General features: G+C 42.9%; 2 protein-coding genes across 2 annotated transcripts; both read right to left on the reverse strand.

Annotated features, from left to right (window-relative positions):
• Nucleotides 1–1,204: 1,204 nt before the first annotated feature.
• On the reverse strand, nt 1,205–3,086 carry adra2da (adrenergic, alpha-2D-, receptor a). The gene has a single exon (XM_062549864.1). It carries the CDS (start codon nt 2,623–2,625, stop codon nt 1,357–1,359), a length of 1,269 nt encoding a protein of 422 aa, XP_062405848.1. The 5' UTR covers nt 2,626–3,086; the 3' UTR covers nt 1,205–1,356.
• Nucleotides 3,087–11,464: 8,378 nt separating this feature from the next.
• LOC134095327 (uncharacterized protein K02A2.6-like) lies at nt 11,465–25,245 on the reverse strand. Its single transcript, XM_062548777.1, has 2 exons — nt 22,113–25,245; nt 11,465–11,625 (listed from the first exon to the last, which is right to left on the reverse strand). The coding sequence occupies exons 1-2, from the start codon at nt 25,243–25,245 to the stop codon at nt 11,465–11,467; spliced, it is 3,294 nt and encodes a 1,097-aa protein (XP_062404761.1).
• Nucleotides 25,246–72,089: the final 46,844 nt, after the last annotated feature.

Here is a 72,089-nt window from a genome sequence, read left to right on the forward strand (position 1 = left end):
GTTCTGCAAACGCCTCATAAAAAGGATTAGTATTAGAAACGCACCACTTTGTCCATAAGAGAATGTCATGCTGTTTTCATTTTGATATCAAGCAGGGTACTGATTAACCTTTCCTACTTTCCTTTTGCTGTTCATTCTCACTGACTTTGTGGCACATTTTTTTCAAATTTCTCTGGGCTAAGGACATGGATTACAGTTAAGAGCTGTTGAAAAAACTTTTCAAAATCCACCCTCTTCTGTTGTTATTCCAACAGCATACTCAACAGAGTCGAATGGCTCTTTTACTTCAAAGTGAAACAATTACACAAGTAAATCAAGTTTAGTTTTCAGAGCTCATAAATATGTGACAGCCATTTAAAGTCCAATTGTACAGTCCATTTATTCAATCATATTTTCAAACCGATTTGGATTGAATCTAATGATCGAGACAGGCAATTTCCCCATGGCCATAGCTAACTAAAGCATTATATGTAATGAGGTCCATCATTTTACTGAGATTGGAGATGGGAAATTCTCATTAAGGCGCGTGCCTCCATCATCTTTATTAGTAACCCTCTAATTTATAGCAGAGTTGAACTGACCAGAATTCAGATTCAATTTCAATTCAATTAAAAGTAAATAAATGCAAAGGTAGGGCGTATGAGGGGTTTATGTAGCGCAGTATCGCTGACCCCCTACCTATTAGCTCTCCCAGAGGTGAGAGAAAGACTTGTTTTTGTTTGGGGGGGGGGGGGTACCTTTCAGGACCACGGACAGCAGTCAGCGGGGATCCCGCTGAGACCCCATTTTACCTGCGGGCCTCTTTGGTCGTCACGTAGACGCTGTCCGCAATATTTCCACGTTACAGTGATTAATTATACTCCTGCTGTCATAATTACATACCTTTGGGGTGGGGTTAAATGCCTCCGATTGCACCATTGCACAGCATGAACGCAATAATCTCAATTACCATGCAGTTTCGCAAGTCTCTGTTCTCTTCTGTTTGGCTGAATGACCATTTGTTTGTAGTATAGGCTATGACTAAGTCGTGTTTGATTTTGAGGGTTTACTGTATTTCAAGTATGTAGGCTAATCATAACTTCACAAATGTGACATTCATCAACAGATTGTACTCCGAACCCTTCAGTAATTTGGAGAAAACGTATAACTGAATAATAATAATAACTGAATAATAATGTATCTTTGAACAACAATTTTAAAATGTCTTTATCAAATATACATAAAACATAAAACGTAAATAAACCGCACACAAAAGCTCTAGCTCTGGTCTGATCAGTCGATGTATGTATACACATTTATTTACATTATGAAACATTTTATACACATCTAGATACATTTCAACTTGTGAGAAAGAGTTTATGTGCGCTTCTTACTTATACATATTATCTTCTTAAAGGCTTTCCGAAAATCTCTATTGAAAACAGTGTATATAATAGGGTTTACTGAACTATTGCAATAACCTATCCAAAAGAATGCGTCGAACAAGGCTCCGGGAATGGTGCATTTTTCCCTGCAGATAGCATGGAGACTATAGGTGAAGAAGAAGGGAAACCAACAGAGAACAAACACTCCCATCACCACAGCGAGCACAAACGTGAAACGCTTCTCTCGCATCTGCGCCACTTTAGTTTTGGATGCGGACCGTCGTTGTTTTGGATGCGGACCGCCGTTGTTTGGCTCTTGGAACAACTGTGAGGTGCGGTTGGAAGCCCAGGAGATGCGGCAGGTCTGTTTAGGGCAACAGTCTGCTCCCTCTACCTTCCTACGCTTGGAGAAACGAGAGTTCTTGGGTTTGTTGTCCGACGTACAACTCTCCTCCAGATCGATGTCGTCCAACTCTTCCTGGTGCTGATTACTTCCCGAGCTGTGGCTACTGGGGCTCTCCACTTCGAACTTATCCTTTCGGACGAAACATGTCTCTGACTGTGAGGGGTTTCTCTCCAGGCCGTTTCGGGCGACAAACACAGTGGAAGAGCGCTGTTTGGCCACGCGGTATATTTTACAGTACACTGTAATCATAATGAACCCAGGCGCGAAAAAGGAGACGAGGCATGAGGAGAGAATGTACCACGTCTCGTCATTAATCAGGCACTCGTGTTCACCGTGCTTGGTCATTATAAGAGGCGGGAAGGAGATGACAGCTGATATGACCCACACGATTGCTATCATGGACTTGATGCGCTTCGGGGTCCTCTTTAGGTTGTAGCTCACAGCTTTTGTCACCGACCAGTACCTGTCCAGACTGATGGCGCACAGGTGAACGATGGATGAAGTGCAAAAGAGAACGTCTAAGGCCAGATAGAAAGCGCACCATGTGCTCCCAAAGTACCAGTATCCCATGATCTCGTTGGCCAAAGAGAAGGGGATCACCAGCGTGGCCACGAGGATGTCTGCCGAGGCTAGAGACACCAGGAAAAGGTTTTGCGGCGCACGGAGAGCTCGGCTGGTTAAAACTGCCACAATAACCAAAACGTTACCAACAATCGTGACAAAAATGATGACAGTGACGACGACGATGATAGACGCCGCTGCCAGCACGGTATGAGGAAAAGGTCTCGTTGTTTTTGTACCATTGCTATCCTCGGTAGAGTTATAGTCAACTGTTGTCAGTTGTGTCAAATCCATTTTGAATTCATGATCTCTCAATCGCCGCTGCCTAACAGTTCAAATCTGCCATGCGTCCATAGCAGTGGCGGTAAGTTAGGTGGTCTCTTCAGCATATGGGAATAACGCACACAATTTGAACAGCCATGACAACATAGTGCCCTTCTGGTGCGCACAGAACACCACTCTCACACGCATCTGTCTGTTTCCCTGCGCAGTGAGCGCTTCCCCGTAACTGAACTAGTTCAGAGCAGGAAAAAAGCTTGCAACCTCACCTAAAAAACTTTATCCATTGCGATACAGCCGTCCTCGGATAAAATATAGTCCGTTCATATTTAGTCCCAGTTCTCAGCATGCAGCTTTATCTCGTATTGGAAAGAAGCGCGTTGTTTGTGCGCGTCGAACTCTGTTCCATACTGGCCGCACAGTGGAAAGGAATGAAGGAATGTATTTGCGAGCAGGAGAGAGACGAATTACATCATTCCTTAGACCAACCCATCCCTGAACTTAGACGGAGGTGCGGAGAGGGAGATATGTTGGAGTTGGTATGGGAAGGTCCTCTCTTGTTTGACCGACATATGTTTGGCTTAATAATCCATAATGAGTTTATCATATTTCTTGAATGCATTGTAGTTCACACCAAATATTATCTTAATTTTGAAGTGTATTTCTCTCCAGTTCTTTCACTGACATATATGCAAATAGATGCATAACGTCTAATTATGTCAATAATGTTGAAATGAAATGGTATTTTTAAAAGTGTGAAAATATTGGTTGCAATTATTGTAGGTGCACAGCACACTGCAACCATTTGAATGTCTGTTAACAGAAGAAATAATACATTACTTTGATCTCATTCTGCTATTTACAAAGGTGAAGCTCTCAGCCTGCTGTGTCCCAAATGCTATTGTTAGTTGCATGGCCCTGTTTAAAGCTGACAGCCGAAACAGGATGTGTCAAACAGTTGCCCCCAACCCGTCTCTAGCAGCTCTCCTGTTTGCCAGGTTGGAGCTGGTTTGCCTCAGAGGATGTTAATCGTGTTGCTGCTCAGAGCCCACACACATTCTCATCTTGTACAATGGCATTTCTACCAAACTTCAAAGAGGACTGGTGCTCTGGCTCATTTACCAATCCCAAGCTTCTATGGACTATGTCAAAAACATGAATGCTGCACTGTTTAGATGGAGTGTGTGTGTGTGGGGGGGGGGGGCATCACTGGGGATTTGTTATGCAACTAAGCAAGGTAATTTTCTGGGGAGAAGAGAAATGGTTCATGTACCAGAGAAGTAAAGCTGTGATTGGCACACAGGGTCATCGTGAAAGTACAGGCTGATTACACACACCTGCAGAAAATCCATTTCTGCTCCACAGATGTGTGACATCAGCCTGAATTCAGCAGGCGACTGGTGTGTGTGTGTGTGTGTGTGTGTGTGTGTGTGTGTGTGTGTGCGTGTGCGTGTGCGTGTGCGTGTGCGTGTGTGTGTGGCGCAGAGAAAGAAAAGAAAAGCCAGAGTGCTCAATTTACGGAGGCAAACAGTGCAATTGTAGATACCATTTTAAAGTTTTTAGGTGGCCTTTGTTTGTAGCTGTGCCTATGCGTGTACAGTGCAGTGTGTGTGTGTGTGTGTGTGTGTGTGTGTGTGTGTGTGTGTGTGTGTGTGTGTGTGTGTGTGTGTGTTTGTGTGTGTTTGTATGTGGCTGTGTCTCTCTCTGTTTCTCTGTACCTTTGTCTTTGATTGTGTGTGTGTGTGTGTGTGTGTGTGTGTGTGTGTGTGTGTGTGTGTGTGTGTGTGTGTGTGTGTGTGTGTCTACTGGAGTGGCAAAAGGTTTGGGCAATTAGACGGTCAGCCTAACTCTTTCTTTGTCTCTCCTGGAGACTCCGCCACCCCTCCTGGGCCAGGAGCTCATGACAGTAGCAGGGCTTGTTTTTGTTGAGACTCTGACCAAAGGCCAGCGGTCAGGAAGAGAAGCGCTGAGTGGGAAAACAGCAGGCCCAGCGCTACAGGGCACTTCCTGCTCCGCACGTCTCATTTTGAAACCTTCATCAAGTGGCGTGTGCCTTTCATCAGCCATGTTTTTCATCTCTCAGAGGATAGTGAGTTATGTACAGTAGCTACTGCTATATAAAAGGTGCTATAAAAAGGTGCTATAAAGAAACAAACATGGTTCTATTGCAAGCTTCATATATTGAACACCCAGGAACCCCTAAGGAGGTGTTCACACTAGGAGGTTTTTATTTACAGAAAACACCTGACCTGGGTGTTTTTTCAAAAGAGAAAAAGCCGACAGGGTTTTTTTATTCCCCCAAAACAGCACAGAAAGTTTATTTTAATTCCCATGACAACTGCCGTTCTAGAGCACAAGTACCGGTAGCCTACATTACAGTTACGTTACGTTCATTGCTACTGGTTAGCATTAGCTTGCCAGGTGAGCGGATAAAAACTGAAAATGAATACTAACAATTATGCCCCAAAATCCCACCAATCGACCTCCAGATGGTCTCCTTATGGTAAATGTTGCTTGTTGGTCATGTCATACAGCTCTACATGTTCACTAACAAGAACAACTAGTTGTTCGGCTGGCATCTTTTTTCTTTGTTTTGGTCGCCATTTTTATTTTTGAAAAAAGAACCTCAGTAAAGTTCTGTGACGCAAACTCTCGTTCATTGGTCAGCTGTCAAAAAAACACTTGACGCGGGGTGTTTTTTCTTGGAGAGTAGAAATGCCTCAACTTGAAAACCACCCAGGGTAGGTGGGAAAAAACGCTAGTGGCGGGCGTTTAAAAAGGGACCTTTTTTAAAAAAACATCTCTGTATCATAGGAATATAATGTAAAACATCACACCCGCAACTGGAGAAAAAACCTCCCAGTGTGAACACGCCCTAAGGGTTCTTTAAAGCATGTATATAGCACCCCAAGAACCCTTTTTATCAAGAGTGCAGTCACTAAATAGAGTTGCAAACATGTTATGACTCAGATCATAGGTGATGCAGAATATTGATTGCAAACTCGCCTTACAGTATTCAAAATACAAGACTGAAATCAATAGCCTACACACAACAAACGGAATCAACAAGAGTGAGATTACGGAGCAACCAAACAAACACTCTGTTCAACTGGCCTAAAGGTTTTAGAAGTGTATCTCCATAGGAGCAGCTGAGTGCTGTGTACTTGTTCTCAGAGACCAGCATAAAGAGGTGGGGGAGGTGGGGGAGGGCAGCCTGCTAAACATGTTGCTATCTCCCCGACATCCACTCTCCTCCCAGTGATTTCATGGAATTGGCGCACTCCAAACAATGCTCTGCTTCCTGTAGGCAAAACCCACTACCTGTTGCCATTGCATAACCTTAAGTAATGACTCTTTGAAAGGGCTTCACATAGAGAAGGTGTAGTCTCCTTATGATTAAAAATAGCCAGGTTTCTTTGCCTGCCCAACTTGCCTGATATTTCCAGTACATGCAGACTTTGTTATAGTTTTGTTCAGACTGGACTCTAACACAATACACCAGCAGTGTCAAACCTATTTACATCAAAGCAGCTTAAAGATGTCGCCAGTGATTGGATTTGGATTTTGGGGAAGGTGGGTGACATTTAAGATCTAGCTACATCCCTCCATTGTGAACTCCTGAATTAAAGTGCTAATTGGTTAGGGCTCAGTCTGAAACACTGAGACAGGATGGAGTACAAATAAGCAGTGAAGCACTGAAAAGACTGCTGCTGGGGCAATTGACAAAAACATGATTAGACCTTTTACACCAAAACTGATATATTTCATTCACATGAATTTTTGATCTCAATAGCTTCATGATTCATTCAGAGCAAAAAGCGGTCCAGCAGGTGGTTATCAATCGAGTGTCTTAGATGATGTCAGTTTGTTCTCATTAATTTGCTCTGTGGCAGTGGTGGAAATCACATCTTTATCTGAAGCATGTGAGCTGTCCAAACACATCCAAGGCTAGATCGCCTTCCTTAGAGTCCAGAGCGTTACCGTTAGCAAGCTTGACCTCTCCACACTTGTCCAGCGTTTTTTTGATGTCAGCTGCCGAGGTAATTAGCACCAACGTGAGCCTGTCTGCCCATAACGTCTCTACACGCTTACGTAATCAAGCTGCACTTGCCCAAAACAGAGCCCACTAAAGTGTGTGTGTGTGTGTGTGTGTGTGTGTGGGTGTGGGTGTGGGTGTGGGGGGGTGTGTGTATGTGTGTGTGTGTGTCTGTATTTCCTTTGTGTCTTACTGTTTGTATGCGCAAAAGTGTTTTGTGTGTATGTGCACCCTCTCACACAGTGAATGTGTGTATGTTTGCGTGTGTGTGTGTACCCTCTCCTGCCGTGTTAAAACACACGGTTGCTTATTAGCTGAAGCAGCGGGCCGCAGACTGGTGAGGAATTTGTGCTGGCCAGGACCGGAGGCCTGAGGCCCAACTCTATGAGTCGGCACACTGATGTGAACATGAGTTGAGAGCCAGAGACCAGGGAGAGAGAGAGAGAGAGAGACAGAGAGAGAGACAGAGAGAGAGAGAGAGAGAGAGAGGTGGGGTAGAGTAGGGAGATAGAGAGAGGGAGAGAGAATGAGAGGGGGAGAGAGAGAAGGGGGATAGGAAGATGGAAGGAGGGAAGGAGAGAGAGTGAGGGGGCGGTGGGAGATAGGGAGAGGGAGAGAAAGAGTGAGACTGAGGGGGGTAGGGAGAGAGAGAGTGGGGATAGGGAGATAGAGGGAAGGAGGTAGAGAGAGGTGGCTCTTGTCTCAGGACAATGCAGTTCTGATAAGAGAAATGGCTTTTGTGTATCAGCCGTTGGTCACATGTGTAGTGTATGCATTTCTAAGAGTGTGTCCCTGTCAGGAATCCAAACGCTCTGAAAAAGGAGGGATATTTGTGGGGGTGGGGGTTATGTGAGTGCTTGTGTGTTAACTACTAGTGCTAATTGTTAGTTTATGTGTGCTTGCCTGTGTCTGGGTGTGCATGAGTGTGTGTGTGTGTGTGTGTGTGTGTGTGTGCATGTGTGCGTCTCTGCGTTTGTGTGTGTGTCTCTCTCTCTCTGTGTGTGTGTGTGTGTGTGTGTGTGTGTGTGTATGTGTGTGTGTGTGTGTGTGTGTGTGTGTGTGTGTGTGTGTGTGTGTGTGTGTGTGTGTGTGTGTGTGTGTGTGTGTGTGTGTGTGTGTGTGTGTGTGTGTGTGTGTGTATTTCACAGGGTAATACTAGTCCTTCACACCCTTTTCCTGTTCCTTCAACAACTGAAGCTATGGTGGGAAAACAGCTCCTACTCCTGCTCGTATTTTATATTGAAGTGACTCTGTGCCATCAAACTTTAATGCCCACAAGACATGGGAGAGGCCTTTTTATAAATCCTCTCAGAGGATCACAGCCAGGATGTGAACCACACAGAAGTGTGAAGTATGCGTGAGAAAGAAGCTATTTTAAGATACTAGCCAACTATTAGTTGTCAAACACTCCAAAGGAAGTGAAAGTGTGTAAAAAGTGAAGTGATTCGAGTTGGAGCAGAAGTCCATGATAGTGTGTTGTCTTTTCTGTCAGATACAGGAGAGTCAGTCCCAATAATCCTGCCTGCCTGCTACAGTAATGTATTCATATTCTAAAGCTGTGCTGCCGGGGAGGTAGACCTCTGAGTCTTGTGTGCTCATTTGTGTCTACGTGGCACCTCCAGTTTGCCATGAATTGTTTATGCCGATCCTAAACTTCAGTTCCAGTCCCCTGATGATGTGTAACCTTGAGAGACTGGAGGTAGCTGAAAGTGAAATAAGCAAGAAAAGTAAGAAGTAAGAAAATAAAGAAAATAGTCTGTGTCTATGTTTGTGAGTGTGATATGTGTGTTATGTGTGTATGTCTGTGTGTGTGCATGTGCGTGCGTGAGTATGTGTGTGGGTGTGTGTGTAAAATAGAGAGTGGAACAGGGAGATGATGTTCTGAATTATTAATAGGTGTGACCCCTAAGGAGATGTGCACCTCTTAACTGTCATGCTTGTCATCTGAAACATTCAATGCACAGCACAGTCCATATGGGAGGACTCACTAGAGTTCTGTTTACACTGCTGATTTCAACACTACCATACTTCAGACCACACAAAATGATTCATGAATAACCAATTGCAAATGTAACAGATTTCCCCTATCAATGGCCACTTTTGAATCAGACACAACCCAATCCCTCAGTTCTGGCTTTAGCCACATGTGCAGTGGCAGAAAGTGGAGTGTGCTGAAACTACATGGTCACGAATTATTGGGAAGCATTCTTGAAATCATTGGATAAGATTTTTTCAAACTATTCTCTCTGCAAAAATAAAGACTCTGTCTGAGTTTTCACTTGTGAGTGTGTGTGGTGGGGGTAATGGGGTGTGTGTGTGTGCGCGCATACCTGTGTGTATGTACGTACATTGTGTTTATGTGTGTGTCTGTGCTTGTGTGTGTGTGTGTGTGTATCTGTGTGCGTGTGTCGCTGGATCAAAACGAAAAACAATGGTTCCATGCTATGCTTGTGGGGCTACATGCCCACCAAGTTTTGTGCATCCCAATCTTTCAGTGACCTGGGAATCCTTGATGGAAATTTGCTCCGCACAAAAAAAGAGAAAAAGAAACCTGTATGACAGCCACTTCACTGTGCGGCGGTCACAATAAGGCATTCATTATGTACTGTAGGACCCCAAATATAGGATCACTTTACCAACAAAACCATGAGGTAAGCACCGAGAAAAGGCTTCAGAGCTCTGAATCTGAGAGCAATCAATTTCAGCATTCATTTACTGCTTGCCACAAGACTGCCTGTACTAAAAACCCTTCCTTCTGTTTTGTGTTTCTATCCAAGCCACAATGATAGAGATTATTAATTATCTTTCCTAATCACAGAGCAATATGGCTTCATCAGATGGAGATCTGGTTGAAAAATGACCTGGAGTAACGTGCGAAAAACAATGGATCACTTCTAATGTGGCTTATCATTATTGACAAGAACATGCGTCAGTGAGCAGATGCTGCACTATTATTGATTAGAGCATTTCATATCTGAGCATAGCAGATAAAACAGGTGCTAGTGAGTTGCACAATAGAACAGATTTTCTCTGCATTAAGATCTAACATGCAACCTGGTCCCAAGATTCATTTAAAACCCATGATGTGTTGGAAAAATGGAAAGGTTCCACATGATATGATTTGATTTGATTTCAAATTAATTTGTGCCCATTTCAAAAATCATCCAAATGAGAAGCGACTCCGACCCCTTTGATTTCCCATGGGTCCCCAGAGAGCTCAAGGAATATTGCACAAAGATGTTTTTGTGCTTTTTGTCTGAATGCCTGAAAGCCTGAATCGTCCTCCCTCTGACTCTCAGGCATTCCTCTAATGGTTATTGTTACATTGTCACATATGCCTTATGTGTTTGATAGGTGAGCCAAACCAAATGCTTAGGCACATACGTTGGAATTTCTCCTGTAACATAAACACTGTCTTTACATAGTCCATCAGCACAGGTTTAGGAGGAGACACAAGACGGCAAACTGTATCTGGAGAATGCGGGGCGCTTAAACAAGAATGCTCGTAAAGTCTAACGACCCTGCAACGGGCTCTGACAGTCACTCGTATGTTAAGACAATGCAACTCTAGTTGTTAATGGACCCGTGTCTGTAACTGCTCTCTATGGTAATGTGTGCACATCCTCGTGATCAGACTCATAAAAAACTGCCTTGCTCCATTGTTTGTAAATAGACAATGTCAGCAGGAAGATAACCTAAGTGTTTGCATTCTTCAGTAGTACAATAATCAAGTATTTAGAGACTATTGTCTTGCATAACATGTGGTTATTATCAAATAATGCATTTGAATTCTTTTTGTCATATGACATTGTTTCAATTATTCTCTGATCAGTAAAACAACCACAATAACAACAAAACTATTTAAATTCCATTTAGTAGCCAAGGTAACTGCACAACAATTGTATCATTCAGTTAGTTTGTTTCATATCAAGTGTGCAAATGCATTGCTTTCTGAATAGGCAGCTTTGGTTGATTAGAACTCAAACTCAGGAGAGAACATTTCAGGTTGCAAGGCAATAATTAGTTTAAGTATAATCAAACATGACCTCTAAAATCTACAAAACTAATTAAATTCACACTTTCCACACCGTTAGGACTATTAGTCTTGAATATCACCTTGCGCAAGCTGAAGGATACAGAACCATTTAGACAACATAGAAAAACACGCTGCCACAAGGGTTTTCAGTATCAGGTTGCATCTCTGCCAAGGATTCATTAAAGCATTCATCCAGCGTTTGACATTGGCAGGCACCCTATTTTTGTAGTATCAGAGCGCAATGCATTTAATTGAGCAGTTTATTATCACAGAAAACACGGTGAATAATTACCCTCAGACAAGTATTTGCCTTGGCCCTCTTGATTAATGAATTCTTTCTGTTTTCATGATTTTTGTGCATCACTGTTTGATTAATTTGACTTTGTCTTACATTTCTGGAGTAAAAATATTCACACTATTTCAGGAGCAAAAAAATATACAAACCCCAGGAACCATCATATGAAAGAAATGCACTGACTGATTTGCTTTTAGCGTAGGTGCGGTGAACATCACAGTCAACAATCCGTCTGAAACAACACAGATGCAGTTTCTCAACAGTTCAGAACTGCTCCAAGACTTTCAGTATGGCTTGAAATGGAAGTGGTCACTGCTTTTAGAACCTGCTCTGCTCTGCTCTTAAGCAAGGAGGGCCCCAACCTAGAGTCCATTTATTTCCTCTCCCTCATGGATCTTCCTAGATGTCCTCTCTCCTGAAGAGCTCTCCCAGAGGCATCAGTGCCAGGGTGATGTTTGCTCTGAGCCTCTGCTGGCTCAGGCACCTGTCAGGGGACGCCGAGGTATTTGGACAAAGAAACACGCTCGTTCTGGGTCTGAAGCACCCGTCTGTCCGTGCCATGATCAGGGGCGCTGGTGTGGCGTGGCGTGGCGTGGCGTAGCCAGGCACTTGGGTAGCCAGGGGGTGATGTGGCACAGGCTGCATCGCCTGGCAACCGGGGGGAGAGGATCAAAAGACTGATGGGTGGATGTGAAGCATGGCATGGCAAGATGCTTGGCCCACACAGACAGACAGACAGACACACACACGGTCTCAGATGGCCCCAGTGAGCTGCTGTCATCTCCTCTATTTCTGTCCTCTCAGTGAAGAGGGGTATGAAGGCTCTCTATCTATCTATCTATCCATCTCTCTCTCTTTCGCTCTCTGTCTTTTCATCACCCTGTTCCCATCTTTCTCCTCTCTCTTTCCTGTTGCCTCTATTTACCCCCCATTTCTTTACCTTTCTTTCAATCGCCTTCTCTCTCTCTTCCTCTAATGTTCTTTGTCCCTATCGCCCTCTTTTTTCCTCAACCTGCCTTCTTCTATCATTCTGTCTCTCATTCCCATCTCTCTCTCTCTCTCTCTCTCTCTCTCTCTCTCTGTCATTAATATGGTTCTCCATCCTTGCACTTCCATCTGTTCTGCGAGCAGTCTGGAGCTGAGTGTCAGACATCAGAGGCCTTCCGTGGGCTCTGTGCGCTGTATATGTCCTGACCAGACATCCCCCTCGCCGTCCACAGAGCCCTACCTGAGGCCTTTTCCTGTCACACACTGACACCCCACATCAATAAGAGGGGACGGTGAGTCACCCATTTGCTAACATCAGTGGCGCTGGTGCACTGCAGAGCTCCTACAGAGCGGGCACAGGAGCCCCCACACGGTGGCCATTTTTGTTCTACCACAGTGAAGCGTCTGAAGTCTGGGGGAGCTGTTACCCTAAACCACTTTATCTTCAAGGGGAAAAAAGAAAGTTGTAGAACTTCTCCGGGTAGTTTAGGTGTAAAGAAAAAATAATGAAATAAAAATTGTGACTGATCATTTAATCCCTCTGAAATAGACTTGGAACCCACCAGTGTTCTTACCTCCCATGGATTTGTCTTTCTTCCAACCATAGACTGTATGCTTCCAACAGAAGTCAGAAGCCTGGCAACCAAAAATCCAATCGAGTTGGTTGTGTTTGATTTATGTGCAAGGCTATTTACATTTATATGAATCTGAACTTTTGGAAACCTATTTCCAAATGAAAACATTTAACTGAATCAATATTCCTTAATATCACACCAGGAGTGTTTCGTGAAATCAATAAACAATAATGCATTTCTGCCGTGCTTTAATTTTGCTAAGCCATATTATGGTGGAGCCTTAGGGTTCAGGTGAACAAAGGCATAAAAAAGATCAATACCACTATATTTTAACTGGCTGAAATAAGATGTAATTCTGCTGTAGTGGTTATACAAGCATTCAGCTGGAGAGGGGATTAACTTCCACTAAAAAAATTCTTGGTCACTTTTTTTTTGCACCAGTTTATCATTGTCGGTGCAGAATGATTAATGAGACAGATCTTTTAGTCACAGGAAGTGCTTCTCCGTGTCGTGTTGCGTTCTGGAGACGGGGAAGAGGGAGGAGAGAAGCCTTATCTCTCCGCTGAAGGCGTCACCCTGTCAGTGGCAGCTGATGTCTGCAGTGAGTCAGCAGGCCGAACATGCCCCGCTTCAGCCTCGCACGGAGCGTGTCATTTCCTCCCGCCTGGCCTCAGCCAAGACCATGCTGATGATGGCCTGGGGCCCACATGCATACATTTGGAGATATGCTCCAATAAGACTTTTGCAAGCGCTAATGCGTGAGAGTGCAGTTTCCAACTTTGGTTTTTTTTTTCAGCCAAGACCAGACCACTTGAGGTAACACCTTATGAACTAGCATACAATGATGTTTTATTCACTTTAATTAATAGTAATGTATCAATTAATCAAGATTATTGGAGTTCTCTTGTCTGCAAGATGCAAGGCATTATCTGTACAGGGTCATTATTTCATCACTTCCACCTGTCTTCAGTCACACATCCACAGTTTAACACATACAATATGCTTTGATTCATTGCATAATACTGATTAAATGCTGCAGTTACTTACACATCAAATATTTACTATAAGAATGATTCATTCATGTGTGCTGCTTCATTCAGCATCCTCTGAGTTAGGCCTCAGTACAGGGCTCTGTTGCTATCCCAGAGGTGCTACTTTAGAACAATTGGATTCAGACTCTCTGTTCTCTGGTCTGTTTAGGTGCACGCATTGTCTGTTGATGAAAGTAAGCCATTCTAAATCCTCATTAGGATCTGGTGTTTGTAAACAAACAAAGGCTCTTGCCACGGGCAAAACAAAAACATTATGCTAGTGCTTAGTGCCTTAAGGACAGGATTTAATGGGATAAACTGACAACTCAATTTGTGAATAATAAGGCTTGAATGCTTAGATATGCTTGGTGGAAATTATAATTAGGCACCTTTGTATCAAGAGATTTGTGGTAGCACTTATTTCATAGTCTGCAATGCAGAATCATAACGGACAGACATACTGAAAAGGTGATTTTAGTTATACACTGTACCACAATTATTTCACATTAGTCATTTAAACGATTGTGTGCATTCTTCCTGTTTATCTGTTTTGTGCCAGAACAGAACATATTGATCTAACATTTGGAACAGGTTTATACTCTACCAGATTCATTGGTCAAATGTGTTGCCCCAGAGTGGCAATTTGTAACTTTATCACAATACTTTAAATCAGTATCCTATGCCAGTTTGCTTACCTTAATATAACGGCTTTGTTAACTTGTGATATGGGTAACTGTGTGCCTTCTGCAACCATAGCCCACCCTTGTATAGAAACCTAGCCTTGCAACTCACAGAATCACAAATCGCTTTGTGTAATAGCCTACTAGTTCATGTAATATTACCTTGTCAGTTGACATTCTGTAGCTCTTGGGAAATAATCTTTACCATTTTGTAAATCCAAATCTACGTTGCCAAGGGGGATGGGTGCTAGCCATGAGTGGTAGTTATAACAGATCACCACAATGGGGCCCTACTAACAATAAGAAAACAAACAAACAAACCTGCATTGCACTTTTAAAGCTTTTCAAGTAAGGGTATCAATAAGGTGATGTGTACACTGACTAAGATTTTGGATGAGGAGCTAGCAGTAGTAGGTAAATACTTTGGGTTTCACACACTGCACAACAAGTATTCATACATGCCTTTGCCTCATTATAGAAAAGGCTAAAACAGTGAATCAGAGAATCCAATACCTATTGTATGTTCATTAGTGTTTCTGTTCTAGCTTTCTTTTCAGAGTCGAATATGATTGGTTCAGGACATGGTGAGTGGCTCTTTGATCTGGTGAACAGGAGAGGCATGCGTTTGTCTCGTCATTAGTTTCACTGGCATGCAGCAAAGTCATTGTGCTTGTCATTCAGAGTGGCTTCATCTTCCCCAGACCTTACTTTCATTTCACACATGGATATTTCACTTCATAACTCCAGACGTCAAGATGCAACTTCCCCTTATTTGTCATTGTTATGGGCTATATAAAAAGGAAATTGCGTTCCACATATCCACCAGTTCAAGAGTTCAGTATAGACTATAAATACTATAAAATAATGAGCTAATAAATAAATAAGAGCTTTTTAAAACTTAGCTACAATAAATAATTTAGTTTCAAAATAAAATATACATTTATTCTTTATTTAAAATATTTTAAAGGGAACTGTCCCAGATATGCGGTTCACATTCTCTGGTTCAGCAGTCTGATTTCTGTGGGCAAAAAGCTGTTTAACAACCAGGTAGTTCTTGATTTGATGCTTCTGTATCTTTTGCTGGACTGGATTGCCTCTCAGACATACAGTATCAACATGGATGAAGGCACACCACCTCCATCTAAACCTCTCAAAAACCAAATTGCTGGTCCTCCCAGCCAAACCTACCATACATCATGACATCAAAATCAAAATTGACTCCTTGTCTGTTGCACTTACCAGGACTGCAAGCAACTTAGGAGTCGTCCTCGACAACCAACTAACCTTCTCCGATCATGTGGGCTCGGTAGCCCGTCGTGCCATTATGCACTCTATAACATACAGAAAATCAGGATTTACTTGACTCAAGATGCTACCCAACTCCTGGTACAGGCAATAGTCACTCATGACTCCACTACTGTAATTACCCCCTGACAGGCCTCCCAGCCTACACAGTGAAACTCCTTCAGATGATCCAGAACGCAGTGCCACACTTGGTCTACAACCAACCCAAATGGGCGCATGTCACCCCATTGCTCATCCAGCTACACTGGCTACTGTTGGCTTGTGGGGCTAATGTATTTTGATACAATACACAAAGATGTTTCCTTCAACAAAATAAAAGATAAGAAGTATTTGAAATACAAATACTTATTATGACCGCTGCGTAGCAAAGCAGCGATCATATAGGTTTAGTTAAATGGTTTTTTGGGTTTCTTTTCGAGTAATTTTCCGTCAAGGATTCCCGGGACACTGAGAGACCGGGGTGCACAAAACTTGGTGGATATGTAGCCCCACAAGGATAGCATGGAACCATTCGCCTCCTGGCGGACTAGACCCCCTGAAAGGAGGGTAGGACGGACACAGTTTTCTGTGGATATCTCCATAGGGCCTTGGAAGATATGGTCTTAAGGGTCTCATGTCAACTCATCCCATAACCACTCATTTCATGTACAGCGCCTTTATGTGTACATATGACTGTACACCAATTGGCCTGTAGATGGCCAGACAGTTTTCTGTGAATATCCCGAGAACTGTAGGGCCTAGGGGCCATGTCAACCCATCCCATAACCACTCATTTAATGTATAGTGCCACATAGTCAAATATGAAAAAGCAAAAATGAGGCATTGTGACCAGGTATCTTTGGTTGACAGATTAAAAACTGCACAAACTTTGAAGTGTAGGATCATTATGACACCCTCTGACTGTATGCCAACTATTGTGTCATTTGGTTCATGGGGGACCACACAATAAATCAATATGATGTACATTTAGTGACTGTACACTACGCACACCCATACACACACACACACATATAAAGATAGATACATCTGCACCAGCTTTTCTCAAAATTGGGGTTATGGGTTTTGAAAATAAATGAGACGTGTTTTTTTTAGAGATGAGGAGGGTGAGGAGAAAGTGGTCAGTTATGGGGAGTTCATCAGCTGTCAAAAAGGGTGACACCAGAGCAGCAGATTAAATCTAAACAACTGCTTTGTTGCCTATCCAAAATGTCTAGCTAGTAGGCTAGAACCGACCCTGTCTGGTAGGGAGGGCTCCATGTCCATTGGCCATACAGTCGACTTGTAGGCTGTAGCTGCCTGGAATCCCTAGCATAAGCACCTTGTGTCCTTGGGATCATAATGACTGGACCGCTGTTTCCCATATGCTCTCATGAGGCCAGCGGCCACTGGCGATGACATTTGCGTCTATGGATTTGACACTCAAGAGACTGACTTTGGAATAAACTTTGGAAGAAGACTTTGGAATATTGACGTGTGTCATACGCTGCCAGTGCACTTTGCTGCCTTAAAAGTAATGGAGTTCTAAACCTTGGCGTAACTGGATGGGCGTCAGACAACAGATCTCTATGCAGCATTACAAAGCCTCAGCAACAGCACTGCTCGCTTAGCCAAGGGCGGCTTGACGGTTGTGATAACAGACTCATCATCGATTCACTTACAAATCCCAACACAGCCTCTGTTATTCCTCTAGGTCTACACAGTCACCAGATGTTGCACATCCAAAGCAGCCCAGTAGAGACGGAATAGCCATACACTTAAAGTACAAATCAGTTGAGTCCCACAGTCTAAAATGATAAATCACAAGTGGTAGAGGGTGGTCCATACAACATTGTAATAACATTCCTTTCTCTCTTTTTCTGTTTTCTTTACCTTCCAGCACAAGAAAAATGTTCAACATATAATTGCACTCTGAAAAAATAAACAAAAATAACACTGTAACCTATCCTATGATTTGTTTCTCTCTAAGGAATCTTTCTCTGGAGACACCAAAAGAGAAATGGCCAATGAGGACAGACACTATACTAGAGCCTTTACCTTCACAGCCATCCTGACAGAAAATAAATACACATTCAGAACAAGAATTGACCAGTTGACCACATTTAATCTCTTCACTCTGACTCACAACTTCACTCTCACTGCACGCAGCCCTGGAGGCAAAGGATCATTGCTCTCATTCAGAGTGCATGTCCTTACCAACAGGGGGAGCTAGTATGCTCAGAATGTGGTTTGGCTTAATGTAAAGGGGGATGAAAGAATGATAGCATACTTGAAAGACTGACAGGAGAAGATAATATCTAGATTTGTGTCCAAGAAATGAAATAGATACAAGAACACGTTTAATTCCCACTGCTCCAATTTTTTACAATAGCATCCGGCTGCAGACATATCGTCCCCTTAGAATTCTAAGGTTATATCTACGTTCTGAGTAGTTCTGAGATATTGAGTTTCAACGTCTGAGTTATACTGATACATGGAACAAACCATGTGATGGACACCACATTTGTGATGTCCAAAAATCATACATCATAGAACTGTCACCAGTCACCTCAAATCACCTTCTTCAGGTGGCACGGAATGTCAGATAACCAATTTAGACAAAAATCTCAGATAGAACCTTATCATTTTAAGGGGACGATATAGTAACCGATCTAACAACGCGGATCTACCAGCCAACTTAAGCTGGGCTCAAACTACACGACTATCGGCCCGATAATCGGCCGAAACTGGCCCTTACGACAATCGGTGGAATGTTCACTTCCCAGGAGGATCGTAAGCGATTGTCGGCCCCGTTTCCCTAGTCGTGAACGACGTTCTAAGATAGAATTTTACGGGTTCTGAGACTGCCCGATCGCAAATCGTAGATATCAAACATGTTTGATATTTACGACTGGAAATAGAATGTTGAGCAACGACGAGTGTTCTTTTGATAGGCCTACTGAACTCAAAGGAGAAAAAAATAAAAATGAAGTGGACAAACCAACTAGGGAAGCGCTTGAAGAATTGTGGGAACAATATGAATGTTTGTAGGCTACAACGCAACGGTTGGGCTCATCAGTACAAACACAAACACAAACAAACACACACACACACACACACACACACGCCTGCATGTGTGCGTCTGTAGGCTATACGTCCCTTAAGGTGTGTGTACACCAAATTGGACTAGGCTACCAAACCTTACCAACTATGCACAGTATCCCATTAGCTGCACGCCATCAGGCAAATCTACAACGTTATCAAAATTAACTTAATGCAGAGCTCTATCTTCTATGTCAGTCTCGCTTATGTTGATGTTCTACTAAGCTAGTAGCTTACGCTAACTTAGTGTCATGTCAACTTTTAATTTACAGAGAATGGATGAAAATACTTGATTAAAGAGTTTATCCTAATAAACGAAAGCGCTCAACAGCATTACCCGGGCATGTGCAGACCTTTTTTTATATTTCGCTTTAATTGTCAAACATGGTCGTAATAGCCTCTGATAATCCTCTCTGAATCATTATGTGCATTTTTTTTTTAAATCAGGACACAACTATAGCCTAAATTAACTAAATTAGTTTCAGCTATTAGGTAAGGAAGGAGAACATCAGTGGTGGATCTGCTGTGGTATCGGTGGTGGTAGATTGGTTGCTAAGCTATATGTCTGTGGCTCTGCAGCCAGACCCCTCTTGTTTTTTAAAGCATTCTCACGTGTGTTTTTACAAGTGCTGTTTATTATGTTCATTTATTATGTGGTATTTAGGTCCACTGTTGGTGACCCTTTGTGTTGTATTTATGTCAGTTAATGAATGTGTTGTCTGCTGGCTGCATAGCAAATTGCCCTTTGGGCATAATAAAGACACCTTGATACCTCGGTACCTCGATATACCCACATGTTTAAACTGGCTTTGTTTTGGTCTTCTTTAGGTGCATTTGAAATGATAGCTTCTAAATACATCATGGCATGTGAACAGTTGCATGAGTGTATACAAGTACAAGTCAGTATAAGTCAGTAGTAATGTACTGACTTTAGCCTTCAAACTCATTTTGATGGTTGACTAGTCATGGGGAGAGTGACGCCTCTTTCTTTGCACTGATTGTGTGCCCTGAACACCTGCTTTTGTATTATGTCATTTTGTGGAGCGGACCTCAAAGTGACCCTATTTGATCACTTTTGACACACCCTGTGCAGTTTCCCAATGAGCAAGGCAGTCCCACAGACTTTCATGGAACGTTGCACGTTGAAAAATGACTATAGAGGGGAACCCATCCAGCACATAGAAAAGTGACACCCAGGGTTGAACGGCAATGTTTTTGCGTTATGTTGCTCTGATTAGACAAGCAAGACTCAACAATATGATCACAAATGAAGATGCAAATCAATTTGATTATTTTAAAACTGTTTAAAAACATCAAAATAAAATGGGGAAAAAAACATGTAATTGCACTTTTGCCAAGATGATCAGCGTGACAAACTGGTAAGATAATCAAAGGGATAATAATAAGATGTTCATACTTACAGATGTTAATTTCAGAAAATATTAATTACTGTGTGTGTGTGTGTGCGTAATTTATACACAGTACACTGAAGAGTTACAGGACGTAATCAAGAGACATTTCAAAAGGCTGACCATTTCAACATGTTTTTTTTGTATATCACATCTGTATCAAAAACAAAGTCTTAGGGGGGTTACACCAGAGAGGGTTAAAGCGGATCTTTGGTTACACCTCTTCTGTGTAATGTAACAAAGTCAGAATCAGGCCAGACTGAGGGGATCCTGCTAATGACGACTTCTTCCTGTTTGCTCCAAACACAGTGTGTGTCTATCAACATGAGCCCTGCATGAATGTCACTTGCAATTAGACCCCTTTCATCACCACTGAACAAATACTGTGGATGACTTCAGAATGAGAGCATTGCCATTTCAAATATTCATATATGAAAGTCTGGCAAGCAGAAGCTAAAACATTATGCACTGGAACTATTTGTTTTTTTAGTTCAATATTAGATATTTGTGTTTCACTACCAGGAATGCTTTACTATTCCATCCAAATGGTCACATTTAGACCAGCCTCTACAAAAGATATCTACTGCCATCTAGTGCTCATCAAGAGGAAAAGTCATTTGAAGGGGGGAACTTGAAAGGATGCTGAACACAACAAAATGTCCATAATGTAAGCAGACTGCTTCATATCTATAACTAGCATAGTCAGAGCAAACTTAAATTTACTTTGCTAGTTTACAGTAATAGAAAAAAATAGAGTCCAAAATTATGCCTATTGATATAGTCCACATAAATCAAAAAGTAAAAAATGTACTGTATGATTCAATGATGGTTTGGATTTTGATTAAACTACTCTCAAAAAGTAAGCTCATTAACACATAGAAGGAGGAATCAATTTCACTTAATTAAATACCTTTGAATTTTCTACGGCCTTATAAGATGGATAGTTCTGTTATTTTGTAATGATTGGCTGGGCTGTGTTTGAGGTCGTTGTTAAATAGGCCTACTCCAAAAACATACAGCTGCAATTGCACTACAGCAGTGTTATTGGAAGTGTGTAGCCGTCGCTTAAAGACCAATGCGCAGATGAGTCTGACGAACATTAAGTGACGCCAACGTTTAGAAAATCGGTAAAGGCATTGACCTGAACGTAGTCACCAATGGGCGTTGGTCTCAAGAGTACGAGAATACATTTTTCATCAATGAGTTTTCATACTCACTCACACTCACTCACTCAAACTCACTCACTCACACACACACTCTATTCAAACTCTCACACTCACTCTCAAAAACTCTGACACTCACTCACACACACACACACACTCTCACACACTCACAAACACACACGCACACACTCTCACACACTCTCTCACACACACACATACTGGTCCTGCTATTGGGTTAAGGACCTTCTACCACTCTACCTTGCTCTCCTAGAGCAACTGCCTGTCTCCTGGAATCTCTTCCATGCTCTTGAGACTGCAGTGGGAGACACAGCAATCTTTTTGGCAATGGAAAGTATTGGTGTGCCATTTTGGAGGAGTTGGACTACCATGTGCTACTGGCTACTGGCAGATACTGGCTTATGCTACTAGTAGTAACACTGACCCTATTATTATAGACTAAAACTGAGGTTAACTCTCCAGAAACTCAGTCACAGCACCTGGTTAAGTCCACATGTGTTTCTTTATTCTTCTTCCACTCTACATGTGTGTTAGTCAACTGCAGGGATGTAACTCCCTAATACTGCACCCTAGTGGCAGCTCCATAAATGCAGGATACAACATCCCTCCACCCTTAGATCAGTTACACCCTCATCTGAAACCCCAGACCCTTTAACAAAACTAATTAACATAACATCAATCAATACCACTAACTCAGAGTGGGGGTAGACTGCCCCAGCTCTGGTGGACTCAGAACGGGGTTTATTCTGCCCCAACAATTCTGTCCACTCTAACTACAAATCAAGTCTTTGGGGGGCCTTCCTTGCCCTACATGAATGATGAGGGCCCTCCACTGACTCCCCCACAGCTGGCTCTTCTAGAAGTGGTAGTGGAGTCTGCTCCGCTGTACTTTCCTCTCCCTCCACGATAGCGCTAGGCCCCTGTCCGTGCTCCACAGGCTCTATCTCTGGCAGCTGCTCTGGCTGCTCAGCTCTCGGGGCATCAGCATCCCAGTCTGCTTCAGCGTCATGTCCATGGTCTTCGTATACCTGGTGACGACCTTCTAACCCCCTTCTCGCTAAAAGGTGGTCCACATGACGCCTAAGCACCTGGCCATCCACCCGGACTTTGTAGCTGAGAGGGCCGGTGCTAGTCATTACCACTCCTGGTATCCATTTCTGCCGACCTGTAAAATCCCTCACCCACACCTCGGACCCAGACATCAGTGTCCTGGTAGGTCTGGTGCGGTTCCCCCTACAGATCATGCGTTCTTGGTTGCGAAATACTTTGGTTTGAGTGTCTGGCCTTAATAGGTCCCATCTTGTTCTGACAGGACGGCCAAACAGCATCTCTGCTGGTGACCTCCCCGTAGTTGCATGAGGTGTCGACCTGTATGCTGCCAAGAACCTTGAAATGCGTGTCTTAAGTGACCCTCCTGACTCCATGCTTTTCTTCAGAGCCCTCTTTACTGTCTGCACCGCTCTCTCAACCAAGCCATTCGTGGATGGCTTGTAGGGGGCAGATGTTATGTGCCTTACACCATTGGATGACAGAAATCCTTTAAATTCTGAGCTTGTGAAGTACGCTGCATTGTCTGACACAATCGTGTGGGGCAGGCCGTAAATGCTGAACATCGCCCTCAAGTGCTCAATCGTTGCTGCTGACGTAGCTGCCCTGACTGGGGCAACTTCCAGCCATTTTGAATGCGCATCCACTGCAATCAAAAACATCTCCCCCAGAAATGGACCTGCATAGTCTATGTGAATGCGTGTCCATGGCTTGCCAGGCCATTCCCAAGGAGAGACTGGCGCCTGGGGCGGAGCATTGCGTACCTCTTGACAGATGACGCAGGCTTTTACTTTCTGTTCTATTTCATTGTCCAATCCTGGCCACCACATGTGACCTCTGGCTGTTGACTTCATCCTCGAAATTCCCGGGTGTGGCTCATGAAGTTCATCCAGCAGTATTTCTCGAGCTTGTGGTGGAATCACCACCCGAAGTCCCCAGAGCAGGATGCCGTCTTCCACGCTGAGCTCAACTTGTCTTTTAAAAAACGGCCTCAAAGCCTCAGCTGGGCAACTGAGAGGCCATCCCTCTTTGACAAAACGGCAAACCTTTGCAAGTGTAGGGTCCCTTGCTGTCCACAACTTCAGCTGCTGGCAAGTAATAGGGGCTGTCTGAAGCTGTTTCAGTAAGCATGTGAGCTCGGCTGGTGTGTTTGTCTCCTTGGGCCTTTCTGGAAGGGGAAGTCTGCTGAGACCATCAGCGTTTGCAATAGAGGGTCCCGGCTTGTATGCGAGCACGTACTGATACTGAGCCAGTAGTAGAGCCCAACGCTGAAGGCGTGGTGAGGCTGCTGGCTGAATGCTCTTAAGCTCCCCAAGGAGGCCCAGCAGCGGCTTGTGGTCTGTTTGTATGGTGAAGCCACGCCCATACACGTATTGGTGGAACTTTTTTACTGCAAATATTACAGCCAGGGCTTCTCTCTCCAACTGCGAGTAGTTCTTTTCCGCTGCCGACAATGAGCGGGAGGCAAAACAGACAGGTCTCTCGGTTCCGTCCATGCTATGTGATAATACGGCTCCTACTCCATATGGAGACGCATCGCAAGTTATGATTAGGGGCCGTTGTGGGTCATAATGGACGAGCAGCGTTGATGCTGACAGCAAGTCTTTTGACCTCTGGAAAGCTACATGCTGCTGGGAACCCCACCCCCATGTGACCCCAGCCTTTAAGAGGCTGTGCAGAGGGGCCAACACTGTGGACAAATCCGGAAGGAAACGGCCGTAGTAATTAATCATTCCCAGGTAAGCTCGCAGTTCGGTAACATTTTTGGGTTCTAGTGCCTCCCTTATAGCTCTTACTTTCTTTTCCAAGGGTTGTAGACCAGCGGCCGACACCCGATGTCCTAAATATTCAACTGCTGGAGCCATGAATACACACTTTGACCTTTTTAGCCTGAGACCTGCTTCCTCTAATCGTGTCAGGACCTGACTGAGAGTTTGGAGATGGACTTCTTCTGATGGTCCTGTCAATAGGACATCATCCAGATAAACAGTAGTGTGTGGAATCCCTGCCAATAAGTTCTCCATGGTCCTCTGAAAAATTGCACAAGCTGAAGAGACTCCAAAAGGGAGACGTGTGTACTGGAATAACCCCTTATGAGTATTAATTGTCACCAGTTTACGTGACTCTTCAGCTAAAACCAACTGTTGGTAGGCATGGGACATGTCTAGTTTAGAGTAGCTTGTGCCCCCAGCCAGTGTAGAAAAAAGCTCCTCTATACGTGGTAGAGGGTACTGTTCTAGTCTTGAAGCTACATTTGCTGTTAACTTATAGTCTCCACAAATCCTAACAGTACTGTCTGGTTTCATTACAGCCACGATGGGCGCTGACCACTCAGAGTGTGTAACAGGTTCAATGACTCCTGCTGCTTGCAGTCTGTCTAACTCTGCTTCAATCTTAGATCGCATAGCGAAAGGCACAGGCCTGGCCTTACAGTAGCGAGGCTTGACAGCAGTGTTAACATGGAATCGGACTTCCATACCTTTTAAGGTCCCAAGCTCATCTCTGAAGATGTCATTATGTTTAGAGAGAACGTTTTGCAGCGCGTTATCTGACACCTTGAAGATTGGCTTGAAAAGTTCTTTCCAATTTAGTCGCAACACGCCCATCCAGTCCCGCCCCAGCAGATTTGGACCCTGACTCCGAACTACCAGTACATCCAGTGTGGCTGTCTGGCCCTCATAGTGCACATTCACCCTTGTTTTCCCTTTTACCTCAACCTTCTCCCCTGTGAAAGATCTCAATACCACTTCAGAGGGTAGCAACACCAACCCAGGTGCTGCTGCTTGCATTTCCTTGAAACAGTCCTCCCCTATGACTGTGCGTGACGCTCCTGTGTCCACTTCAAATTGTACTTGACTGTTGTTCAACTTGACTGTAGCCACAATGGGGCCATGTGGCTTCTCCTTCAGCGCCATTAGAAAATCAGTCTGTTCCTCCTCTTCCTCTGTCTCTTGAGATGGAGGGGACTCAGACATAAGGTGAGCGGCCTTTGTTTCCTGCCTCTGAGTTACCCTGCCTTTGTCTTGATTACGCCGCCTACACACTCGGGATATGTGACCCACACGTTTACAAAAGTGGCACACCGTTTCCTTAAATCGACATGAATCAGCTGTGTGCGCATCTCCGCATCGATAGCAGGTTACTGGTTTTGTAGCTTGTTGTTTTTGTGTCATGGACCCAGAGTTTGCCACTTGATTTACTTGATGTGTAGGCTGCAATGTTTGTGCACCTTTATCGGCTGCTTCCACTGCTATTGCTTTTTCAAGGGCAGACTTCCATGTTAAATCAGACATTGCCAGCAGGCGGCGCTGTGTCTGTTCACAACTTATGCCCCAAACAAACTGATCTCTCAAGCGCTCTTCTAATGTAGCGCCAAAACCGCAATGAGTGGCTTGATGCTTCAATTTTACCACGTAGGATGAGACTGTCTCCCCAGGAGCTTTTGCACAGGAGTGGAATTTAAACCTCTCCACAATTTCATTAGGTTTTGGACTAAAATGTTGACCCACTCGTGTTACCAAGTCTGTATATGCAATTTCACTTGGTTTTGCTGGGGCTATCAAATCCATTATAATTCCATACAGAGCACTACCACAAACAGAGAGAAGGATAGCCCGTTTCATTTTGGCTTCTGTTACCTCATTAGCTTCAAAGTAGAATTCCAATCTTTCCACATATCTACTCCAATCCTCTGATTCAGGATCGAATGCCTCCACTTTTCCAAAAATAGACATTGTTCCAGTTTTCTTCACTCTCAGTTGCTTACAATATGGCCAACTACTTGCCTTCTTTGAGCAGCCTTCTTTCAATGCAAGGTAAGTCAGTTCAGCATGTTTTATCCTCGTCGCCAAATATTTTAGACTAAAACTGAGGTTAACTCTCCAGAAACTCAGTCACAGCACCTGGTTAAGTCCACATGTGTTTCTTTATTCTTCTTCCACTCTACATGTGTGTTAGTCAACTGCAGGGATGTAACTCCCTAATACTGCACCCTAGTGGCAGCTCCATAAATGCAGGATACAACACCTATCCAAATGCAAAACTAGTGAAACATCAGTCAAGAAGGATGAAAATGGAAAAATTACCAGTTGCCACCACCCGTAAAGCCATTCCTGTCCCTGCTACTGTACATTTTGTTGACATCAAAGCAGGTCAACCTGATTCACAACCACCTCTGTTACATAACTGGCCAGGGCCCGTATTCACAAAGAATTTTAGGGCTAAAAGTAGCTCCTAACTGGCGAATTTAGGGAGGAACACCTAAAAATAATGGGCGTGTCACTCCTAACTTTATGACTCCTAATTTTTTTCACTAAAAGTTATTCACAAAGCATTCTAAGCCTAAAAGTAGCTAGGACAGCGTAAAAGAACTCGAGAGGACTTCTAACTCACTAAGACCTATTCACAACCCGCTTTTAGTGGCATTTCACGTCGCGATGTTTTGAAATGACCGTGCAGTGCAGGAGCTCGCTGTCATGCAAGGGAATAAATGTGCATTGCAACTAAGGATGCAAATGCAATAATGCCACCGACAACCAAAACCACCATTAACTAAATGTAACGTCTTATTGTGCCTAATTAAATTAAATCGCTTCTCCTCTTTGCAAATATAGGCTACGTGTTTTCATACAGATTAATTTAAAACATGTTGCAAATATACTGCTCCAGTCCATAGTGTTTCATTAAGCCTAGGCTTGCTTTACTCTTTATTCATTAAGGCTATGCCTATTTATTCATCATCTTCCATCCTTCACAGCCCGACATAGCGCACGCATTCTCACCAGCTAAGACCTAACACCTGTCACTCAACTCGTCATTGTAGGGGAGGTTTGCCATCATTCCCGCATTATAATCACCAGCCAATCAAGGTGGTCACTTTCATCAAGCTCGTGCATGAGTAATGACGTCAACCATAACAACGAAGACTCACTTTTAGTTTAGGAGTGGGCGTTTCTCCTTACTAAAAGTAGGTCTGAAAGGCTTTGTGAATAACTTTTAGGGGAAAACTCCTAACTAAAATCTTCTAGCGCGATTTAAGGCTGGCTTACATTGCACGATTTTGGTCTGTTTTAACAGTCGGCGACTACTTTTCCAAAATCGGGCGGAAATCTTGCCAGTTGTACTAGAATCTCGGCGCGCTCCCGTCATCTAAATCGTTTAGTGTAAAGGCTGGCGTACATTGCACGATTTTGGTCTGTTTTAACAGTCGCCGACTACTTTTCCAAAATCGGGCGGAAATCTTGCCAGTTGTACTAGAATCTCGGCGCGCTCCCGTCATCTAAATCGTTTAGTGTAAGGTGCCAATCTTAGCGGTTTTAAGTCCGTCGGAGTCAGTCTTTTTCTAGTTTTGCCGTTACGACAATATCAAACATGTTTGATATTATCGTAAGTCTTTTCAGTCGTGGCTCATGCAAATAGTGACGTGAACATTAAAAACCAATAGTGACCTCGGTCGACGAACACGAAAACGGAAGGGGCAAAATAGGCGACAGCTGTAGCCTGTATGATTATTTGTTATTTCATTTCTTATAATTTATTAGTCGGCTATTCTACGTGACAGAACAACTCTATATCTGTTAGTGATGTCACACTATCAAACAATGCTGCAGAAACGCGAAAAAAAATACTTTGATATGAGTAGCCTATCATGTGAGTTCCTGTTGATGACGTATAGCCTAGTGCACGATGGAAATAATTTGAAGGAATCTAGCAGCAGTCTTGTAAATAGTGACCACAGTCTTTGCAAAATCCTAATCTGAGACTGGCCTGTGACTAGTCTGTGACTAAAAACTCAATGAATTGTCTTTAGATGTGAGAGGGTCTGAGACTGTAGTCTTTCAAAAATCTTTTCCAAATCTTTGCAAAGTCTGGCAATGTAAGGTAGGCTTAAGGCTGGCTTACATTGCACGATTTTGGTCTGTTTTAACAGTCGGCGACTAAATTTCCAAAATCGGGCGGAAATCTTGGGAGTTGTACTGAAATCGCAGCGCGCTCCCGTCATCTAAATCGTTTAGTGTAAGGTGCCAATCTTAGCGGTTTTAAGTCCGTCGGAGGCAGTCTTTTTCTAGTTTTGCCGTTACGACAATATCAAACATGTTTGATATTATCGGAAGTCTTTTCAGTCGTGGCTCATGCAAATAGTGACGTGAACATTAAAAACCAATAGTAACCTTGCGCAAACATGAAACAGGAAGGGGCAAAATAGGCGACAGCTGTAGCCTTTATGATTATTTGTTATTTCATTTCTTATAATTTATTAGTCGGCTGTTCTACGTGACAGAACAACTCTATATCTGTTAGTGATGTCACACATCAAACAATGCTGCAGAAACGCAAAAAAAATACTTTGATATGAGTAGGCTATCATGTGATTTCCTGTGAATGATGACGTGTAGCCTATTGCACGATGGAAATAATTTGAAGGAATCTAGCAGCAGTCTTGTAAATAGTGACCCACAGTCTTTGCAAAATCCTAATCTGAGACTGGCCTGTGACTAGACTGTGACTAAAAACTCAATGAATTGTCTTTAGATGTGAGAGGGTCTGAGACTGTAGTTTTTCAAAAATCTTTTCCAAATCTTTGCAAAGTCTGGCAATGTAAGGTAGGCTTTAAGGTGCCAATCTTAGCGGTTTTAAGTCCGTCGGAGTCAGTCTTTTTCTAGTTTTGCCGTTACGACAATATCAAACATGTTTGATATTATCGTAAGTCTTTTCAGTCGTGGCTCATGCAAATAGTGACGTGAACATTAAAAACCAATAGTGACCTCGGTCGACGAACACGAAAACGGAAGGGGCAAAATAGGCGACAGCTGTAGCCTGTATGATTACTTGTTATTTCATTTCTTATAATTTATTAGTCGGCTATTCTACGTGACAGAACAACTCTATATCTGTTAGTGATGTCACACTATCAAACAATGCTGCAGAAACGCGAAAAAATTACTTTGATATGAGTAGCCTATCATGTGAGTTCCTGTTGATGATGACGTATAGCCTAGTGCACGATGGAAATAATTTGAAGGAATCTAGCAGCAGTCTTGTAAATAGTGACCACAGTCTTTGCAAAATCCTAATCTGAGACTGGCCTGTGACTAGTCTGTGACTAAAAACTCAATGAATTGTCTTTAGATGTGAGAGGGTCTGAGACTGTAGTCTTTCAAAAATCTTTTCCAAATCTTTGCAAAGTCTGGCAATGTAAGGTAGGCTTTAGGAGTACTCTTAGTGGTAAGATAAAATGCTTTGTGAATACGGGCCCAGATCAATATCCCACAAGTGTGACTGACTTGATGCTGTGCTCCTATGAACCAGTGTTCCCTTTATCTTTTTGAGCAGTGTATGTTCTCTTGTTTTAAAAACAGACAGCAAAAAAATGAATTGTTATAACTTTAAAAAATGTCAGTGCATATAGCGTTTTGAAAAGAAATATAATAAACTTTGGATTTATAATCATTAACACTGAAGTTGGATTTGTCAATTGCTGAAAATGTTGAGACTGAGCCAACAATCTATTTTAAATAGATAAATTGAATATTTGGAAAATATGTGGGTCTAAAAGAATAAAAGTTATTTTTCTCTGTGACGGGGCGAGTAGCCACCATCACGGCAGCGAGGCGCTGCCTACTATAAGACATTTGGCTCTGGAAATGACATGACTCTGGAGCCAACAGTGACCATTGGCCAACTTATCCGCATTTCTCCCGTGGAGAGGGCTCCCTTGACATCCTCTGTGAGTACTGGGAGGAGGACGCTCCTCAACAGCCTTCCAACATTATCACCTACAGTATGGGAGGAGGTGGGCCACATGTGCTCCATGGTGCATGGAAACCTGGCAGGTACTGACCCAACAGAGGACATGGTTCAACCGGACTGCATGCAGCCAGGCCTTCACATCCAGACAGAAGGTGCTGGTACTGTTTTCTATTGTTGACCTGCGGCGAATCGTCCCCAGAAGTCTGTTGCGAGACGAGTCAGTGCAGAGACTGATGTCATCTCAACACCCGGCCCTATCCAGCACCCCACCACTAGGGTGCCAGTACAACTGATCCCCGTGCTGGACCAGGAGGTTCAGGTCTCGCTGGAGTTTGGGAGATTGAACCTGGCATTACCTGCCTTTTGTCCGCTAGTATACAAGGCTGGTAAGGACTATGGCTGCAAACTTACTTTCGCATCACTTCCTCTTCTTCTTCTTCTTTAATTTATTGGCAGATTACAACTCTTTGGTGCATACCGCCACCAACTGTACAGGAGTGTGCAAAGGGACTTGACATACTATCTTGGTAATCTGTTTAAGAGGAAATGTTCGTACTTTCGTGTCACAAAATGGACGCTCTCTCTTAAGGAGGGGGGTGTGTGACGGGCGAGTAGCCACCATCACGGCAGCGAGGCCCTGCCTACTATGAGACATTTAAATGTGCTTTAATTTGTACATGTTGAATTTGTCTGATGACTGTGTTTTTAATGATTTATTGGTTGATTAAGCCTATGGCAAAGAAGAATGATCTTCAGTAGATGTCTAGTGTAGACCTCTGTTGGCTGTATTAGCTTGTGTCAGTGGGTATTCTGAAACACCCCTGTGAAAAGTATTTTATTTTTCCTCTTTTTTTGAGTAACATTCAAAACGGATATTGGCTTTTTCTGGCCTTATTTGGGAAACCAATAAATCCCATCTTCTACCTTAATTTTTGAGAGCTGTTCCATCTTCTTCACAACCGCCCGACACATCTACCTTTAACATTCTCGAAACAATCAAAATGTATTTATAGTGCTTTGAAAAAAAGCTCTTCAAATGTAGTCTGAAACAATTCCAGTGTAATCATCGATGTTATCCGCGGTTCCCGAAACATTCCCCAGTCTGTTGTTTGGAAACAGTCACGTAGTGTAGCATCTGGTTGATCTGTCCAGCGCTGTACTGAGCAAATCACTTCTTGTTTCAGCTTCTGCCTATAGGCTGGCATTAGGAGAACAGAGGAATGATTTGCCGAAGGCTGAGCGGGGTCGGGCTTAGGCATGACTGTGCAGCGTGTAGGCGTGATACGGGATGTTTTCACCTCGAGTTGGAAAGTCAACGTGCTGATGGTACTTCGGTAAGACTTTGAGTTACTTGTAGCTTTCCCTTCCGTGGATGGTACACACCATGGTGCGGGATATACCACCCTTCCCTGTTCGTGCTTCTCTAACTGATGCTGCGGCACTTCTTCGGCGTAGTCATTGCTAATGACATCAGCAAGAAAGTTTTTGTACTCTGTATTCTGTTCGCATAAAATTAAGGGTGGTCACTTCCACAGTCGCTACTTCCCTGTAACGGACCATATATTACCCAACCCAGCAGAGTTCTGATCGCGTAGGGTCCATCTAGGGTTCATCCAGGGTTCACCTTCACGACTGCTAATCCCCTCCCAAGGCTCCATCAACTTGGCGTTTGTGCCAATTAACAGATTTTGGCTTTGTTCACACTGGCAGTCGGAATCTGATTCTTTGCTTATCTGAATTGTATCTAGCTTGAATTTTGGGTAGTCTGAACGGCACAAAACCGCATGAAATGTGATTTTTCCAATGCTGATTCGCACCACATACGAAGGTGGTTTCAATCACTTACTATCGGATATGACTCAATCTGCACAGTTGAACCACTTGAATAGGATTTCAACGTACCCCTTTCGTCATTTGCACTGCGACAAACAATTGCAACGTAATTCTGAGTAACGGAAGTGATTGATTGATTGATTCAGCGCGTGCGCCAGGCCCGTTGCTGTGTCATGCGCGTTGACATCTCTGCAAAGAAAAAACTCGAAAATAGTCGTTTCCTCCGTTTCTGACGCTTTCTCACACTATAAGGTACTTGTGTCGCGGCTACGCATAATAAGTTGGAAAATATAAAAAATAAATCCGTTTTCATCCATGATGACTTGGTTGTGTACAAATCTACCTAATGAATCCAGGTGTGTGTAATTTATATCGGATCTGAGCATTGCACGCCAAGATCGGATGTGATCACTTGCAATATGCAACGAGAACAGTCAGTCAGAAAGATCAGATTCTGATCGGATATGCAAGACATCCAGTGTGCCAGTGTGAACCAGGGCTGTACACTGCGAGCAGCTCGTCGCAAAAGCGAGTAAAAATTAGAGATGCACCGATTGCAATTTTTTGGCCGATTTCCGATTTTTCATAGAATTTGACCTGCCGATACCGATTTTAGCCGATTCCGATTTGCCTCTTCTAACCACTTTACAGCACACAAAAAGAGTTATTTTCTATCCTTTCTTTAATACAACATGTTAATATAGAAATGTAATCAACTTATCAATGGCTGGTAAAAAAAAATGTGAATAGACAGATTCTTCTTCAAGTCTTCTTCAGCTGCAGTATTCCCAGTGTGGGACATTCATTTCACACACTACTAATAGAAATGCACTGTAGGACTACTATTTTTTTCTTCTCACATACAATATCCAACTGTAAATATCTTCAGAATACTGATAAGTGTATAACTGGTAAGTTTGGTGTAGGCTATAGGTGCTACATAGGCTGAGATGTTGGAAAATTACAAAAAACTAATTTTGAGATAACAGCCTTGAAACACAGCCAATGGCATACATACTCAGTCTACTACACTCTTCTCTGAACTTTCGCGATTGCTTGCGGATACAAAGGAAGTGTCCATATTTGGATGGCATAACGTCATGCAGGAGAAACACAGCTTTCCAACGACACCACACATGATATGTTTTGTATCACGGTCGCGGTAGTGTATGGCATGTTAGAATGCTTACTTTTGGCGAATTTAGAAGAAATATACAGGCGTGAGTAGACAAAAGGTAATGAAATAAACATCTAAATGTGTAAATCGGACTTTGTTGTTGTATTAGTGTGAAAGAATACATGCTAAGGTGGCAAACCGAAGCAGAACGATGTTTATTCCTGCCGTGGCTATGTTGCTGCTTGTTGACAGCGCTTGTGGTTCAGCTGTGAGCACGCAATTAGCGGCAAGGACGGGCGGTGATGTGCGCTGTTTACGTAACCTGAAGTGACAGCTTAGTAAATTGAATTCCACGCAATATGGCAAAGCACAGCGTTCGCTGCATAGAAAAACTCAGCATTAGCGCTTTATCCAGCCCTGAGTGTTAGCCTTTGCTAGCTTCATCAAACTTTGCTAACTCAGCTGTGTGATGTTGTTACAAGTAGGTGCGAGTGCATTTGACCGGCATAAATCGGCATGTCTCAGACTGACCGGCCGGTCACCGGTCGTGGCCGATCACGTGAAAATCGGCCGATTCTGATCGGCGGCCGATCGATCGGTGCATCTCTAGTAAAAATATGTTAGTGCGAATTCAAAAAATGATTTGGGGGCACACGTGTAGGGTTGCCAACCGTCCCGTATTACGCGGGATTTCCCGAATTATGAGTAATATTGATTTGTCCCTTCAGGGACAGCTCCTGTCCCGTATTTCAATCACAGCCTTGTCAGCCCAAACTTGGGCCGCCAGCACCCCAACGAGGGCCGCAACGAACTTTCAGTTTTGCACCTGTGGGCCGCGGGACTGCTCAGGGGTGTCCAAACTAATGCGGCACGCCAAGCATACATTAGTTTTATCATATAGATCTGGCCCGCCACGCACAAGTTATAATGGGCTGTTCGCTATTTCTTTTTTCCAGCAATGACGTTGTGGTTAACATTACTGCAAACTGCTTTACACTCTTCTTAGAGATCGTTTACATTTACGATGTCAATGTCAAAACAGCATATTTAGAGATGATAGCCTACTCTTTGAAATCTCTATTGCAGCAAATCTAATTCACGTTGTTACTCATAACGTAATTGGGAACGGGTTTGAGCGCGCTGCGCGCATGAAAGGGAGAGAGAGTGCCAGCGGGCTTGTCATTGTTGATAACAGATATGTGACGTTCCACGGCAAACCCAGTCGCTTGTCGCAACAGGCGTTTCTGAGAAAAATGGCCATTTATGTCACTTGTGCTAAAATCGTGGATTTTTTTTTGTTTTGAAACAGTGGGAGGTCTACACTGTACGGCCGTGAATACATTTCGCCGAAAAACTGACCTTTTGTAGTCTAAAAACGTTAGTTTGTTGAGGTGAGAAACAAGGCCGTAACCAGGATTTTTAAAATACCGAGGTCAGGGCCATCGCTAGAAATTTTGGGCATCCCGAAATGCCAGGGGGGTTCTTCCGACCCCTCTGATCATGTTGCCAACGACATAGAACTATAGATTTGTTCATTGTATAACATGTTTTGTTCATAACTTGAACCAACACACTTTTCCACAATATTCTTTTTGTAGAGCCTCAAGAGCCTTTTCCCAAACTGACTTTGGTTATTTAAACTGGACCCTACTCCTTCTGTGATTAAGAATGCTCTGCATCTCCTCATCAGTGTAGGGAATGCTGCATATAAACTGCAGGGTCATAGCTAGGGTTGCCAACTATGTGAAAATAACATAAGGAACATTCAATGTGAAATGGAGCGCGGGGCGTGGAGCTTAGCTTCTTTAAGTTGAGGCCTGGTTATGGCAGACTTTGGGGTCATAGGGCCCACCTACACGTACCTACACCCCACCCCCCATCAAATCATCATTATGATGATCATTACAATGATTTTTATGCTATATAGTTAGACATGCACTTTCACTTCAAAGCAGTCAATGTTTGAAGTGCCAAAATTGTTCACAAAAAGTTTGTGAAAACTATGCATATGCACATGTTAGCGTGTCATATGCACATCAGAGGCCTGCTTTACTAATGTAAGATATACGTACAATAGTGCATTGCTTTTGCATGGTTGCATGGGAGAATGGAGAAAAAATGGATATGGTTTATAATGAAATTTCATTTGAATGCCTGAATGTAAGGATTCAGGAAACACAATAGCAACTTTTGTCTATGGTAAACGGCCGTGCAGATAGGCGAAATCTGGAGATCTTTAAATGAAAGACTAGATCTGACCATGATCAAATTTGACTAAACGATACTCAATCCTTGAATTTCCCCTTGGGGATCAATGAAGTACCTATCTATGCTAAACTCTGCTCTGTTTTTATGGGAGTTGCGAGAATCCACGTTGTTCTATTAAATGTCGTTAAATAATTATAGCCTTCCAACAGGTTGACGCGGAGCTTTGCCACCAACGTAGTTTCAGTTTCTGTCACGCAAACGCGTACACGCATGCATTCAATGAACGTTCATAATCACATCAATTTTGTGTGTGTTTTTCATTGTAACGTGCGTGCATTGAGCAGTTTCTTAAAATACAGAACAAAGAGCGTTCCGTATCAGTTCAATACGGAAGAAGACTTAACGTGTAACACTTATAAAACGAAACTTGAAGAAAAGAATACCGAGGACATGACCTCGGTGTCCTCAATGGTAGTTACGGCCATGGTGAGAAAGTTAGAGGAAGCAGGAAGTTAGAGGCGTCTCGTTTTGGCCGCTCTATTCCAATATTTACGGTAAATGCACTCATTGACAACCACCAAGTCATCGGCGTGCGGTGTCGTTGATACGAGTACCGTAAATCTTGTAATAGCGGCGACCTTACAAAGCGTTCGTGAGTGTTGAGCCGACGGTTAACTTCAGAGGCAGATTTCTCCGTTTTTCTCTTGGCGTGACAGGAGGAACTCAACTCCTTTGAATGTTTATATTTCAGTAATATGACGTTCAATTCATTAGATATTGGTATCGTTTTGAAGGTTGATTATGCCCCTTCCTGAAAACGTAATAACTATGATTTAGAAAATTTGGACAATGTGACTGATTTCGCCGTGGAAGGTCACATATCTCCTTTTTTATAAGAAACGTTTAGAAAGACGTTAAGAAAAACGTGAAGACTAGTTCCACTCCTGATCACTTATAAACTGCAAGGGCACAGCCATAGGCACAGTAGCCACTGAGTGGAGCCGGCAAGAGTTGGCAAGAGTCTTAAAGTGACAGTACACCATTTGTAAATTAATTAAACAGCATCATATTAACCGTATTTATTAACAAATTTATTTTTCTACAACAAAATTACTTCATGCAAAATTGTCTAAACCTAAAACTTATCACTGAAATGTGTGAATTTATGGTGTTACTTACTGTGCGCATGCAACCGGAGGGGTGTCGGCGGCGGGTTGGGGTTGAGAGGGGGGGGGGGGGCTGGGGGGTGTCCCTGATTTGGATTTCAGAAAGTTGGCAACCCTACACACGTGCGAGTACTGATTTCAACCCTTTCATTCGCATTTTGCTCCTAAAATTATCGTGATGACACGCGATGACGTTTCAAACGCACAAGCTGCACTCATCAACGTAGACAGACAGGTGTACATGTAGCCGTATTAAGACCAGACGACTGCAGACGAGACCTGACATTCTGATTCGCTTTCAACCATGACGTATGTACAATTCCTGTTTGAAAGACGTATCAGAACGTTAGGTCTCCCAAGCGGTCTTCTTCAGTCTTCTTAAGACAGCTACATGAGTAGTGGGAAAATTGCTTACACTGTAGCCTAGCTTAAAACAGGAAAGTTTGTGACTGACAGTGAAAAAATGAATGTGAACAAATTCGAGTCGTATTTTAAAAAGAAAGAAAGTGGGACCAAGGAGGGGGAGGATATGAGAGGAAATGTGAGAGAAAATGTTGAATCTGACAAGGAGCCAGAGATGGCATCAACTAGCGTTGGCACTAACATTAGTAGGCCTACTACCGACAGTGCTAGCCAGGTTAACAAGTTAAAATCAGAGTGGCTCACACTCTTCCCTTGGCTGTGTTTTGAGAACGACCGTATGTTCTGTACAAATTGCAAAGGGCAGAAGCAGGCAGGTAATTCGGCGTTTGTGACTGGAAACCCAAATTTCAAAAAAGACTCACAAAACACAGCAACTCCAACCCGGCACATCGCCTGCAGAGACAGTTTTATGATGCGACAAAACAAATCTGCTTCGACGGTGACCGCAGCCCTGAATAGACAGCTGATGATTTCCGAGATGGAGGTGAGGAGGCAGCTCAAAATAAAAACTAGATGTACCGCAAAGCGATACACAATATGACCGCCGCTCAGTCCTGCACATTCTCTCCGCAAATATCAATCACGCTTGTGTTTCCATCGCCTACTCCATCCCTACTGCAACTTTTATGTATGTAAATGAGTGTGTGCATGTGTGCGCTTGCTTTTGTGTATGAGTGCTTCTCTGTCTAGTGTGAGTGTGTGTCTGCTTGTGTGTGTGTTTAATGTGTCTCTGAGTATATGTTCACTGTGTTCTCTGCCGTCACTGTCACTCCAATATCAGATAACACACACACACACACACACATGCGCGCGTGTGCACACACACACACACACACACACACACAAACACACATACACAGGCACACACTCACACACACACTCGCACACACACACACACACACACACACACACACACACACACACACAAACACACACACACAGGCACACCCAGAGAGAGAGAGAGAGAAAGAGAGAACACACACAGAATACACACAGATAACACAGACACAGAGAGAGAGAGAGAGAGAGAGAGAGAGAAAGAAAGAGAACACACACAGAACATGCACATACACACATATACACACATGCAAACACACAGATGGGCACACAGAAACTTACCCACACACTATAGTACATCACACACACACTCACTTCTCAGCTCCGGTGGTCTCACAAAATGTACTCAAAGATGTGTGTGTGCATGTGTGTGTGTGTGTGTGTGTGTGTGTAGGTGTGTGTGTGTGTGTGTGTAAGGGTGTATGTGTGCATGCGTGTGGGCGTGTTTGTGCATGTGTTTGTATAATGTTTTATGTACATGTGTGTATGTAGTGGTGCGTGTGTGTGTAGGTATGCGTGTGTGTGTGTGTATTTATGTGTGTGTGTGTGTGTGTGTGTGTGTGTGTGTGTGTGTGTGTGTGTGTGTGTGTGTGTGTGTGTTCCTGCATGTTTGTTGCACCCAGAGCAACCATTCTCTTTTAAAACATATTTGGAAACTAGTTGATTAAAGGTTTCTAATGGTGTCACTTATATGTTTCTAGGAGAAAAACTAGCAGAGATTGAGATGTTTGGAACAGTTTTTGAAATCCCCAGGGGGGGATTTAGACTCCAGATAATACCACCATCTACTGGCCGATGGGTATACAGTCCTGAATGTACACATAAATCCATTTATTTTATAGCCCCCCATGGATGAAATTCCACAAAACTTGGCATACTCCCAGAGGGTGTCAGGTTAATCATACACATGAAATTTGGTGCAGTTCATAACATCTCATCTGAAGATAGGGGCAATTAAAGCAATATTACATTGCATTTTCAATTTTTACGATGGGGGGGCAAATCACAAATGACTGGTTATAAGCTAAGTTGATGCAAGCTCTAGAGAACAACATACCATAAACATTTTGTCATCCTCGGTGCCACGGTTCAGGTAGTTATGTAGGAAAAACTGTCATTTTTGGGCTTCGGGCGGGGGCAGCGCGGGGGTGGAGTGACCCCCGGGGACGAAACGAAAATTTTCCATAGAACTCTACTGGGGCTACATGCCCACCAAGTTTCATGCGCTCCGGTGTTACGGTGTCTCGGGAATCGTTGACGAAAAATGACGGGAAAAAAAAAAAAAAAAAAAAAAAAAACTTTGACAACAACTATATGACCGCTTCGCTAGCTACGCTAGCGGCGGTCATAATGAACATCGCCTACTTCGTTGCCAAGGAGGAAGAGCCATTTGTGAAGTTTGGGCCACTCATCACACTGCACAAGAAAAACAGTGTTGATATCAACCCAACCTACGACAACCATGTCAGGTAAATTTTTGGAAAAATAATGATACTTTGAATTGATAAATATTGTGTTTTTCTAAAACAAAGCAATGTAATGTAATTTTGACATGTGTGTAAGTAAGTACCATTATCATAAGTTATGTAATTGCATGTGATGTCAGTCAGTCATGTAGTTTAGTAGGCTAGCCTACATGTGTGTACGGCATGTATTATGCCAGGGCCAGGCTATGTATATTATAGGCTATTCATATTTTGACCCCAGAGTCCTAGGGAGATAAGTGGTTGTTTTGCAACATTGCTTATGGGGATCTAATAAAGCTACAAACTATAAACAATAAGCGTTTTACAACAGTGTTCTCATTCATACAGGTGTGCAGAAATGATTGGACAAGTTGCCGATCTCATGAAAGAGAGCCTAGCTGTTAAGCTGAGGACAGCAAAGTACCTTGCCGTTCTCATCGACGGAGACACTGACATATCAAATACAGTCTCTCTCCTCGTTGGACAACAGACCCTTGAACACTCCCATGCCATTGGTAGGTGGTCACTCTAGCAGCTAGATAGTAACCTTTGATTTTAGTGTGTACTATAATGCTACAATTCAGCTTAATTAGTTGTCAATATGCAGGGTTCTATCACGAAAGTCTTAAAGGCAAACATACCCTCTGCCCACAGCTGCACTGTGTCACCATCGATCCCAAGCTCATTTTGAGTAGCATTCAGGCTGTCCTCATTCTCTTTGAGCATCCTTACAGTCTAATATTAGTAACAACAACAATAACAACAACAACAAATACAGTCAAACACTCCCATCTGTATGAATGTTATTTGAGTTCGTTCAAACAATATCATTGTGGAAATATTAACCTTTAGGTATCTCTGGCTTAAAGTTCTACTGAGGTTTTCCACCTTCCTGTCATTCCAACCTAATGCCAGGAGGGTAAGCATGTCGTTTCGTCCTGATTTCAAGAAAAGCAGATAACAGATCATTTTTAATGTATGTTCCTGAAAATAACTATTCCAATGTGATTATCAACAGTACACAGACACACAGATACACACTCAAATCTAGACACTCCCATATACCTGCTTTAGACATGTATTTCGTTGTGATGGCTGCCCTGGACAGGAAACTGTTGACTTGCTCAACCTCCTCTCCAATTGTTGAGCCTGCGCCTTCTTGGAAGGCACCTCCCCATTTGATCTAATATGTTGATACATTACAAGTTATTTATAAACGAATTATTGCCCATGTAGTCAATGAGTCAGTAAAGCTGAAATTTACCTCACATTTCCCTGAGTGTGCCTTTGCATGCATAACAGAGAGAAAAGGGCGCATGGACAAAAGATTCCTCAGCTCAGGACACTGCTGGACCACCTTCTCTAAATAGGGGGAAAATTTGCAGGCCACATCCGAGCATAGGAATACAATTTCTCCTTGGAGACTGTCATACAGTGTATTCTGGAGGAAGAGAGGATAAGCAAATATCTCCCCCTAAACATATTCAGTGCCCCTAGGAGGACCCCATGGCGGCAGACGGCAATATCCAGTCCCTCCTCATCCAGTTTTCCGGAATTTTTCATACAAGCCATTCATACTCAATGTACTGTACCTTTGATTTGACTTTGATTTAAAGCGATAAAGCTTTCGGTTTCCGCCAACTGACACAGCCAGCATCTCTGGACTGCAGGCTGGGCAATTGAAAAACTGCTTCATAGATAGTTTTTCCACCCCATGACAGCTACCCATTCAGAGTAGCTTTTGTGAAAGACATCAGGTGATATCTTGCCAGTCTTTTAAGACAAACAAAATTACAGGGATATAATATTTATGCAGGTTACATTGTAACTCAACATAAATGTTGATTAACTGAATGCATGTAAATAAATAAACACTCACTCTTCCAAAGCGCTCGGTTCTTTTATCAAGCATTTTCAAGAATGCCTTCAAAGATACCCCTGGTGCTGCCATCTTCAAATCATTAAATGCTTGAAATATATCAGTGGCAAACAGCGTGCAAAACTGTGTGGTGCCCGTGCCACTGCCTGGCCAGTATCCATCACGCTGGATGTCCTTGATGGAGGGGGACCATGTGACACCACAGCCGGTGCAACTCACTACTGGCATCGAAAGGTTGTAGCGGCCTGTACGGAGAATGAGGCCATGTCCACACGCAGCAAAGCGATTTACCTGGCAGCGTTTCAAGAGTATTTGCGTCCAAATGGATCCATCTCAATCGATCTTGTGGTAAATTTTCATACAGGCCTCATGTGTTGCTGGGCAGGAGCAAAAGGATGATGTCACAAACGCGCGCGTGCACACACATGCATACACGTGCACACATATACACGCACACACACACACACATACACACTCACATACTCACATACACACACACACACACACACACACACACATTCACATACTCACACACACACACAGACACACACACACACACACAGACACAGACACAGACACAGTCACAGACACAGACACACACACACACACAGACACAGACACACACACACACACACACACACAGTCGTGCGGTCATGCCCCGGTCATGAACCAGGCCTACTGTAGACCCAGGCCTACTGTAGAGTAATTAATTCATCTAAGGGACAGGCCAAGTGGCCTCATCCACGTATGATATCATTTTGGTATTGATTGGAAGATAAGAATCTCCTATTTACATAATTGGAAGACATTTGGGTAGGATTGGCTAGAAGTAAACAAAGGAGGTGTTGTGGGGACACTTAAAACCCCTCTCCCGAGGGGGGCCTCCTCAGAACGTGCGCACCTTCTCCCCAAGGCCTGGGTCGTGGACATCCCGCTGCAGAGGGCATCCATCATTCGTGACTCCTGCTCGGCAACACTTAGGCTCTGCTTGTTCAGAATTGTGCCTTGTAGGACTCTGCGAATAAAGGCCACAAGCGGCTACTTCTCATCTCAGATCATTCTCCGCTGGTTTTTGTTCAGAGTGCTAAGTTAGATTTAAAGTTAAGTTAAAGTCCGTGGTTTTTTCCACGACATAGTTGGAGGTTCTACCGAGATAAAGTTAGGACAGGCGTATTCACCTGATCCTCAAAAAGAATTTTAAAAAGGAGAACTCTGGGGTAAGAAGTTGCTGACAAATTTTCATAGTTTTAGATTTTTTTTTATCTTTTCAAGGTTTTAGGTTTCTTTATTCTTTTCAAGGTTTTTATATTTTTATCGAATTGATGCGATCTTCGATAACACTCTTATTTTTTCATGGTTTTAGATTTTTTATCTTTTCAAGGTTTTAGGTTTCTTTATTCTTTTCAAGGTTTTTATATTTTTATCGAATTGATGCGATCTTCGATAACACTCTTATTTTTTCATGGTTTTAGATTTTTTATCTTTTCAAGGTTTTAGGTTTCTTTATTCTTTTCAAGGTTTTTATATTTTTATCGAATTGATGCGATCTTCGATAACACTCTTATTTTTTCATGGTTTTAGATTTTTTATCTTTTCAAGGTTTTAGGTTTCTTTATTCTTTTCAAGGTTTTTATATTTTTATCGAATTGATGCGATCTTCGATAACATTCTTATTTTTTCAAGGTTTTAGATTTTTTATCTTTTCAAGGTTTTAGGTTTCTTTATTCTTTTCAAGGTTTTTATATTTTTATCGAATTGATGCGATCTTCGATAACACTCTTATTTTTTCATGGTTTTAGATTTTTTATCTTTTCAAGGTTTTAGGTTTCTTTATTCTTTTCAAGGTTTTTATATTTTTATCGAATTGATGCGATCTTCGATAACACTCTTATTTTTTCATGGTTTTAGATTTTTTATCTTTTCAAGGTTTTAGGTTTCTTTATTCTTTTCAAGGTTTTTATATTTTTATCGAATTGATGCGATCTTCGATAACATTCTTATTTTTTCATGGTTTTAGATTTTTTATCTTTCCAAGGTTTTAGGTTTCTTTATTCTTTTCAAGGTTTTTATATTTTTATCGAATTGATGCGATCTTCGATAACATTCTTATTTTTTCATGGTTTTAGATTTTTTATCTTTTCAAGGTTTTAGGTTTCTTTATTCTTTTCAAGGTTTTTATATTTTTATCGAATTGATGCGATCTTCGATAACATTCTTATTTTTTCATGGTTTTAGATTTTTTATCTTTTCAAGGTTTTAGGTTTCTTTATTCTTTTCAAGGTTTTTATATTTTTATCGAATTGATGCGATCTTCGATAACACTCTTATTTTTTCATGGTTTTAGATTTTTTATCTTTTCAAGGTTTTAGGTTTCTTTATTCTTTTCAAGGTTTTTATATTTTTATCGAATTGATGCGATCTTCGATAACACTCTTATTTTTTCATGGTTTTAGATTTTTTATCTTTTCAAGGTTTTAGGTTTCTTTATTCTTTTCAAGGTTTTTTATTTGTATCGAATTGATGCGATCTTCGATAACATTCTTATTTTTTCATGGTTTTAGATTTTTTATCTTTCCAAGGTTTTAGGTTTCTTTATTCTTTTCAAGGTTTTTATATTTTTATCGAATTGATGCGATCTTCGATAACACTCTTATTTTTTCATGGTTTTAGATTTTTTTTATCTTTTCAAGGTTTTAGGGTTCTTTATTCTTTTCAAGGTTTTTATATTTTTATCGAATTGATGCGATCTTCAATAACACTCTTATTTTTTCATGGTTTTAGATTTTTTGTCTTTTCAAGGTTTTAGGTTTCTTTATTCTTTTCAAGGTTTTAGGTTTCTTTATTCTTTTCAAGGTTTTTATATTTTTGTCGAATTGATGCAATCTTTGATAGGTAGGAGTGTAGTATATAAGAGTGTAGGCCTCTTTTCAGATCAGGGACTGTTGGTGGATTGGCCGTGGACTTTTGGGATGGAGTATCTTTAGGCCTGGGGATGCTTTGTCCTGGGGGTCTGCGGCTGATTTGTCAATAGTTTTTGGAGTTATACATAAATCCAGTTAATAAGAATAAACAGATGAGTATAAGACAAATAGATAAAATAAAATGTTCCATGTTAAAATGAATAGAGTGTGACCCTATAATTCCTGTGAAAATTAGTGCGGCACAGATCAAAATTGTGGTCAAAAAAAGATAAGAATGAGTGAGATGCCTGTACTTTATTGTACTGTATAATTGAGGAAATGAGCAATGAGAACTGATAAAAAGGATTGAGCGTTGCTGCCGTTGCAAAGAAGGAATGTGAGAGAATGCTGCATGTGTGAAATTATGAATGGGAGTAATTGTAACAGACCTGAGGTCCACATGTTTGTAGAGGAGGGACTTAAAATATACTTTCTTTTTACCCCTCTTATACAAATAATGAATGATGTACAATCCAGACGGCTACGCCGACGAGGAAGCTTAGAGGGAAATTATAGAATTTATTCAGGGTTATTGCAAAGCATGGAGAATTAGCATGGAAGAGTTGCAGGAGAACTTTGAGTAACTCCCAATCCCTCACACGGCAGAGACACAAACACTGCCCCAGACTCAATGAACAGAATACTTCGGTGATTTAGTGTCTAACTCTGCAGCGCCTAATGGTGGGGCCCCTTCCAGACTTAGGACAACTCAATGAAGGGAGAGAAGAGTCTAACTTTAACTTTGACTTGATCTGTGACTTTTCTGACTATGAAGATATGAATGAAGGTTTGATCTTAAAAAATAACATAGAGGAACAAGAACAAGGGAATTTATGAAACTTTCCAGACATTCAGAACTCAGAGATCACAATTTTGAAGAAGAAAAGTATCAATTTATAGTAACAAATCGATTTGAACGTCTTAGTAAACCAAAGGGCCAACCTTACTGTCGGAGCCAAGACCTGAATCGTTAGTAAGCTAGTGGAATTAGTTACATGGGCCTGAACATTAAAACAATGATACTAACAAAATCCAATTGAAGTGTAATAATTAGAGGTTATAGTCATATAGACATACAGTATGTGTATGGTCATTGTACTCATGTGGCTGTGAGCACAATGGTCTTTTCTACTCCTTGTATGTGCAGGAATCCAATAATGCATGGACGCTTCTTGAGTGTAGAATGCGGTCTGTGCGCCTCCAGTCTGGAAGATAATTGTCGTGGCATGTTTTCTGTCATGATATTCGTAATATCCCTGCCTCAGGCAGAATACCCTTGACTTTCGAAGGGGTTGCACAACTTTATGAAAGGGTCGTAGCATGGAGAGAGCAAAAGACAGACAGAGCAAGTTGGTGCACAGCATTGAATATATAGAAGGCATAAACATAATATATGGAAATGTAATGTTAATCACCTCGATTGAATAAGTTTTGATTTGTAGTTCCAACATTTCTGTCACATGTATGTACTATATATGTTTATGCATATTTTGACCCGTTTTATACCATTAACATGAAATAATCTTGCCTCTTTATCCTGTTGATGTGGTATATGAAAACCGGCACTGGGGGCCAGGCCGTGAAGGGATTTGGCTCATGTACTGTTAGTGTTGTTGGTATCCATGAGTGGTTATGCACAAATAAAGATAAGATAGAAGACAAAAAAGTTAGTGAACAATAAGGCTTTGTTGGGAGCGCATGCAGCGGCCAGTGTGAGACAGCTGTGTGGTTGGGTTCAACTTAGGGCTCCCAGACACATTCATCAAATGGAGTTGGGGCCAACTCTTAGAGGGGCTTACAGATAATTTAATCACTTGGATGGTGCACAGACATACATTGTGCATGCATAGGAGTCAGTGGACTTACTGTAGATGCCACTGCAGCGGCAATTGGTTATGAGCCAAACCATTCATAAAAAATAAAAATAAAATACAATAAAATAAAATAATAAAGCAAATAAATAATAATAAAATTCATGATCATAAGCCAATGGGCTTTAGGTACCACTGGACAGGCAGTTGGTTGACGGGCCAGACCATTTAATAACAACTAAGGAAGACAGATGGGCACACAATGATATTAATAATGACAGGAAAAACCCTAATTATCACAAAACTACCGAGTGGAAGATATCACCTTATAGTGGAAGACGCAGAGGCAGGAACTAGTTTTAGCGCAATAGTGGAATATTATCACTTAATGCAATATATAGTAATGGAAGTTATAAGGGCATAAAACACAAACACTGCAATAACAAGTATTTTTGTTTTACAACGTCTGTGAACACCCACAAAGGGGGCATAACTAATACATCTCAAGTTTCTGTGCAGGACCCTGATGATAATCCACAGAAGCCAACAACCCCAGCCAGAGGTTCGAGCGAGCAGTAAAAGGACAAATATAGACAAGCAGTGGCCCACTTTGTGAATCAGCACAGACAAACTGAAGAAAAAAGAGCAAACACGATCAGGGCACTCAGTGCTAAGAAAACAGCCACTAGAGTTACAGTATGAAGGCAACCTTCATGAATGTGTGCAGAATTATTAGCTTTCTCCAAATTAAGAGCAGACTTAGCTAGTGAACCATTGACAGAAGGAGCAGTTTTGTGGATGGGTCTGGCCATAATTATAATAATAAAACTCATGCAGGGTTTAGTGTTATAAAAATGACAAATTTCAATACTCTAGTCAGAATTATGTGTGAGCCCTGCACCCAGCCATGCTAAGCCCAATTGGCAGAATTAAAAGCATTGGCCGCGGCATGCTCCCTCACGGAAGGACAGAATGTAACCATTTATTTTATACAGATAGCGCATACTCTCATAATGTGTCATGTCCACGGTGCTCAGTGGAAGCAAGGGGGGTTCAAGCGTTCTGATGGCTCCCCTATACAACATCTAGATCAAATTCAATTACTACTAGCAGCCATGATGCGACCTACACGGCTGGCTATTTGCAAAAGCAAAACTCACAGCAAAGGTCAGGATCCTGTCTCACTAGGTAATGCCAAGGCAGACGAAGTTGCTAAGGAGCCCGCTCTCAAGACCAGAGATATCAACAGGGCCCCTCGTGAAAGTGGACAGCATGTCATGCTATTAGGTGGAAGTATCAGTGCCCAACAACATGCCCTTTCTCCTCACCTGAGGAGTGCAGATGGTGTTCCCAGTGCTTTGATAAGGATCACATGCATCATAATGACTCTCTGTGTTGTGCCATGTGTCAAAGGGGGGAATGTATGATGTTTGGAAAACATATTATATATCATACCCCTGCGAGCCCCGTTACCCCCAAGATTTACTGTCTCTGCTAGTGGATTTTCCCACAGGCGCCGGAGCTATACAGGCACCAGTGGGTAGCTTGGGTGATGGTACCAATGTCAATATTCACCTTAAATACAACCTTGTCTTACTATTAATGAGATTAAATTGATGTAGGAACGTGCTACTGAATGGAAAAAGGTGACATGGCGAAACAAAGATGCCAAACAAGGACCTGATGGGGTCTGGAGAAATCATGAAGGTCTCACTGTAGCCCCAGACCGGTTGTTTGCCCTCTTGATTCAAAATGCGCATGATTTTGATCATTGCGCAAGGGGGGAGGTGAGCAGCAGATTTGTGATAATAGATTCTGGGCACCGTCACTGCAGGACCGCATAGCACATGCTTGTCGACATTGTGATATTTGTGCAAGACAAAACATAAGGAAAGTGATGCCACGCGACCTCTAAGCCACATTTCCCTTCCTGAGGAACCATTTAGTACAAACAATTAGTAAAGGACAATGTTGACATGGTTTAAGTGGTTATGGTTATGATTATGGTTAATAGTTGTTCAACAGATGCCTTTGTCCAAGGAGACATACAAACAAAAACAATGCAATAATTAAATTTAGCAGTTGATAAGATTAGTGTTGACTAAAGGGAATAGCAACATAAAACAGTAAACAGTATCAATATAGAAAAGCTAATGAACATAAACAAAGACTAAGTAGGAGAATAGTAAATAAACAAGTCATTCAATCAATTATAATAACTATGGAATAATGAGCAATAATAAAAACAATGTAAAATTAATGGCCTAATGAAAACAAAACAACCAATCCAGCGTGGAGACCTGGTGTACATGTGGGTGTTTAAAAGGGCAACAGGAATCTTCAAGGTGATACCCCAAAGGCGCTAAGTGTTGAAGGCTCAAATGTATGGTATCATCATAATTCTTGTTTCAGAGCCACACCCAGAGGAGAAGCTGCGACGAACGATAGATGGTGATGGGGGAAACCAGTGGCCTACCTCCATACCGCCCTCCATCCCGCGGCCACAATCACCTTCCAATGAGGGTGGGGAGCATGCGAGGAGTCCAGATGCAAATGGGGGTCCGGAAGGGAGGATGGCGTCGACTCCTAGCTCTGGCCCTGGCCCTGGCCCTGATGTGCCTGGGTTGTCTGGTATTTTCCCTCCCCTCTCTGTGTCTACAGATGCTGATGCAGTGGAGCCAGAGGCCCCGAGAGAAAACACACCCAATCAACAACTCCAGCCAGGATGGATTGAGCCAGCCAACCACTCAACCATCACTGCCAGTGAGGGAATCCAACCGCCGGAATCCACAGCAGTCACACCAGCTTCCACAACGTCCGCGTCTGACCAGAAGGAGGAGTCGGAATTCCAGGAAGCAGCAGGACGGAGCAGGGAGGACCCAAACATCAACACGCAGCATCAGCGAAGACAACAACCCCACCAAAACCAGGAAGCTGAACAAGGACCTGCACCAAGCACAGCCCTCGCGTACCCGACGAGCAACACGCAGATCCAAAGGTGGCCCCACTCTCCTGAGCAATACACCACCCTCGACCCTGTTACCCTCAGCGACATTCTTTGGGGGGAGCAGCAACCAGGACCCAGCCCTCACTTCCTTAACTCTCCAGGAGACCAGCAGCAGCATGCAGACCAACAGCAGCATGCACAACCTGAGCCGACTTACAGATATGATGGACTGGGTTGGAGAGACCTGGAGGAGATGGACCAATACTGGACCTCTGACGATAATGGATGAACCATATACAAAAGATTCGGTGAAACCGCTTGTGAGTATGCACAAGCTAACTAGGACAATAAGAGACACTGATACATGCACAACCACAACCCAAGCTGCAGAATTTACTACTCCCCTGAGTCACAGAATCACAAGAAGAATGCAAAGAGCAATTACTGGACAGTGGCAGGACAACACCTGGCTACAGTGGGCAGAGTTCACTGTGGAAAAACTCCACCCAGAAAGAAATTGTTACATATGTTCAGCTGCAAATCCCAAACTATGGGTCATGCCATCACCATGGACTGTGAAAGAACTGGACGAGTGGTATAACCTTAATAAAACCCGGCCATTGTCCATTGAGTGTTTACTAACCAAAGGAAGCTCCCAAGGACAAAAGCTCCTCATAATCACCACAAACTCCGAAAGCACCCATGCAGAACAATGTACAATTAAATTCCCTGACTTATGGATGCAAACTGAACCAGCAACTATCACTGAGTATGCTATTGAAGAAAAGGGCAGATATGAGTGTTTCCAAGTCCAAGCAAGGAGAGGCAGGCATGCAGTAAAGAAAACGGATGTAGGCACTTTTGAAGGACCATGCATGCGAACATGGGTCCACACTTATTTTGATCCAATCCACTCCTGGCTTGAAGGAACAGCAGGTAACCCCCAACCTTCCCTTAACTTTGCACAAGGAGACCTAGTAGATCAATACCTGAACTTTTATCCACAAGACATTCCAATCACGGATGTATGGTGGGCCTGTGGTAGAGAATGGGGCGTACGGAACTCCCTGCCTAAGGATTGGGTAGGGAGATGCGCCCTGGTAGTTGTGGCCCAGCTAACTCAAATTATTCCCATGGACTTCACAAGCAGGGAGGATGTCCCCTCAACAACACAGACCCCAATTAAACAAAGAAAAACACTTGACATCAGCTTGTCAGCTGCAGGAGTAGTTCTAAGCTCACTCGAAAATTCAGAAGGAGTCCCTGATGAATTCAAGGTGCGTGACGAGGTGACAACAGCTTTCGAGTCCCTTATTCCAATAGTAGGAATTGTGAAGAACGCAGCTTGGATTAACGCAATATACTACAACCAATTAAAGTTTATGAACTACTCTATTGATGCATTGGGGGCTTTGGCACAGCAGCTGAATACAACTTAAAAAATGACTTTAGAGCACCGCATGATTTTGGATTACTTGACTGCCAAAGAAGGAGGGGTCTGCCAAATCATTGGAGATAGTTGTTGTACCTACATTCCAGGACACACAGCCCCCGACGGAACTTTCACAAAGGCCATGGATAAGCTGAAAGGGCCTCAGAGGGAAGCACATAACAATGCTGGGGAAAGCCCAAGGTTGTTTTCAGGCCTCCCTGGTTGGTGGTCACTCATTGAACGGATGTTCAGGGGACTTGGATCTGTTGGATATGCAATTGCCATTCATTTATTTATTTTTTTAAGTTCATCATTGAAATAATCTTACTAGGGGTGATTTGCTGTTGTCTGTTGCCATATGTGGCTCAATGTTGCAATGTTGCTGTATCCAGGCAACTTATTGTGGTAAATGAGGAAGAACAGATGACCCATGTAGTCAAAGAACAGATTAATAATTGTGAGTACATAAAGATGAAAAGAGATTTATACGAACGAGATGGACTTTCTCACGCAAGACATAAATGTGCATGTGATGAATATTCCAATACCACCAAAATGAAAGGCTAACCATTTCAAGTGAACTGAAAGGTGTTAATGTGCATGACAATGAATGATAAGGCAATGTATGAAGTTGTGTGGCCCACATATCACTTTGATGAGGATATGATGTGAAACTTACTAATTAATATTTTTAATACTGATCTATTATTGATACGCTACAGGCAGTATGAACAACACAGTTGTGCAACAAAGGCAAAAATTGTGTAGGGAAGTAATAAGGTATATTTACATACATATTCCCTTTATAGTAAGCTATAATTGCATGAATATTATTGATATAAAATTAGTGCATGTTTCTATCATCTATAGTTGCATGCATTGCATTTAGTATTTACCATAGAATCACAGAAGGAAACTTAGTTTTTTGGAGGACTAGCCCTCACAAGCACAACCATCCACAATTGTTGGATAGACTCGCTTGCAAATTTAATTTACATATCATTGCAGCCACATGCTTGGTCTCCCTGATTTTCATTTGGAAATATAATTGGCTGCTCTTGTGTGTACTTCATCAGGATAGTAAGGCAACTCAGCCCTATGACGGGTAAGATCCTTGTTTTGGCCTGCATTGGGACGACCTATGGCAGGGGGGTTGCCACCACAGGCTCTCGCAAAACTGCTGAACCATGGAAGTTTGGTTTCAAGGCGGCCTGAAACCTCTTCCTATCTGAGTACTGATCTCAGAGTATACTGTTGTGTTGTTCACATACCACAACAGTGTCGTGGGTCTATATGACTATGACAATGGAAAGCAGAGGATGCAGAGCTACACACGCAGCACTAAACTTGACATGGTCTCACTTGGGATCAAAATGACTAAGGAGGCGAAGCATGGGAAGCATAATTAACTAAAAATCTAATAATTTTTTAGCATGTCCTCTGTAAAACTAAGGACTATAACCTTACATATAAGAAAACATACGCATTCAATTATGAGGGATTTTGGTTTATAATTATTGTACAATCAATCATAGACTAACACATTGACTAGTGTAGAGACATGGTTATAGTTTCAACTTGTTAATAATGTCTTATGTTAGGGTGAGTGAAGTGACATTTTGGCTACACCACTTTAGGGCAGGAACCGATTCGGAGCCCAGCCATTAATTGTTAATGTTTTGGTAAATGATTTAATGTATCAATTGCTGCTACTTCATGTGTACTATAATGGTATATTGTGTAGTTGGGTTTGAATTGCCTTAGGGGACTTGTATGTCAAATTACAGTATTTTTTAATTCCATATGTGCATTAGTCATTAGCAGGTTTAGGAACACTGCCTTGTATTTACTGTGCAATGCCTTGTATTATTATGCAATGTCTTATATTTACTACCAATGCCTTATATTCACTATGAAGTGCCTTATATTTACTATACAATGCTTATATTCCTAGTATATTATGTGTTAAAATTACCCTACCTTTGACGAGACTTTTATAAGTCTCGAAGGGGGGAATATGTGGTAAATTTTCATACAGGCCTCATGTGTTGCTGGGCAGGAGCAAAAGGATGATGTCACAAACGCGCGCGTGCACACACATGCATACACGTGCACACATATACACGCACACACACACACACATACACACTCACATACTCACATACACACACACACACACACACACACACACATTCACATACTCACACACACACACAGACACACACACACACACACAGACACAGACACAGACACAGTCACAGACACAGACACACACACACACACAGACACAGACACACACACACACACACACACACAGTCGTGCGGTCATGCCCCGGTCATGAACCAGGCCTACTGTAGACCCAGGCCTACTGTAGAGTAATTAATTCATCTAAGGGACAGGCCAAGTGGCCTCATCCACGTATGATATCATTTTGGTATTGATTGGAAGATAAGAATCTCCTATTTACATAATTGGAAGACATTTGGGTAGGATTGGCTAGAAGTAAACAAAGGAGGTGTTGTGGGGACACTTAAAACCCCTCTCCCGAGGGGGGCCTCCTCAGAACGTGCGCACCTTCTCCCCAAGGCCTGGGTCGTGGACATCCCGCTGCAGAGGGCATCCATCATTCGTGACTCCTGCTCGGCAACACTTAGGCTCTGCTTGTTCAGAATTGTGCCTTGTAGGACTCTGCGAATAAAGGCCACAAGCGGCTACTTCTCATCTCAGATCATTCTCCGCTGGTTTTTGTTCAGAGTGCTAAGTTAGATTTAAAGTTAAGTTAAAGTCCGTGGTTTTTTCCACGACAATCTCAATACGACTCAACACGCTATACTTCATATTCCAGGCCTTTACGTGGCGCTGTTTCAGTTCACCAAAAAACACCAAAACCACCAAAAACGGAGAGGAAGAAGTTCTAATGATGAGACGTCACGTCGAGGTGAAAACTATTTTTACAGATTATGAGTGGAAGGTTAGAGCACCTGCCAAAAACTCCCGTTTCCCCCTTGTTAAGGTCATCTCCTGCCGCCCTCCCGTTTTGTTGTTTCTCCCCAGAGCCATAGAAAGAGAGAGTTGCGACACTCTTTGATGTTGCCGCCACGATCAAAAGTTCCAAAAAAACCTGTGCTGAATGGCTGAATCGCGGGAGGGTGGGATGTACTTCTGATGCTGAAAGGTGTAATCAATTAATTCATTGACTACTGACCAAGAGATTGGCTGTAAACAGTTCCAAAAGCCCCATAACGAGGAAATAGCCTGGAAAAAGAGCTGCCATTTTTTCCTATGGAAGTCTATGGGAGTGTCGCCACTCTGTTTTATCTACCGCTCTGGTTTCTCCCGAAAAACTCTAGTAATTTGCATGGCCATCATACTTCATTCGAAAATAACTGATCCATTAATTTTCTGACAACAGGTTGCCATACACCTGACACATAGCCTACGCAGTCACTTACTTTGAATTTATTTCAACCGTTCTGTCATAGGCTAACACCTGGCAACGTAAACCCAAATAATAAGGAAACCGGTGCAGTTCATAGCCGAGTCTCGCAAGCAAGCGGGCTAGTTAGCCTAGGCTACTCCAGAATTAGCTGTTGTGAAATGGTTGGATATTGAATTGATAAACACATCACAAACTGTTGTTGGTAGCCTAACTTGTGTTCTCAGAACAAAATCTGACAGCAGCTTTGGAGTTTTGGAAGTACAGATGGTACGGGTTGAGAATGCTCCTTTCTTTCCCGCACATGACTCCCGAAGCATCGGGAAAACTGCAACCGCAAGGGGGCAACATAGACCGCCCTAATAATATGAAGGTTCGGCTCATGGAAAAACCCGAGGACACCGCGCTGGTGACAAGCGGAGAAAAGAGACATGACGCTCGGCATGTTAGATTGCAGTTGCAGATTTTTCGAATGTTTACAGCCTACCTCACAGCTCTCTCACTCGACGTAGCCTATAACTCAGTCAGTCCAGCAGAGATGCCAGAGCAACGTTTTGGTCAATGGAGAGGGAGAGAAATGCTCCGCATATCCGTCTCATTTAATCATTAAAATTAAAGTGATGACTGGCGAAATTAATCAAACGACGTTTCAATAAACCATTGTTGAAATGAATGAAAATGGTTTTAGAAACATATAGGCCTATCAGAAGGAAATAGCCTTCAATTCAACCTGAAATACTCGAAAGGCAACCTTAGATTAATTCATGAATTCATTACGGTTACAAGACCGCATTTCCGTGAATAGGCTATTATTGTCAACGTCAAGGCGAAGACGAAAGAGATGGACAAGATGGACATTTTGGCAACATTTACATGCTAGGAATACTTAGAAATGTGTAGGCTATTTTAAAACGGAGGCATGTTCATTTTAACGGCGACGCTGGGTAGCCAGCACTTGTTATCACAGATTTTGTCCCCACACTTTTGACGACTGAAAATAAAATGTATTTAACAGAAATCTCTTTAATACATGCCTATGCTTGTCACTTTACTTATAACCGTAGGCTACATGCATGGAGAAGATCGCGCATTTTGTAACATTGTAACAATGGATGGTCAGATATGCGATAGGGCAGTGAGGGTAATTCATTGTAACCATCGACTAGCAGGCCTAGCTCCGCAAAATAAGTTTCTAGCAACGTATGTATCGTATGCATGTTCATGTTGATTCAGAGATAGGCATAGACTACCATAGGCTGCTGGGCGTCAAGCTATATGACAGCATGTTATCATGTGGTGAATTAATAACTAACGTCAGTTTAACATGTCAGAACTTTTGATCGGCGTTTCAAGTACATATGCCGAATAAAGCCTGTTAACGTTCACATCCAACTGTGGCGCAAGTGGTTGAAGCATAGGAGTCGTGCGCCAGCGACCGGGGTTCGAAACCCAGTCGAGGCACCTCTCCGGAAATCATCAAAACAAAATGCATCGATTTATTAAAAAAAATGAAAGACTTTCTGTTTTGAGATTCATTTTATGTTTGCGATGTCTGCTGAAAAGAAAAGTTAATATGTTAATTCGTGGTTCAGCGTACACATTTTTACATTGACATAGTGTCGGGCTCAAGTGTCGTCCTCAGTGCCGCATATAGGCTATAATGTAGTGAACTGGTTAGACGAGTGTGGGGGAGGGGGAATGATCGCACAAGACAATTGCTCTTCATGAAATGAATCTCACAGGCGGCTACACCACTTGCGAAATCGGACGTGGCACATAGCCTAATTATTAGGTTACTGGATAGCAAATCCATAGACTTTGTTATATCCTTGGCGGAGATAATAATTAGGCCTATCAAATTAAAAGCACACTACGACAGGTATACTTGTGTGATCACGCAACACAAGAGAGCATTTAGCGATGGGACAGTTGTGAATGAGTGCTTAACACCCTGGAGTCTAAATATCCCCGGGGGATTTGAAAAACTGTTCCAAACACACATCTCAATCTCTGCTTTTATCATATTATAGAAACACCATTAGAAGCCTTTAATCAACTCGTTTTCAAATATATAACCTATGTTTTAAGAGAATATGGCAATGATAATGGCACTAAAACAATAAATTCTTAGGATTTGTCCTCTCACCTGCAGCAGGCCCATTCAAAAGCCCATCCACCTAATTTGCATTTGAAAGAGCCAATCACTAAAGTGACACATTTAGTCTAGCCTACTTTATGAGTTTTTTTTGACCCCTCTAATAAATTGCCTATAGTCCTACTACGATAATGGAGGAAGGGCTGCCTAACTGTTCCCCCTAAGAGTTTTTTCATAAGATAAAATGTTTACTCTATTTAGGGCCCGAGCACCGAGGTGCGGCCACTGAAAGTGGCTGCACCGTAGGTGCAAGGCCCTATTGTTTTTGCTCAGATTATTAGGGCCCGAGCACCGAGGTGCGGCCACTGAAAGTGGCTGCACCGTAGGTGCAAGGCCCTATTGTTTTTGCTCAGATTATTAGGGCCCGAGCACCGAGGTGCGGCCACTGAAAGTGGCTGCACCGTAGGTGCAAGGCCCTATTGTTTTTGCTCAGATTATTATTATTATTATTAGGGCCCGAGCACCGAGGTGCGGCCGCTGTAGCAGCGGCTGCACCGTAGGTGCAAGGCCCTATTGTTTCTGCTCAGATTATTATTATTATTATTATTATTATTATTATTATTATTATTCTTTTTCCGTCTTACCTGTTTTTTTTTTTTCACCAACTTGGCATGCTCTAAAACTCTTGTAATTTGGCAGCCATTTGTAGAATTGCAATCGAAACTCAGAGACAGAGCTTTGGCCTAGGGTGTGGCTCAGGGACTCTATAGCGCCACCTAACGCGGTTTCTGTTGTGTTTGACACATACATGCACGAAAATGAACCAAATTTGGTGGGCATATGTGTTGTACTAATCTGAACAACTTTTACATTTCAATGATATAGTAAATCTTAGAGGAATTTGAGTTATGATTATGATTATGATTTTTGCACATCACGTATTTTGAAACACTTCTCCTAGACGGTTTATCGAAATCATGTCCTTTCAGCAGTAAAATGATCTTGAGGGGTTGCCCGAGAGGAATTGCGACCAGATTTTTGAATTTCAAAAGTATATTGAAATGGCGAAGGTTTGAATCTAGGTGTCTTATAAAAGAAACAAAAAGTTGGTGTTATAGGCAGAAAACAGTGACTAATTTGGATGAAATTTGATGGAGTATTAGTTAGTGTGTTTGTAGTGACAGTCATATACAAAGTTTTGAATTTGGTGTTGTTTGTGATTTTTAAAAGCGCATTAATGATTGTGGTGGATACAGTTTTAGCTAAAATATTTTGAAGCGAGTTGATGAATGATTATAATCATATCAAGCTATGCTGCAATTTTAATTTTAACCATGTTAACAGAAAGTGAGTTATTTTTAATTTCATATTTGCCCAATCACACAGCCCCTCCTCTCTGCCCTTCTCTGCCTCTCTCTCTGTTGCAACTAACAGACACACGCACGTACTCTGTCACCCCCCTTCTCGGGTCCTCCCTAACTAACACACACACATTGACACACGCGCGGCTTTCTAGAGACACAGAGACAGAGACAGACAGACACACACAGACACACAGACACACAGACACACACACACACACACACACACACACACACACACACACACACACACACACACACACACACACACACACACACACACACACACACACACACACACACACACACACACACACACACACACACACACACACACACACCCTTTGGGCAACCGTGGCCTACTGGTTAGGGCTTGGGGCTTGTAGCTGGAGGATTGCCGGTTCGATCCCTGACCAGTCCACAGCTGAAGTGCCCTTGAGCAAGGCACCTAACCCCTGACTGCTCCCTGAGCGCTGCTGGTTGGGCAGGCAGCTCACTGCTCTGAGTATAGTATATTAAAAAGTATACAAAAGTATATTGAAATGGCGAAGGTTTGAATCTAGGTGTCTTGTAAAAGAAACAGAAAGTTGGTGTTATAGGTAGAAAACAGTGACTAATTTGGATGAAATTTGATGGAGTATTAGTTAGTGTGTTTGTAGTGACAGTCATATGCAAAGTTTTGAATTTGGTGTTGTTTGTGTTTTTTAAAAGTGCATTAATGATTGTGGTGGACACAGTTTTAGCTAAAATATTTTGAAGCGAGTTGACGAATAATTATAATCATATCAACCTATGCTGCAATTTTGAAATTTTGACTTTAGCCATGTTCACAGTAAGTGAGTATTTAGGTTTATTTGTGTTTGCATAATGTCTTATACAGTACTCCATCCATTTAGCTGAGCAGGAGTAGGTGCTCTCTCTCTCAGCTGCATGTCTCTCTCGTCCCCTGCTACTTCTCTACACAGACTCACAGACACTCTCTCACCCCTCCCCCGTCATTCTCTCTCTCTCTCACGCACGCACCGGGCGCGCACACACACACACACACACACACACACACACACACACACACACACACACACACACACACACACACACACACACACACACACACACACACACACACACACACACACACACACACACACACACACACACACACACACACACACACACACACACACACACACACACACACACACACACACACACACACACACACACTCCCTCGTTCCCTCTGGGCAGCCGTGGCCTACTGGTTAGGGCTTGGGGCTTGTAACTGGAAGGTTGCCGGTTCAATCCCCAACCAGTCCACCACTAAAGTGCCCTTGAGCAAGGCACCTAACCCATCACTGCTCCCCCAGCACCGCTGGTTGGGCAGGCAGCTCACTGCTCTGGGTCAGTGTGTGATTCACCTCACTGTGTGTTCACTGTGTGCTGTGTGTGTTCACTAATTTGGTTAAATTGGGTTACATGCAGAGAAATAAATTTCCCTCACGGGATCAAAAAAGTGTATATTCTATTCTATTGATCCATTTGTCTCTACCCCCTCTGTCTGTGTCTGTCTAGTGTTACTGCTATCGATAGTCAGAGATAGAGCTCTGGCCTAGGGTGTGGCTTAGGGACTCTATAGCACTACCTAGCATATTGTCTGTTGTGGCTGACACATACATTCAGGAAAATTTACCAAATTTGGTGGGCATGTGTGTTGCTCATGCACATGCCCACCAACACGCACATGTTGCTTTGTTAGATTCCGCAATCTCACAGGTCTCCGCACCGCTGGTGCTCGGGCCCGCCATCGCCGCTTGCGGCTATATTTATTATTATTCTCTCTTCCTCTTAGCCCGTTTGGCCGTTTCACCAACTTGGCATGCTCCAAAACTCTTGTAAATTGGCAGGCATATGTAGAATTGCATTTGATACTCAGAGACAGAGCCCTGGCCTAGGGCGTGGCTCAGGGGGTCTATAGCGCCACCTACCGCGCTGTCTGTTGTGTTTGACACACACATGCACGAAAATGAACCAAATTTGGTGGGCATGTGTGTTGTATTAATCCGAACAACTTTTACATTGAAACTATATAGTAAATATTAAAAGAATTTGAATTATGTGAGATTTTCTGATTTTTGCACATCATGTATTTTGAAACACTTCTCCTAGACGGTTTGTCGAAATCATGTCATTTTAGCAGTAAAATGATCTTGAGGGGTTGCCCAAGAGAAATTGCGAACAGATTTTTGAATTTCAAAAGTATATCGAAATGGCGAAGGTTTGAACCTAGGTGTCTTATAAAAGGAACAAAAAGTTGGTGTTATAGGCAGAAAACAGTGACTAATTTGGATGAAATTTGATGGAGTATTAGTTAGTGTGTTTGTAGTGACAGTCATATACAAAGTTTTGAATTTGGTGTTGTTTGTGATTTTTAAAAGCGCATTAATGATTGTGGTGGACACAGTTTTAGCTAAAATATTTTGAAGCGAGTTGATGAATAATGATAATCATATCAACCTATGCTGCAATTTCGACGTAAACCACATTAACAGAAAGTGAGTTATTTAGGTTTTCATATGACTATGGTCTCTCCTATCCGCTCCTTGCTGCCCGCGCGTGTTACACACAGAACTACCTAGCCGCTCCCTCACTGTGGCTCACCCACTCTCCCCCTCCTTGTTTCTTTCCTTCCCCCCACAGTTATTCACACTTTCCCCTCTCTCCCAGCTGGATGTCTCTCTCTCCTCCCCCGCTCTCCACACAGAGACACAGACACAGACACACACACACACACACACACACACAGAGTCAAGAATGACAGTGTGATGCAAAGTAAAAGGTAAAAAAAAGATCATGTGTATAAAGATTTTATTCAGGTTAAGTCATTTTTGTGATTGAATTGGGGACTGACTGAGTAAGACCCAAGTTCTAATCCTCATAAAAATTTGTCTTTGCCTTGTGTGTTGCCACCTCTAGTCTGAGACAGAGCCCTGGCCTAGCGTGTGGCTTAGGGACTCCTGGTCACTCACTCACTCACTCACTCACTCACTCACTCACTCACTCACTCACTCACTCACTCACACACTCACACACTCACACACACACACACACAATATTATTATTCTCTCTTCGTCTTAGCCCGTTTGGCCGTTTCACCGACTTGGCATGCTCCAAAACTCTTGTAATTTGGCAGGCATATGTAGAATTGCATTTGATACTGAGAGACAGAGCCCTGGCCTAGGGTGTGGCTCAGGGGGTCTATAGCACCACCTATCGCGCTGTCTGTTGTGGTTGACATGTGCATGCATGAAAATGAACCAAATTTGGTAGGCAGATGTGTTGTATAAATCTAAACAACTTTTACATTTACACTACATAGTGAATCTTAAACAAATTTGAGTTATGATTATGATTATGATTTTTGCACATCATGTATTTTGAAACACTTATCCTAGACGGTTTATCGAAATCATGTCATATGAGCAGTAAAAGGATCTTGAGGGTTTGCCCGAGAGGAATTGCGAACAGATTTTTGAATTTTCGAAGCATATCGAAATGGCGAAGGTTTGAATTATGGCGTCTTATTACGAAACAGGAAGTTGGTGTTATAAGCAGAAAATAGGTTATAAATTGGATGTAATTTGGCAGCTACATGTGGAATTGCTTCTGCTAGTCAGGGACAGAGCTCTGGCCTAAGGTGTGGCTTCGGGACTCTATAGCGCCACCTAGTAGCACGTTATCTGTTGTGGTTGACACAAACATTCACGAAAATGAACCAAATTTGGTGGATTTATGTGTTTTTGCTATCGCTAGTCAGAGACAGAGCTCTGGCCTAAGGTGTGGCTTCGGGACTCTATAGCGCCACCTAGTAGCACGTTATCTGTTGTGGTTGACACAAACATTCACGAAAATGAACCAAATTTGGTGGATTTATGTGTTTTTGCTATCGCTAGTCAGAGACAGAGCTCTGGCCTAAGGTGTGGCTTAGGGACTCTATAGCGCCACCTAGTAGCACGTTATCTGTTGTGGTTGACACAAACATTCACGAAAATGAACCAAATTTGGTGGACTTATGTGTTATTGCTATCGCTAGTCAGAGACAGAGCTCTGGCCTAGGGTGTGGCTTAGGGACTCTATAGCGCCACCTAGTAGTACGTTATCTGTTGTGGTTGACACAAACATTCATGAAAATGAACCAAATTTGGTGGACTTATGTGTTATTGCTATCGCTAGTCAGAGACAGAGCTTTGGCCTAGGGTGTGGCTTAGGGACTCTATAGCGCCACCTAGTGCGTTGTCTGTTGTGGTTGAAACATACATTCACGAAAATGAACCAAATTTGGTGGACACATGTGTTATTGCGATCGCTATTGAGGGTGTGGCTTAGGGACTCTATAGCGCCACCTAGCGTGTTAGCCGTTTTGGGTTGACATTTACATTCACAAAAATGAATCAAATTTCATGAGCTTGTGTGTTATTACTGCCGCTAGTGAAAAACAGCTCTGGCCTAGGGTGTGGCTTAGGGACTCTATAGCGCCACCTAGCGCGTTGTCTGTTGTGGTTGACACATACATTCAAGAAAATTGACCAAATTTGGTGGCCATGGGTGTTGCTCATGCACATGCCCACCAACACGCCTCATGTTGCTTTGTTAGATTCCGAAATGTCACAGGTCTCCGCACCGCAGGTGCTCGGGCCCGCCATCGCCGCTTGCGGCTATATTTATTATTATTATTCTTATTATAGTATTTTCCTCTTACCGGACATGTTTTGCCCTTTTTCACCAACTTGGCATGCTCTAAAACTCTTGAAATTTGGCAGCTACCTGTGGAATTGATGCTTCTACTCAAAGACAGAGCTCTGGCCACGGGTGTGGCTCAGGGACTCTATAGCGCCACCTAGCGCGGTTTCTGTTGTGTTTGACACATACATGCACGAAAATGGACCAAATTTGGTGGGCATATGTATTGTATTCATCTGAACAACTTTTACATTGACACTACACAGTGAATCTTACAAGAATTTGAGTTATGATTATGATTATGATTTTTGCACATCACGTATTTTGAAACACTTCTCCTAGACGGTTTATCGAAATCATGTCATATCAGCACTAAAATGATCTTGAGGGGTTGCCCGAGAGGAATTGCGACCAGATTTTTGAATTTCAAAAGTATATCGAAATGGCGAAGGTTTGAATTATGGTGTTTTATTAAGAAACAGGAAGTTGGTGTTATAGGCAGAAAAAAGGTTATGAATTGGATGTAATTTGGCAGCTACATGTGGAATTGCTTCTGCTAGTCAGAGACAGAGCTCTGGCCTAAGGTGTGGCTTTGGGACTCTATAGCGCCACCTAGCAGCACGTTATCTGTTGTGGTTGACACAAACATTCACGAAAATGAACCAAATTTGGTGGACTTTTGTGTTATTGCTATGGATAGTCAGAGACAGAACTTTGGCATAGGGTGTGGCGTAGGGACTCTATAGCGCCACCTAGTGCGTTGTCTGTTGTGGTTGACACATACATTCACGAAAATGAACCAAATTTGGTGGACTTGTGTGTTATTGCTATCGGTAGTCAGAGACAGAGCTTTGGCCTAGGGTGTGGCTTAAGGACTCTATAGCGCCACCTAGCGCATTGTCTGTTGTGGTTGACACAAACATTCACGAAAATGAACCAAATTTGGTGTGCTTGTGTGTTATTGCTATCGTTATTCAGAGACAGAGCTCTGGCCGAGGGTGTGGCTTAGGGACTCTATAGCGCCACCTAGTGTGTTACCTGTTGTGGTTGACATACATTCACGAAAATGAATCAAATTTGGTGAGCTTGTTTGTTATTACTGCCGCTAGTCAGAAACAGAGCTCTGGCTTAGGGTGTGGCTTAGGGACTATAGCGCCACCTAGCAGATTGTGTGTTGTTGACGCATACATTCAGGAAAATGAACCAAATTTGGTGGGCATGTGTGTTATTGCTATAGCTATTCAGAGACAGCGCTTTGGCCAAGGGTGTCTTAGAGACTGTATAGCGCCACCTAGCGCATTGTCTGTTGTGGTTGACACACTCATTCACGAAAATGAACCAAATTTGGTGGGCTTGTGCGTTATTGCTATCGATAGTCACAGATAGAGCTCTGGCCTAGGGTGTGGCTTAGGGACTCTATAGCGCCACCTAGCGTGTTGTCTGTTGTGGTTGACACATACATTCAGGAAAATTGACCAAATTTGGTGGGCATGTGTGTTGCTCATGCACATGCCCACCAACACGCACATGTTGCTTTGTTAGATTCCGAAATTTCACAGGTCTCCGCACCGCAGGTGCTCGGGCCCGCCATCGCCGCTTGCGGCTATATTTATTCTTATTATAGTATTTTCCTCTTACCGGACATGTTTTGCCCTTTTCACCAACTTGGCATGCTCTAAAACTCTTGAAATTTTGCAGCCACCTGTGGAATTGATGCCTCTACTGAGAGACAGACCTCTGGCCTAGGGTGTGGCTCAGGGACTCTATAGCGCCACCTAGCGCGCTGTCTCTTGTGGTTGACACATACATTCACGGAAATGAACCAAATTTGGTGGACATGTGTGTTGTATGAATCTGAACAAGTTTTACATTTGAACTATATAGTGAATCTTAAAAGAATTTGAGTTATGATTATGATTATGATTTTTGCACATCACGTACTTTGAAACACTTCTCCTAGACGGTTTATCGAAATCATGTCATATAAGCACTAAAATGATCTTGAGGGGTTGCCCGAGAGGAATTGCGACCAGATTTTTGAATTTCAAAAGTATATCGAAATGGCGAAGGTTTGAATTATGGCGTTTTATTAAGAAACAGGAAGTTGATGTTATAGGCAGAAAAAAGGTTATGAATTGGATGTAATTTGGCAGCTACATGTGGAATTGCTTCTGCTAGTCAGAGAGAGAGCTCTGGCCTAAGGTGTGGCTTTGGGACTCTATAGCGCCACCTAGCAGCACGTTATCTTTTGTGGTTGACACGTACATTCACCAAAATGAACCAAATTTGGTGGACTTGTGTGTTATTGCTATGGCTAGTCAGAGACAGAGCTTTGGCAGAGGGTGTGGCGTAGGGACTCTATAGCGCCACCTAGTGCGTTGTCTGTTGTGGTTGACACAAACATTCACGAAAATTAACCAAATTTGCTGGGCTTGTGTGTTATTGCTATTGCTAGTCAGAGACAGAGCTCTGGCCTAGGGTGTGGCTTAGGGACTCTATAGCGCCACCTAGCAGATTGTGTGTTGTGGTTGACGCATACATTCACGAAAATGAACCAAATTTTGTGGTTTTGTGTGTTATTGCTGCCGCTACTGAAAGATAGAGCTCTGGCCTAGGGTGTGGCTTAAGGACTCTATAGCGCCACCTAGCAGCGAATTGTCTGTTGTGGTTGACACACACATTCATGAAAATGAGCCAAATTTGGTGGGCTTATGCGTTATTGCTATCGATAGTCAGAGATAGAGCTCTGGCGTAGGGTGTGGCTTAGGGACTCTATAGCGCCACCTAGCGTGTTGTCTGTTGTGGTTGACACATACATTCAGGAAAATTGACCACATTTGGTGGACATGTGTGTTGCTTATACACATGCCCACCAACACACACATGTTGCTTTGTTAGATTCCGAAATGTCACAGGTCTCCGCACCGCTGGTGCTCGGGCCCGCCATCGCCGCTTGCGGCTATATTTAGGGCCCGAGCACCGAGGTGCGGCCACTGAAAGTGGCTGCACCGTAGGTGCAAGGCCCTATTGTTTTTGCTCAGATTATTCTTATTAGGGCCCGAGCACCGAGGTGCGGCCACTGAAAGTGGCTGCACCGTAGGTGCAAGGCCCTATTGTTTTTGCTCAGATTATTATTATTATTATAGTTTTTTCCTCCTTACCTGTTTGGCCTTTTTTCACCAACTTGGCATGCTCTAAAACTCTTGTAATTTGGCAGTTATTTGTAGAATTGCAATCGAAACTTAGAGACAGAGTTTTGGTCTAGGGTGTGGCTCAGGGACTCTATAGCGCCACCTAGCGCGGTTTCTGTTGTGTTTGACACATACATGCACGAAAATGAACCAAATTTGGTGGGCATATGTGTTGTATTAATCTGAACAACTTTTACATTTAAACAATATAGTAAATCTTAGAAGAATTTGAGGTATGATTATGATTATGATTTTTGCACATCACGTATTTTGAAACACTTCTCCTAGACGGTTTATCGAAATCATGTCATATAAGCGCTAAAATGATCTTGAGGGGTTGCCCGAGAGGAATTGCGACCAGATTTTTGAATTTCAAAAGTATATCGAAATAGCGAAGGTTTGAATTATGGCGTTTTATTAAGAAACAGGAAGTTGGTGTTATAGGCAGAAAAAAGGTTATGAATTGGATGTAATTTGGCAGCTACATGTGGAATTGCTTCTGCTAGTCAGAGACAGAGCTCTGGCCTAAGGTGTGGCTTCGGGACTCTATAGCGCCACCTAGCAGCACGTTATCTGTTGTGGTTGACAAAAACATTCACGAAAATGAACCAAATTTGGTGGACTTGTGTGTTATTGCTATGGCTAGTCAGAGACAGAGCTTTGGCCTAGGGTGTGGCGTAGGGACTCTATAGCGCCACCTAGTGCGTTGTCTGTTGTGGTTGACACATACATTCACGAAAATGAACCAAATTTGGTGGACTTGTGTGTAATTGCTATCAGTAGTCAGAGACAGAGCTTTGGCCTAGGGTGTGGCTTAAGGACTCTATAGCGCCACCTAGCGCATTGTCTGTTGTGGTTGACACAAACATTCACGAAAATGAACCAAATTTGATGGGCACATGTATTATTGCCATCGCTATTCAGAGACAGAGCTCTGGCTGAGGGTGTGGCTTAGGGACTCTATAGCGCCACCTAGCACATTGTCTGTTGTGGTTGACACATACATTGATGAAAATGAACCAAATTTGGTTGGCTTCTGTGTTATTGCTATCGCTAGACAGAGACAGAGCTCTGGTCTAGGGTGTAGCTTAGGGATTCTATAGCGCCACCTAGTGCATAGTTTGTTGAGGTTGACACATACATTCATGAAAATGAACCAAATTTGGTGGGCTTGTGCGTCATTGCTATCGTTAGTCAGAGACAGAGCTCTGGCATAGGGTGCAGCTTAGGGACTCTATAGCGCCACATAGCGTGTTGTCTGTTGTGATTGAAACATATATTCACAAAAAATAACCAAATTTAGTGGGCATGTGTGTTGCTCATGCACATGGCCACCAACCCACACATGTTGCTTTGTTAGATCCCGAAATGTCACACGTCCGCACCGCAGGTGCTCGGGCCCGCCATCGCCGCTTGCGGCTATATTTATTATAGTTTTTCCGTCTTACCGAATTCCTTTTTTCACCAACTTGGCATGCTCTAAAACTCTTGAAATTTGGCAGCTACGTGTGGAATTGGTAACGCTACTCAGAACTAGAGCTCTGGCCTAGGGTGTGGCTCAGGGACTCTATAGCGCCACCTAGCGCGCTGTCTGTTGTTGTTGACACATACATTCACGGAATTGAACCAAATTTGGTGGACATGTGTGTTGTATGAATCTGAACAAGTTTTACATTTAAACTATATAGTAAATATTAAAAGAATTTGAATTATATGAGATTTTCTGATTTTTGCACATCATGCATTTTGAAATACTTCTCCTAGACGGATTATCGAAATTATGTCATTTCATCAGTAAAATGATCTTGAGGGGTTGCCCAAGAGAAATTGCGACCAGATTTTTGAATTTCAAAAGTATATCGAAATGGCGAAGGTTTGAACCTAGGTGTCTTATAAAAGGAACAAAAAGTTGGTGTTATAGGCAGAAAACAGTGACTAATTTGGATGAAATTTAATGGAGTATTAGTTAGTGTGTTTGTAGTGACAGTCATATACAAGTTTTGATGTTGTTCAATGTGGTGTTGATTGTGTCACTCAATAGCACATTAATGATCGTAGTTGACACATAGTTTCACCTAAAATATTTTGAAGCAAGTATACGAATAGTCATATTCATATCAACCTATGCTGTAATTTTGACTTTAACCATGTTGACAGAAAGTGAGTTATTTGTTTATTTCAAATTTGCCCATGGTGGGCTTTTTGCTATCGCCCCCCTCTCTGCCCTTCTTTGTCTGTCTCTCAGCTGGAGGTCTCTCTCCTTCCCCTCTCTCTTGCAGCTCACACACGCACGCACTCTCTTATTAGCACATACACATTGACACACGCGCGGCTTCACACACACACACACACACATACACACAGACACAGACACAGACACAGACACAGACACAGACACACACACACACACACACACACACACACACACACACACACACACACACACACACACACACACACACACACACACACACACACACACACACACACACACACACACACACACACACACACACACACACACACTCCCTCCCTCCCTCCCTCCCTCCCTCCCTCCTTCCCTCTGGGCAGCTGTGGCCTACTGGTTAGGGCTTGGGGCTTGTAACTGGAGGGTTGCCTGTTCAATCCCCGTCCAGTTCACCACTAAGGTGCCCTTGGGCAAGGCACCTAACCCCTCACTGCTCCCCCAGCACCACTGGTTGGGCAGGCAGCTCACTGCTCTGGGTCAGTGTGTGATTCACCTCACTGTGTGTTGGGCAGGCAGCTCACTGCTCTGGGTCAGTGTGTGATTCACCTCACTGTGTGTTCGCTGTGTGCTGTGTATGTTCACTAATTGGGTTACATGCAGAGAAATGAATTTCCCTCACGGGATCAAAAAAGTATATATTCTATTCTATTGATCCATTTGTCTCTACCCCCTCTGTCTGTGTCTGTCTAGCGTTATTGCTATCGATAGTCAGAGATAGAGCTCTGGCCTAGGGTGTGGCTTAGGGACTCTATAGCGCTACCTAGCGTGTTGTCTGTTGTGGCTGACACATACATTCAGGAAAATTGACCAAATTTGGTGGGCATGTGTGTTGCTCATGCACATGCCCACCAACACGCACTTGTTGCTTTGTTAGATTCCGAAATCTCACAGGTCTCCGCACCGCTGGTGCTCGGGCCCGCCATCGCCGCTTGCGGCTATATTTAAGTTTAGGATTTGGTAGACAAGACAACCTCGGAAAAGTTCTTCAGATAAACAATGTTTTATTGAATTAAAGGAAAGAAAATGTATCGCCAGGGTTTCGGGGCTTGCGAAGGCATTCGTTGATCTTATCGATGCAGTCCTTGCGGCCACTTCTCCCCATCGTAGGAAACTTTCTGCTTAGTGTTGACAACACAAAGGTCTTGACGTTGTGTGGCAGTGCTTGCTTGCCCTTCGATCCATCCCAGTTGGTGGTTTTGCACCAGGCTCTGTAGTGCTCCTTTGTGGTGATGGCTCTGAAGAGCAGGCATCCGTATCTACCAACGTTGCCGCGACTCTGTTGGTGAATTCGAGCATGTTGTTCTGGGCCAACAGCAAGCAAAGTCACGTCATCGTGCTGAGAAGGAACTTGAATGCTGTTGTCGAATGTGGCAGAGAATACAGAAGAAGACTTTAACTATTACTTATATATTCTTATGACGAAACGCGAAGAAAAAATACGAGGACTGACCATCTCGGGTCCGTGTAACGCTTTGCAGTGCTTTGTTCTATTTGCAGAATTCACATGAAAATATGGAAAATGGGTTCAAAACTTTCATTATCCATTTGTCAGACTACTCAGCAAATGGACAATTGATGCTATATTTTAACTTTCGAGTGTGGTTTTTGAAACGGTAAATAATGAATTTGAAACAAAACTAAAATTGAGTCCATTTTCCAATTTTCCATTTTTCCATTTCTGCATCGTGGTTGGACTGAACCAAACACGCCAAGGGATGTATAGGCCTACGTGGCGCCTCTGGCCAGTTGCAGAGATAGGCTATAAATGATACAGATCGAGTTATCAACTCAAATTCATGCCAAGTGAGCTCGAGACGTAGGCCTATCTAGACCGACTGGAGGCGATTGAGGACCGCTCAACTCCTCATTCCCTCACCTGCGCCCTCGATGGTTAGACTTCACAGTCCTTCAGATAGCCTACAGTAACTTGTCTCATGCACTTGTTGCAATCTCTGCTGATGGTGCTGGTCTGTGTGTGTGTGTGTGTGTGTGTGTGTTAGGGGGGGTCTATGGTGCGGAGTCGGTGACGCTTTCATGCTGCCTATGCAAGCCTACGATAGCATTTGTTCACGGTTGTTGACGGTTTGAATAAATGTGAGCAACCCTACCCATGAACTAAAACCTCTCCACCAACATGCCTACAGAAGCTGTTAAACAACAAGTAGACCAAAGTAGACTAAGCCCATTAATAACATCCCATTCTTAACCCAAGCAGACATCGGGTGAAGTGAAACCTCTGGGCCACAACGCAACTCTCCGGTAACCCCCAGCGTTCATGGTTCAGTCCAACCCCAAGCGCAAAAACACAAAGTTAGAATATGAGTCAATGTTTGACTTTCGAACTTCTGAGGAGAAAATCCCAAGTGTACTCAATGCAAAACAATAAAACACACAACAATCATCAATTTACCGAGTAGTCTGAAAAATAAATAATAGACATTTTAAACATTTTTTCATTGTTTTCATGTGAAATATGCAAATAGAACAAAGCACTGCAAAGCGTTACACGGACCAGGTCGCCTCTCCGCGTTTCCCCCAATAGGCCTACCATGGCGACAAAGAAATAAATATGATTTGACATTTTAATGTTTGTAGCGCGCCAGTTTACCCAGTGTGTGTGCATTGAGTAGTTCCTTAAAATACGGAACAAAGAGCGTCCCGTAGGCTATCTGTTCAATACAGAAGAAGACTTTAACTATTACTTATATATTTCTTATAACGAAACGCGAAGAAAAAATACGAGGACTGACCATCTCGCCTCTCCGCGTTTCCCCCAATATCATGGCGACAAAGAGAAATACATATGATTTGACATTTTAATGTTTGTAGCTCGCCAGTTTACCCAGTGTGTGTGCATTGAGTAGTTCCTTAAAATACGGAACAAAGAGCGTCCCGTAGGCTATCTGTTTAATACAGAAGAAGACTTTAACTATTACTTATATATTTCTTATAACGAAACGCGAAGAACAAATACGAGGACTGACCATCTCGCCTCTCCGCGTTTCCCCCAATATCATGGCGACAAAGAGAAATAAATATGATTTGACATTTTAATGTTTGTAGCGCGCCAGTTTACCCAGTGTGTGTGCATTGAGTAGTTCCTTAAAATAGCCTACGGAACAAAGAGCGTCCCGTAGGCTATCTGTTTAATACGGAAGAAGACTTTAACTATTACTTATATATTTCTTATAACGCTGGCTGTAGGCGATTTCTATAACCATTTTCATTAATTTCAACAATGGTTCAATGAAATGTCGTTTGAATAATTTCGCCAGTCATCACCTTCATTTTAATGATTCAATGAGATTAAGGAGTCGACTATTGACGGATATGCGGTCTTCATCATTAAATGCAGTTGAAACTTTCTGCCACCTGGTGGTTGTTTGGGTACATTGCCTTAGCCTCGAAAAAAATCGGCTTGACGCACTGCGGGATCTCTTCGGGAGTCCCGCGGGAGAAGGTGCATTCTCAACCCGTACCCACTGTAGGCTGCAGGCAGCAGTTGGATAGGCTGCATAGGCTCTAGGTAAGGTAAAAACAACGACCGAAATGCAGCAACGTTATCCCGTTATTTTGAAAGCTAAATGCTGACAGCTACGGATAGGGGTCGAGGAGTGTGGCGATGACATCATCGAAACGCAGATGCGTCTTCCCCCGTCCAAACGAACGCTAGAGGGCTGCGTATTCGAATTTATGCACTCTGGGACCCGGTTTCAGATCGATTCGTTTTAGGGCTATGCGTTTGCAGTATTCGTTTGGACGAACGGACAAAACGAAGCAAAACAGCTGCGTTTAACCCAAAATTCGTCTCCGTCTGGACAAGGCCTGAATCCAAATAAAGTAATACTGCATTTTCTGAAATAGTGGACTTAATTTATCTCACCAGAACAAGGTAAACATCTTAGTTCTAATAAACTGTTTGAGAAGTGTAATTTGTCAAAGCTATGAATGAAGAGTAATTCAGTTTGTATTTGCATTGTTAAATCTACTCAATTATGCAGTAATTACAGTCCCGTCACATAGCAAAAAATATCGCCTAATAAAAATACCACCTAAAAAAAATCTCAAGAGCACTCACTCTAAAACTTGAATCCACTCTGGCTTATATTGCAATGATGTGATGTATGCGGAGAAGCTACAGCAACAGCTGTCTCAAGGCAACCCCTCCTCTGTCTGGAAAGGCCTGAAGAAAATAACCAACTACAGACCCAAGCCTCCACCGACGCCTGACAGTCTCCCCCTTGCCAACGAGCTCAACGAGTTCTACTGCAGGTTCGAGGTAAAGTACCCCCCCCCCCCCCAGCCCCCCACCACCCCTCACAACCCCGCCCCCTTCTCTGTCACCGAGGAGCAGGTGAGACGCCTATTCAGGAGACAGAACCCCAGAAAAGCCCCGGGCCCGGACTCTGTATCACCATCAGCCCTGAAGCATTGCGCGGACCAGCTAGCCCCGGTGTTCACTCACATCTACAACACCTCCCTGGAGCTGGAGCGCATTCCAGCATGCTTCAAGGCTGCGACCATCATCCCCATCCCCAAGAAGGCCAAAGTATCGGGTCTGAATGACTAGACTACAGACCCGTCGCTCTGACCTCAGTGGCCATGAAGGTGATGGAGTGCCTCGTCCTGGCTCACCTGAAGTCCATCACGGATCCTGCACTGGATCCCCTGCAGTTCACCTACAGAGCCAACAGATCCACAGAGGATGCTGTGAATATGGCTCTGCATTACATCTTACAATACCTGGACACTGCAGCGACCTATGCCAGGATCCTGTTTGTGGACTTCAGCTCGGCTTTTAACACAATCCTGCCTCATATCCTGGAGCGCCAGCTATCCCAGCTGCAGGTTCCGGTCTCCACATGCAAGTGGATAACCGACTTCCTCACCAACAGGACCCAGTGGGTGAAGCTGGGGTCTTGCAT

The sequence above is a fragment of the Sardina pilchardus genome, chromosome 11, assembly GCF_963854185.1.
Source record: "Sardina pilchardus chromosome 11, fSarPil1.1, whole genome shotgun sequence".
NCBI lineage: Eukaryota > Metazoa > Chordata > Actinopteri > Clupeiformes > Clupeidae > Sardina > Sardina pilchardus.

Bases quoted from the DNA above. Each gene is read 5' to 3' on its own strand.
- adra2da (XM_062549864.1), bottom strand. From the start codon at position 2,625: ATGGATTTGACACAACTGACAACAGTTGACTATAACTCTACCGAGGAT.
- LOC134095327 (XM_062548777.1), bottom strand. From the start codon at position 25,245: ATGTCTGAGTCCCCTCCATCTCAAGAGACAGAGGAAGAGGAGGAACAG. The intron at 11,626-22,112 runs GTACAGCGGAGC...CCCGGTTGCCAG, and splicing joins TATCGTGGAGGGAGAGGAAA to GCGATGCAGCCTGTGCCACA.